Source organism: Glandiceps talaboti, chromosome 19 (genome assembly GCF_964340395.1).
Source record: "Glandiceps talaboti chromosome 19, keGlaTala1.1, whole genome shotgun sequence".
Lineage (NCBI taxonomy): Eukaryota > Metazoa > Hemichordata > Enteropneusta > Spengelidae > Glandiceps > Glandiceps talaboti.
Genome location: NC_135567.1, coordinates 16,650,212 through 16,722,300, shown reverse-complemented (window position 1 = coordinate 16,722,300; position 72,089 = coordinate 16,650,212). Strand labels below are relative to the sequence as shown.

The following is a 72,089-nucleotide window of genomic DNA, read 5'->3' as shown; positions in this document are numbered from 1 at the left end:
TGTCTGTTCCCCCACCCCTCTCCCACCATATCCCATCAAACCATCAAAATGTCACTTTTCCCTACCAGAATTTATCACTTGAGCAATTGTGATATAAAACTAAACAGACTGAATCTCATGAAAATAACAAATAAAAAAATTCACTTCAAAGATATTTTCAAGGTAGGTTTTTTCAACTAAAACAAAACGGTCCTAAAAGTACTTTTTTTCTCATCTTGCCTTGATACTAAACGTGATGACGATATCTCATCCTCTCGTCAATTACATTCAACTGTTAGTTGAGTTCCTAGTAAACTGAATGAACTAACCAATTACAGCTGCCTGTCAGTGCATGATGGATTCTTACTGACAGACGCTGTTCATTCTTTCCCCAGCAGGAGATTTAGCTAGATTTTTGATAGAATTTGTCCATTTGACTATATGTTAGACAGAGTATAGAAGTTCATGTATAATCAGTAACTAGACTAGCTGAAGAGTTCTCCCCAGGATAGATTACAAGGATGGCGGCTATTTTGCATATCAATTTACATTTTCCATACATATAAATAACATGGTAATTTGCATATTGGTTTGCATAGTAATCAGCATATAATATACATGTCTTCAACACAGGAACCAACTCTGACATGTTTATGTTAACACATACACACATGGACATTGAGGATCAGCCATTTCTCTTCATGTGAAAGTATTATTATGATTTTGTCATTCAAAAGATTACTAAAGCTCACGGATGGTAGAACACTTTTGAAGCACGGTAGAAACCTGTCAAGCATGGCGGCCTGGTTGGCAAGGATGGTGTTTGCACCATGATTTCTCTATAGTGGGGAGAACACTGTTAACTTCTAAACCATAACGTGAGTCGTAGCTGACAATATGGCATAAATCTCATACCTGTACAGACTAACGATTCCACAATAGGCAGTGAAATCCTACCAAACCACCCCTCTAACCTTGACAAATGGAACAATCCCACTATTTATTACCATCAACCCCTGAATAATCAGGGGGATGAAAGGTTCCTACAAGTGAAGTGCTGTGAAAGGCATTTCCTGTTCAGTTAAATAGGGCTTCACCCTCAAGCCAACAGGGACCGATTGATACAATTACTGATAGAATCAGGTCTCCAAATATTTTGCCTGGGGCACTAAATCTCTTTTGAAATCACTGAGTTGATTGTATTCGGTGGAAGTTTAACTCATTCGTTGGTGTACTAACGTCCTAACAGACTCCCCAGAGTACGGCGCTATTAAAATAGTAACAACTAGAAACGAAGACATTTGGGCGGAGACATTGTCAATGGAAAGTATGTCTGTTTCTACAACTGTTTTTTTTAGTGGTGAACACACCTGTACTTTTGTTTCCTGGGGTAGCTTTTTTTTTTCTTTTTCTTTTTTTGACAGTTAATGTGGAAATTGTCGTATTTTTTTGTCTGCTTTGTACAAAGGAATGGTCATTAATTGACCAAGGCGTGGTTAACAGACATGGTAGGCAATGCAATGTCTTTGCCGAAAGGGTTTGCAAAAGTACTGAATGTACTAGTATACATGTACTTGTTACGTCGTAAGGCTGTGATTTTCACCACATTTCTTCCTCTTTGTTACCCCTCGCTGTTGCAAGACTTTTGTCAGATTACTAAGTTAGTATTACATAGTTGTCTGGCTGAGCAAAATAAGAAGCACTGTGTTTTTGTTAAGGGTGGTAGTAGGTAAAATCTAGTTCCCCACCAGCGTTTTTGTTAAGGGTGGTAAGTAGGTAAAATCTACCTGAGTTCCAAAGTCATTCTACCAGGATTCAACCGGTGTTTTTTTTTTGTTAAGGGTAGTAAGTTACTAAGGTAAAAATCTACCTGAGTTCCCCAGTCATTTTACCACGGTTCCCTACCAGTGTTTTTGTTAAGGGTGGTAAGTAGGTAAAATCTACCTGAGTTGCCCAGTCAATTTAATGTGGTTCGCCACCAAAATTACGGAATGTATGTAACTTATGCAAGTTTATACCGATTTACCCCTTCATGTTACCAGGTTCCCAACCCTTTAGCAAAAATACTGAAAAGCCTTCATAGCTCATCGATGTTAGAATGACAGCTCTTACTTACGATCAGTGTAGATGTAAGCTATCATAAACACGGATCATCAATGTACACAAACTCCAGAAAAAGTTGTTCTCAACCAGGAAAAGTTATCCTACATGTATCTCATACAATGTATGGCAACTGTTATCACCTTGTATGTATTTGTAGATATTTACATAATATTTGCTTCGTGTAAATTATCTCAACTTTTATGCTTATCTCAATGAGGGCAAATTTACATATTGAATTCATTTGCATACAGTCAATTAGACTAATGTACGTTATCACTCCCCATTGCGACCAATCAAAGTACATTAAACATTTACTCTGTTAATAATCTTTGATGGTACTGAATGCAAGAAATAGGTACTGTATCATGGGTCTTTCACCCTTTCAGGACTAGAAACTTTCCCGCCAAAATTTTTGAACAAAAATTCTTGTTTCTCTGTAATTATTGGAAAAAAATCTACTTTATTTTAGACCAGAATTCAAGAAATATTACTTCCCAATGAAGTAATATTCTCTAGTTTTAGAAAATGTTCTTTAATACAATCAAGTTGCTATTTATTCCAATGTCGTCTCTAGGAATGAAAGGGTTAAACAAATTTAGGAGATACAGCAAATTTCACAAGATTTTACACTCTCTGAAACCTGTTTACTCAGACCACAATCTGTGATTCAGTATCACTGTCTTACTATATCAGTAATACTATTAGTAACAAAGGTAAACAAATAATGTACATGTACTTTGAAAATAATACACTCCATCTGATTGGTCACAATGTGGAATGATAACATACATCAGCTTAATTGACCAAATTCAAATGAAATCATTATGGCAAATGTACCTCAGTGAGATGACGCAGAGCAAAATAATTTGCAGCGGATAAATATCTAAAAACATGCATAAGGGGAAACTATTCCAGTTTAGACCCTTTCCTGTTACCTGGATGCCAAGCCCTCTGTGAAAATTCTAGTGAGTACTACCTCAAATCAACCACAGAGTGTAGAATCTAGGCTTGGCTAGTGATTCTACTGTACAGCTGCACTCGGTTGAAGCTAACAAAGAGTTTGTTGGGCATCTTGGCAATGCTCTATTACCCAGTACACCCATTCCCTAGAGCCTCATAAATAGAACACAATCATGTCCTAAATAATGGCTTCAGTTTACCAACAATACAACCTGTGTCTGGAAACCATTTGTACTTACAGTACATGTAATTATACTTGAAACCTCTGCCACTGTTATGTAACATTCCACAACAGAACTCAAAATTCTCAGTTAGTCCAAGCACACTATCAAACCTATGGTATCCCAGGGTTGTATCACTACCAGTGGTCAGCTCTGGTACTAGTACCAGTAGTAGAGGAATGTGGCCAGTGCTAGAAACTCCATGCCCCATTTTAGACCCAATTTGACCAAAAACCAACACCCAATTTTAGAACATTACAGGTTTTTAAATTAAAAGTTGAAGCTTTACACCTAAATATACTTTCCTTAGGAGGCAACATTTTGGGGGCAATTAATGGCAATTATGATTCGGTAAACATTGTATCTTGACTACCACATTTCTAAGATGGTTGTCTGTTAGTGTTAGACCATGAATAGAAAACTGTAGGTAAAATAGTTCACTTGGGAAAATGTGACTACCAAGGGAATAGAAGTTGAATTTAAGCCCTGAAAGAACAACCCAATGGCATACAATTGTTATGTAATGTGCCAAATGACATCTTACAGTTCTCTCTCTCTCTCTCTCTCTCTCTCTCTCTCTCTCTCTCTCTCTCTCTCTCTCTCTCTCTCTCTCTCTCTCTCTCTCTCTCTCTCTCTCTCTCTCTCTCTCTCTCTCTCTCTCTCTCTCTCTCTCTCTCTCTCTCTCTCTCTCTCTCTCTCTCTCTCTCTCTCTCTCTCTCTCTCTCTCTCTCTCTCTCTCTCTCTCTCTCTCTCTCTCTCTCTGTGCTAATGTTATGTATGTCTATGGGAAAATAAATGGTTGTTACGCAGTACCTTGAAAACAAAATAATGAACCCCAAATTTTCTTTTTGTTAAGAATATAAAAAAATCGCATCATCACACCACTTTAGACAAAATGTCCTGACCAGAAACAAACATTTTTTCTGTCTTAAAATTCTTAAATTTCATAACAGTACACACTTTATATAAACTATTTAACCCAAGCTTTGAACAGTAACACACAAAGTACATATACATGTTGTGTTCTACTTTCCAACATCTGGAATAGATTATTCCAATATCAAGGCACATCCCGAGGGCATTCCCATATCAAGGAATATCCCCAAGGGTACTTTTGTCAAACAGCTGACTTACATTGTGGCAGAAATTAAACAGTGGTTGACTTGAAGCAATCAAGGTTATCACATGATAATGAGGCAATCAAGTTAGACATATTCCATTACATAAACTAGTACACTTTATATACAAACTACCAGATTTACTCTATAATTTCTGTATTAGAATGATGACTTTCCCTATACGAGAGTGGAGATTGTTATAGTAATTGTAATGTGTTGTACAGGAACTAGTCTATGACACAAGGCAAGGGACAACAGTCGCTTGGGCCTCGACCACTCGGGCCTTCGGCCCTCGATATCAGTTTGCGATTAGACTAGTGTTGCGCCGGATCGGAGTTTAGATAAAACGTAGGGAAAAAAAGGTGCGAGCGACTGTCAACAGTCTAGACAAAGACATACCAGATACTCTGTAAAGCTGGAAATTTTTGCGAAAGACTTATTTCAATGGAAAACATAAAATGTAAATCTATGTAGAAATTAAAATGCCTTAATTATTGCATATGACCACAATATACTAGTCTGGTAATTAGTACAAATAAGTAGTGACTAAAATGCCTTCTTGCATATGACCATAATATACTAGTCTGGTAATTAGTAACAATAAGTAGTGACTAAAATGCCTTCTTGCATATGACCACAATATACTAGTCTGGTAATTAGTAAAAATAAGTAGTGACTAAAATGCCTTCTTGTACATGAACACACTGTACCAGTCTAGTAATTAGTAAAAATAAGTAGTGACTAAAATGCCTTCTTGCATATGATCACAATGTACCAGTCTGGTAATTAGTAAAAATAAGTAGTGACTAAAATGCCTTCTTGTATATGACCACAATGTACCAGTCTGGTAATTAGTAAAATTTACTCTAATTGAGAACTAACTTTTGGGTTTAAAATCATAATTTTTTTCTAGTGGTGCATACATCAAGATTTATGTAAGTACATCACAGTTTGAAATCTAACCCTGACATTTGAAATTATATCCGCTGGTATCTGATAATTTCTTTCGTCTGTTTACAATCAAAACTATAATTATCAGATAATGTTCTGCTCTTTAGAATTGTTTGTAGATAAGTCATGATATTTCTAAGATTATAATTTTCACTAGTAGATAGAAGACAAAATGTCAGATCTTAAGAAAAAATTTGACCCTGCATTTGATATCTGTATCTCATATCTGATAACATCTTAGGTCTGGTTATAATCACTGTAATGATTTATCAAATCCTGTCAATTTCATCAGATTATGTACGCTCTTTGGATGCAAGTCAAATTTTCTCTAGCCTTTCTTTATATTCTTTTCGTTCTGTTTTTCCTTGTGTGCTGTGTACTTCTTTGTTTCGTATGTAAATAAAAAAAAAATTCAAAAAAAAAAAAAAAAAATGTACATCGCAATCTTTGCATTTGCTTCACTAAATGTTGTCTCACTAACCACTGTAATGCTAGTAAGACATTTGATTATTTTCGCCATGCCCCTGATTGTAGTTATCAGCATGCATGTTTGTAGATATTTACATATTATTCGCAATATATGTAAATGTGTCCCTCTTGTGCTTATCTCAATAAGGGACTATTTACATATTGACTTCATTTGCATATTGACTTTTTTTGCATAGTCGATTAGACTGATGTATGTTACCACTCCACATTGTGACCAATTAGTTTGAGAGAATTTTTTTAAGATGAGTAAATCATAGATTTCAGATCAATGAATCATTGATTTCCGATCATTAAATCACTGATTTCAAATGAGTAAATCATAGATTTCAGATCAATGAATCATAGAGTTCCAATCATTAAATCACTGATTTCAAATGAATACATCGTAGATTGTAGATCACCAAATTATCAATTTCAAATCGATAATTCTATGATTTCGATAAATCACATGTACAGGGCTCTTACCTTGAGTTCTATCATTATCATCTGCTATCTTTGGTGAATGTGCTGCAGGACTTTTCTGCGACTTGTTGTGATGGTGAGCCATTCTCTCTGTCTCACTCTCAATTTATTCTATTCATGAATAACTTTGATCTGTAAAATTAAATTAAAATTGCAAGTTGTTAGGTTACGACCAAACTCATTAAAACCTGATGATGTCAGCTAACCGTTCATTGTTATTTTTACCTTGGTATTTTTGCTTGAATTAACCTTCCTGATACAGAGATTGAGTACCAATTTGCATGAATATTTTTGATCTGTAGAAGCTCAGCGTTGCAGCCAGCCTTTTGAAAGGGTGGGACATAGTGTCCCAAGACTTTCATTTTTCTGGGTCATCATACATATTTTGGGGGACATTATGAAAAAAGAGCACCAGTTTTTAAAAACATTTTCCCAGATGCTGATCCATGCTGTATGATTATGCAGTTGCCTATCCAACTCTGTTGTTATCTATGCAATATATACAATCATTTGCTGTTGCTATAGGTATGGTCATGTTGCTAAACATATTTGCATACAATTTTAGTGTGGGTCATCTATGACCCGTCACTTCCAAAATTGTGGGTCAGGTCCAAAAAATGTATGGCAAATGACTCTAAAATCCCCTCTGGCTGCAACACTGGAAGCCAAAAAAAAAATTTTGCAAGTTTATTATCAGTTTTATGTAATAATTTGCATGAATAACTTTGATCTGTGAAAATGAAAGGGGGCATATTCTCAATTTCCAGTTCCCAGTACGGAAATAGAATGGCCTATTTGCCACTTGTGTAAGCAGTAACACTTTGGTGAACCCTTCCGTTAGTTAAAACATGCAACATACACATACATGTACATGGGGGTCACAAGAGATACCTCTAAAACCAAATTACTTGCAGCCAAATTTTAACCTGGTATGCATGATACAGCTGGAACCATAATTTGATACTGTGAGATGTTTGGTAAACCAATCCCACGAGTCGTTAGTTACATATATACATTGGGAGTCAGATGTTGGCATGACGACAGATTGAATCAGACTGGTGTAAAATCTGCTAACTTTGAAATCAAATGTTTGTTTGTTTTCTGTCTACTCCAGCTACATGTATCACAGTCAGCCATATAATATAATATACCATATGCAGACAAGCAACCATTCTTGCAAACCAGAGTTATTATTTCTACCACTACATTTCGGAGGCTCGTTAAGAACGTTGCCGTAAAACAGGCCGTGGTTTGCGACGATGAGAAGAGACCAAAATATCATAAATATACAATCTGTATTGGCATAGAAAATGACAATTCCTATCATTTTAGTTTTTTGAAAGTCAAAACTTCAAAAGCTAAGTGCAAAATCCAGCACATTACATAATGTAAAAAAACCTACAATTAGTTACTGTATCTGTAAAACATTGAAAATATTCTATGATTGTCATTGCATATATACATTAATAATAATATTGTAATTACATTATCGATCATATCTATTGTGTTTGTCAATATTTTGTTTCTTTGTTTGTTGTTCATAAGCATAACTAATTTAACTTAAGTCTGTATCTCCTATATGTTGTTTATCAATTTGCTTGTTTATCTGTTTGTTCATTTGTTTGTTTATGTGTTTGTTTGTTTGTTTATAATCATAACTAATTAACTATGTATCTCCTGTAGGAAATTAACATGTTCTAACAAACTGGGCATAACTATTATAATTTGTTATCGGAAATACACCCCTCTCCCTCACCCCTCACCCTCACCCCTCCCCCACTCCAGTCACACAATAATGCACATGAAAAAGTTGAAAATATTGAAAAAACATTTAAAAACCCTAATAATTCAGAAAGTGTCACAAGTGTGTCACATTATATAATATAGTCTGGCCTCAATTACAGTCACTGAGCCACCCCCCCCCTCCCATCCCCCTCCCGCGATTCAAATGTTGCAGTCAATACTATTAAAAATATTGAAAACACAGAAATAATTCAGACAGTGTCACACCATGAATAGTATTACACAATATGGTCAAAGTCTGGCCTCAATTACAGTCACTGAGCAAACCCCCTCCCATCCCCCAACCCCCTCCCACCCCCTCCCCCGATAAATATATTGTGCAGTCAATGCAAATGAAAACACTTAAAAATATTGAAAACACATAAATAATTCAGAAAGTATCACACCATGGATAGCATTACACAATATGGTCAAAGTCTGGCCTCAATTACAGTCACTGATTTGATTCAATTCTGTACAATAGACTGGTATGACACACAAAAGACACTATAGAAACACAGGTCAGGGTATAAGCTCTACTTCTGAAAAGACGTCTTTGTTATGTAAAATTTGATGACTTTTTGTAACAGTAATCCCTTAGTTGTATCATGTTAAAGGAATGTTACAAATGATCTCTATCCAAGAGAATGCCGTTAAAAAACATCTCATGTTTTCTTGAGGGTAAAAAATGTACCAACCAGAGTTTTGAAATGTTTGGGGTTTGCACAAATTTGGCTGATAAAAACCAGGGCTCCAAATTAACATATTTCTTTGGTAATCCTATATATATATATATATATATATATATAGTGGGCTACCAATTTCAGAAAGTGGTAGCCCAAAGATTGTGACCTGTCATCCTATATTCCTGAACTGAAAACAGAATTCCTCTGGTGGAAATACATGTATATGAAATAATGTCCATAAAATCGTCCACCCTTGAAACCATACATAAGCTGTGGTAGCCTGAGTGGACTACCAGCTGAGCTGTAAATTATGGTAGCCCCATGACAAGAATTGGTAGTCTTTGGACACTGGACGAATGTTAATTTCTAGCCCTGAAAACTGTTGTAACAAGTTTGGTGTTTATTCTATTGTTTTAGTTGTCTGCAAACAATTAAACAGGGGTATTTTCACTTTGGCTTTTCTCTCTGAGCCCTCTTGTAATTTCTGTGTTCTCTCTGAACAAGGTAACAGGGACACTGAGCTCTCTTGTAATTTCTGTGTTCTCTCTGAACAAGGTAACAGGGACACTGAGCCCTCTTGTAATTTCTGTGTTCTGTGTGAACAAGGTAACAGGGAACTGAGCCCTCTTGTAATTTCTGTGTTCTCTCTGAACAAGGTAACAGGGACCCAGAGCCCTCTTGTAATTTCTGTGTTCTGTGTGAACAAGGTAACAGGGACACTGAGCCCTCTTGTAATTTCTGTGTTCTCTCTGAACAAGGTAACAGGGACACTGAGCCCTCTTGTAATTTCTGAGTTCTCTCTGAACAAGGTAACAGGGGAACTGAGCCCTCTTGTAATTTCTGTGTTCTCTGTAAAAAAGGTAACAGGGACACTGAGCCCTCTTGTAATTTCTGTGTTCTCTCTGAATAAGGTAACAGGGACCCAGAGCCCTCTTGTAATTTCTGTGTTCTCTGTGAACAAGGTAACAGGGGAACTGAGCCCTCTTGTAATTTCTGTGTTCTCTCTGAACAAGGTAACAGGGACTCTGAGCCCTCTTGTAATTTCTGTGTTCTCTCTGAACAAGGTAACAGGGGAACTGAGCTCTCTTGTAATTCCTGTGTTTTCCCCAAGTGCCATGTCTCAATCCTGGGTCCTGAAACTGAGGTCCTTATTTTTAATGTATTTCTGTGTTCTCTCTGAACAAGGTAACACTTGGGAACTGAGCCCTTTTGTAATTTCTGTGTTCTCTCTGAACAAGGTAACAGGGACACTGAGCTCTCTTGTAATTCCTGTGTTTTCCCCAAGTGCCATGTCTCAATCCTGGGTCCTGAAACTGAGGTCCTTATTTTTAATGCCAAGCAGGTTGAGTTGTAAATTACAGGGTATCAGCCACCCCTCTATAAATTATAAATCCCTTTTATATTGCCTTACAATGTATATGAATGGAACGAACCATGTGCAAATTATAGGGTTGTCCTCATAACATTCTAACAGCTATTAAAGGCACAGATAACTCTGAACTATTGCTTGAAGAGTAGTCTAGTTTCCAATACGTGATATGATCACTATATGACCACTGGGCTCAAAATAAACTTTTTAGTTTGGTAGCCATGTTAGATTACAACTTTCAGAAATTGGTAGCCCAAGGTTGGTGACAAATAGTCCTATATCCCTGAACAGAAAACAGGAAATATGTGTGTTATTAAAATACTTCCATGTCTGTAAATCTTCCATTGCATAGCCTGAGCGGGGTACCAGCTGCAAATTATGGTAGCCCTATGACAAAAATTAGTAGATGTTGGGCACGGATGGGACTACTGTTAGTTTCAAGCCCTGGATCATCTCTACGGGCCGTATAGTCAAACTGGTTACTCCAGCACAACATTCTGTGCTTACCACAACAGTGACAGTTTAATGGTATCTGAAGCATTGACATCAAAACAGCTGTACTGATTGAATATTCATGAACAATGAAGTAACCAATGACATCTTTCTGTCAGTTTGTCATGAATTACCACTGATGTGTGCTGTTCACCATTGCCCCAGCAGGCAGTTTAGCTAGATTTTCAGTAACATTTGTCAGTTTGATGGTCTAGTTTCTATACAGTATCGTTACTATTTACACCTCCACTCATTGGTTTAGTTAGAAACCACGTTGACATCCAGACTATCAGTTTGACTATACGTGGAAAGGAGAGCGATTGTAAAAAACATCACCAGCTAAGAACTAGACTAGTTCGTTGTAGAGATGATGTGATTCTAAAAGAATGTTCAGTTTGTTACAAAACAATGCTTTTTCAGTTCTTTGCACAGGAAGAGAACACTTCAACAATTGATATGCTTAACTGATTCTTCCATTTAATCGCTTTACAGAACTGTACAAACAAATAATACTGTATCTATTACCTGGTTGCAAACAATACTAAAAATTCACCGGGTTCTCAGAGACAGGTTGTACCAGAGATGTTGATAGACGTTTGACAGCGATGTTGTCAACGCTGACAATAAAGGTACTATTTTTGTAATGGCCCCTATATAACACTCCATAATAGCACAGGAGGTGGACAAAACAAACAGATGGGTGACGCAATCAGTGATGATAGGGGTGTACTGTGAGAATGAATGTCCATGGAATTTGGGGTTTATACTCAGTCACTGAAAAATTTGATCACAGATTCTCACCAAGGGTGTACTACAAAAAGAGAATGGGTCACTCATCATTTAAATACTGGTTAGGTTCCAATAGGGAACTTGCAATCCAGACTGAGCATGCTCAGATGCAAAGGACTATGGGATTACCTGAGGTTATCATAATACCTAATCTGGAGCTACCGATAAAATAAACCTCCCACAATAGTCAGGGTGACTATGAATTGATTATTTGTGGTTACAAACAATGTAACATTATTGTTTATAATACTAATTGATTAGCATTTATTACCACATTTCCCATGATGCAACATTCAACATGGCGGGTTCGCATGTTCCCAATTTCTATGGCTGGACTGACTAGGGCACAGTGATGTGTAGTCTACAACATGTAGATGTTAACATAGTTTCTAACTGTGTGAGTGGAGGTGTAAATCATAATGATACCCTAAAGGAACTATCTAGACGAAGTGATGTGATACCAATAACTTCACTTTGTAGCCATTCTGACTCAAATGCTAGCATTGTAGATTCTATGCCAGCCACTACAACCCAGTCAACCATCATGATTCCATGAAATTTCCGGCATACGATAATAGTTACTACCTGTGTTTTGCCAGGTTTATATATACAGCCGAGATTGTCTGGGCACAGTTTTGGTTCAACTATTCCCCAATAACATTTAAAATTCTAAAACAACTGCAGCAGTGGAGCAACTTTTAGATTCTTAGCCACATGCACTCCAACCAGTCAGTCACCTTGATTCAATAAAATTTCAATAATCTTAATTATAATATCTCCATAGCAACCTGTTTCCTGCTAGGTTACCATTTATGCACCTGAGATTGTCTGGGCACAGTGTTGGTTTAGCTCTCGCCCAATAGCATTAAAAATTTTTTAAAAAATTGCAGCATTGGGGCAATTTTAGATTCTGACTCAATCTCAGCCAACCACTCCAACCAGTCAGTTGCCATGACAACATCCACGACATATACTCCACCACTTGACAATCCTTCATTTGTATCTTGTTATCTTCTTAGAAGACTCATAAAGGTTTTAAAAAGATGGGTCATCTTGATTACGCTATCATTTCTGATATCATCTTCTTACTTTATAGATAACAGTGACTCATCTGTCAGTTGTAAAGATGATGGATTGAATAATGCCATCTCCACGAGGAGATCAAATTTGTGATCATGATACACCATATATAATAATAATGTTGCAAGAATGAATGTCCATGGACTATGGATTCATACTAACAGTGTACCCTCTAATGATAGCTATTTTTTTTTGTGAGTCAAAATGAGAAAAGCTGGGATTTCTTTCGAGTCACCACGTAGTAAGAGATAGAGGAACACCAAATTTTGGTGCATCACTAAAAAGTCTGCAATCCTGACACGTCAAGAAAGTAGCAGACTGATGCGATTCGTTTTCATCCAAAATAGACCGATTATTGATGAGTTCAGACAGAGTGACATGATAACCCTGAGAAAATGGAAATAATGATATTACAGTATGAATTATCTGCGAGTTGGTAGAATGGAATGATTAGGGAAACGTAAACGATACTACAGGAATGAGATATCATTAATAATTTGTGACAGACTAATGACGAAATCATAGTAAGTTCACACTACTAGATAATTTCACCCCTACAAAATAATGGTACAGACTACAACTAATTTGCATACATAAAACTAATTTGCATAAATAGCACTAGACTACAACTAATTTGCATACACACAACTAATTTGCATAAAGAGCACTAGACTACAATCAATTTGCATAAATAACATTATAGCATATGATTATTTTGCATAAAAAGTAGTACAGCATACAACTAATTTACATACTTTTTTTATTTTGCAAGATTGAAGGGTTGTAAGACAAACAGAATTAAGTACAAAGGAATACCATTCCAGAATATAGAGACATAAATTTGAAAAATAAGTGGGAGGATGACAACTAGATGGAATGATAAATTTGAAAAATAAGTGGGGGGGGGTGACAACTAGATGGAATGATAAATTTGAAAAATAAGTGGGAGGATGACAACTAGATGGAATGATAAATTTGAAAAATAAGTGGGAGGATGACAACTAGATGGAATGATAAATTTGATAAGGTGGGGGGATGACAACTAGATGGAATGATAAATTTGATAAAGTGGGGGATGACAACTAGATGGAATGATAAATTTGAAAAAATAAGTGGGAGGATGACAACTAGATAGAATTACAAGTTCAAGGTAAGGATTTGTCCCTTTTGACTTGGTAGCTGTCCCATGTGGCAGGAAGTGGAGAGGACAAATAAACAGACTTAAGTATAAGTTTATTATCAATCAACTAGGTGTTACTCCCTGGAGAGCCCTCTAACTTTATGGAGTATTTGATATGGGGTAACTGGAATGTTTTTTTTTATAACCGTTTTATTGAAATATGAGGAGTTACTTGTAATATCACAATCTGATTAGAACATTTGTGTCGCTGTACACATATGGTATGATAAATCTAATCAAATTAATTTTCAGGTCCGCACCTAAAAATCAGTGCCCCCTAAAGTAATGATCATGATTTCATCCTGTTCTTGTAACTATGGATACAATCAATTCTATCGTAAATGTACGAAAAAAACCCATGACGAGCGAGTGTAGGTGTGCGTTATTCTACGCTTGTGACAGTGCAGCAGAAAACACTGTAAGCAAGAGTAGAAATACCCCCCCCCCCACCCCAATACCCACACTGGCAATCACGTGGCATGGGGTTCGGTTATCATTACATATATCTGTGACCAAAACACACTGTTCCGTGAAAATGTCACTATGCAATCACATGATTTTGTGTGTAGCGATCGACCACATCCTCAAATCCATAACATTTGCATGTAGGTATGCAACAATGTTTTCGGTATTGCACTGCAGTGCAAATACCGCTAGTATGCGGATACACCAAAATAATCTCTGATATGTATGTAATAATTAATAGTATTTTTAAACCTCTCATCAGTGAGTGCACTGTTTGTTGTTGGATCGAAAAAATAACAGAATTACAGAAATTGTAGCTCTAATCTGAGGCCAAGGTGTAAGATTCCAAAACAAGTTGCATGTGTGGGAACTTCAAAGTTAACTTCATTTGCATATAAATAGGTTTATTAAGAACTCATTTACATATATATAGATACATTGTAGCTCAAAACACACATGTTTTTGTTAGGTCAATGTCATGGTTGTTACAGTGTAACAAGTTAGTTTCAAAACAGTCTTTTACAAAACAGACCAGGGTGTGTGAATCAGTTATGCCTTTGTGTTTGGTGGGTTGGTTTGGCATGGAAGTGTCAAGTTTGATCACATCCTGTGTGTGGGTGTGTTATTATTCTCTTCAAAGCAAAGAGAACAGTGTTGACTAATCAACCACTGAGATGTCATCACAACATAACATGACCCTGTTAGTTAGCTGTGATGTGTTTTTTGTAACTAACATTTTCAAATTAGCTCTTAGATAGAGTAGTATGTAGCAATTTACATAAATTTTTCTACATTTTTTAGCAGAGAGAATAAAACATTAGTTTTCCATATATTAGTGTTTTAGATAACATTTCAGAACCCTGGTTTGACTGTGTGTGACAACATACCATTTCAAGACTTGGTTACTATTTGATCAATTCTTAGCCTTGTATATTTCACTTCATTTTTTCAAGATTGATTGATTGATTGATTTACAGTTTCCCAATCATTCAGTGTTTTTGCCAAGGTTTTAGAACTAAAAAAATGAAATTTGGTAAAATTCAGTTTCCTATACATGTATGTACATTGTGTTTTTATGATAGGTTTTAGAACCCTTGTAACAGAGAGAGGGTGAAATCTGGTAAAATTTAGTTTCCTATACATTCTGTGTTTTAGATTACTTGCACTGGTGCGCATGCATACTAGTGGTATTTTCACTGCAATGCAATACCAAAAATATTACTGTATACCTGCATGCAAATTATATGCAAATGAGGACACGGTTTTCTGTTACACAAGATTGCAACGTATGATTTTTATGGAAATCTGCCATTTCAGATAACATGTAATAATAACAGAACCCCATACCATGTGAGTGTCTGTGACACGCGAGTGCAACTATGGTGTATACAGGGTTATTCGCACTCTTGCTAGCTTGCAGTGTTTTTTCCTGCACTTTCACTCATTACACTCACACTCGTGAAAGTACAGGTGCAGAGAACACTGCAAACATGAGAACAAATACCCCAAGTACGCCACAGTTGCACTCGCGTGTCATGGGGTTCTGTTATATTGATTTTATACTAGTATGGGTTCTAATCAAACAATACTCAAATATTTACAAAGTATTTTGACATTTTCAAAGTTGCAATTTCTAGAAGACATGTGTGGATACTACGGCTATTTTATTACAAGATCTAAGGAACCCCGCCATTGTTGAAATGTATAAACCATTTCACACAGTTTCTTACATTTGTTTTTAGAACATGATCACAGTGTAAAATTCCAATGGATTTTTTTGTTGTGGTAGAAATATGCAGACTGTTTTGCTTGTCGTTCAATGCATGTAGTTCAGTTTCAAACAGTAAATTCAAAATATGGTGTTTTTTTAATTACTTCTTTTCACATCATAGCAACAAAGTTGGATTCTATGTTATCAGTATAATTTCTTGTAGTTGTACAAATTTTTAAAATAAAAGTTGAAAACATTTGAATTTATCTCTCTCAACTAAGGGATCATTTACGATGCCTTTTTTCAAATTGATAATAACTACTCCATTGTTTTGCTGCATTTCAACTACCTGTTATATCGAAATGCCAAAAACACGCATGAAAATACAACGATTTGAAAAATCAAAACATTGCGAAAATTGGATCATTTTCACATTTCAAATCATTTTCATCATTTTCAAATTATCATATGTTAACACATGACAATAGATTCAAATGAAATCAAATATCAATATTTGTATTTAAAAACGTCCGATAAATACAGTGTCACTACATTGCTCACCAAATTCCGGTGTATGCAATCAATTTAAGTTCTCTGTTGATGCATCAATCTCGTATTAGGAGTCCTCTACAGAATATTGTTTTTGTAAATTTTTCATTACATGCAAAATCAATGCACATTTCATGTATCAGTATATATAATATATGACAATAAAACACATATCATATCATATCATATCATATCATATCATACTACTAGTATCTTGGCCTTCATAGAAAACCATATAAAACTGAGAGTCTGGTTGGAGTAATAGGGATTTAAAAGTTAACTTTTCCGGGATCTAATTTATACGGAATAATTCTGTAAACCTGGAAATTTTCCCTAAAGATTTATTTTTGCTTTATTCGCTGGAAAACAAAAATGAAAATATAAGTAGTGACTAAAATACTTTTTTGTACATGAACACACAATGAATGAATGAACGAATGAATGAATGAATGAATGAACTGGTATTTTTAGGTTGGGGATGAGGTTGTGAAGTTATAGTTTGAGCAAAAAAAAAAATATTAATAAAACTGAATTAAATACCAGAAACATGGTTTTTGATGTTAGCACCAGGGTTTTAGTAAAGAACAAACAGTTATTTATGGGGAGATGGGTTGTCATGTTGAAAAAAGTAAATAAATTCAAAATTTCAAATGTAACTAAAACTGAATTGTGCATTTAATTTAAATTTCACTTAGCATGGTTTTAAAAAGGAATGGTCTTGGATTTTAGGGTATTTACTGAGTTTTTTAGTTTTATTTTGAACTGAACAAAACATATATATGTATATAAAGCCATGAGAGTAACATGTAAGAAAGATAGCATACATGCCAACACTACCGAATTACACAAAATAAACATTAACAAACTTGCCACAGAAAAAGCTACAGAAGTGAAAAAAATTGGCATGAACACCCCTATTTTTAGTACACTTGTCCAAAATAGCATGAAAAATATTGGACTGCACCAAAATATAGGTGAATATTGGTTGGGTAGGTCTATTTTGAGGTGAAATTGGAGCAGAAAGATGTGATTTGGGTGACTGGGTAAGTTTAGATAGGGGAAATATGGTCAATATATACAGTTATAGTGTACAACTTATGTAAACTAATCCTGTGTTTGCATACAGCCTCCACTTTGACATAAGTACTACTACAAATGCAGTTGTATGTATTAACAATACAGTTGTCAACTTTGCTATTCAGTGCATGGCCATGCGATTCTTAAAACACCCATTCATTCAGCACAGACTATGAAAACTGAACGACATCCACAGAAAAGGGGAAAAATGCTAAGAATTTGTTGAAGTTTCACATCGATGTTTGGAAATTTAACACTTATGTGTATTTGATGAGGTTGGGAAATTCATGGGTAGTTGTGTTAACATTTGGTGGTTATTTGTGACCAGATTAGGACGACTTTGTGTAAAATGAGCCAGCAATGCAAAGTGATCAGGGGGTGTAAAGTACCATGGATGGCTTTCGTAAGCTGCCATTCACAGCCCCTACACAAAGGAGTGAATAGGGACACTTTTGTATCCGGCCAAATGACAGATAACGCGTGAATAAGGAGGCTACATGGGTTCGTACTTTCTTCAAGAAAGGAGGGGCTGGAAGCAACATTTTCAAGACCCCTGCTAAGCAAGCGTAACTGACCCTGAAAACTGTGTTAGCTTTGCAGTTTATTTTTTAAATTCTTACACAGCGTGGTCTACGTTTCAGCCAACAATTCGGCAGACTTTGGAAGGCAGAAGCAAATGATTCCAAGCTCGTCTACATTGGAGAGAGATATCGGGTTTGTGTTGTCAGTGTTTTGTCTACAAACTTGAGCACTCACTTATCACATTAGAAAAGACAGAAACATCCAGGCGTTGTATTTCCTGTACGGCCTTGTAGCTGACACCTTTAGAAAAAAACGCCACATTTAAAATGGAAAAATTTGACAGTTTGAACTTTATCACGGGGTGACAATTATTAACACTGCCGCGAAAACCGTTTTCATTTTCAAAAACAACAGAGAAAGTCCTTGGGTGAGTGGTGTGTCTGAATAAAACAGGACAGAGTTTTGATTGTAACACAATATCTACGGGTCTGGCTTCTACAAATTACAATGAAAACGTTTCACGGGAGATGTAATGAGGCGGTGAACCAACTGAAGTCAGAGACGTGAAAAAATAAAGTTTACACTATCCTTCCGTCAAAGAGCGTATTCGGTCTCAGAATGGGTCGGTTGAATTTCAGGTATACATATTCTAACGTTAACCGGTCAGAGAGTGCCGCCCATTCACTGGATTCACGCTTGAAAGAACGTAGCGTCGAGTGGACGACAGACAAAATTGATCGGTGTATCGATGTGCTGGTCCTTCCTTGACATTACGGCCGTTTAATACCCACATTAACGGGACACGGACGTTAAATTTATCAAATAAACGCATATACGGACTTTGTAAACTTTCCGATATAAACTACTTGATGTTAAAATGGTCAATAAAAAAGTGTATCAAATAAACAAAGCTCGCTATGGTGTGAGTTTATGTTTGCAAAACTTGGTGGAAACTTCGAAGGGTTAGTCGTGGAAGGTGTCAGACAGACACACAGCCGGAAAAATGCTAACTGTGAATTCGTGTGGATTATCATGTCTGACAGCAACGTCCCTTCACAAGTTTGTAGTTTTTGAATATTTTAATTCGACATTTCATACAGATCGTGCCGACAGGAAAATCTTATAGTCAGAAGTTTTGTTAGACTTCCTGCAAGTTGAGGCCAGACTTATGCCAACTTCCTACATAACTTGACCGATCGATATGAGAGTGTCACGCTGGGAGAACAGCTGACACTTTTTCCAGGGAAGCGCTACCGTTAAAAACAAACATTTTCCGAAAACATGAGCTTTACACGTAAACATTCTGTAGACTTACCTAAATCTTGTAGGGTTTATTTCTCCACTGTACAGTTATTTATTACGCCCGAGGAAAGTTTTAGAGAAATCCGTACACACGTTGGAAGTACAATCCTCGGAAGGGAAAGCTGTCATTTTAGAGTGAGACGGAAGAGTTGGTTCTGGGATGGGTTTGGTTTAAGTTGGTTGCGAAGACAGTTCAACTTGAAGACAACACCACAAAACTTCAGAAAATATCCAAGTTAGTGCGAATTATTCATGTAGACATACATGACAAGACATCACAGGGACAGTATGAGTTGAATGAACACATCCCATAGACGGTCAAAACAGATGAAATCCAATGCAATGGGTTCAAAGCTAAGATGGCCGCTTCTCTCGCCGTACGTCCCACTTGGGAATCTCCAAGTTTTCGCGCGATTTCCTCAAAGCAACCGAAGTTTTAGTAACGCTGAACGATATATCCTCTGCATGGGCATCTCAAAAAATACCGTCGGTAGCTCCAAACACGTCCAACAGTGGTCTGCTTTATTTGAGTTTGCAGCGATCAGCGCGGTTAACACCATTCAACAATCTCAAGTGAACGTAGAAAGAACTCATCCCAAAGTTATTTACACAGCGTGTGTGTAAATATGCGGCGCAATCCATTATTGAAATAGGGGTGTCCGGTCATCTAGTATGGAACTTGATCGTATCCTCTTTGAAATGCGAGACCCGATTATCCTTAAATACCATTTGAACTGCTATTTTAAACTTCTAAATCTACTTCCAGACGATTTGGTGTAGCTTTAATGTCAGAAGTGATGGTATTAAAACTTTAATGTGCGCTTCGACGATTGTCCACGCAAATGATAACCACTCATATAACACTAACAGTAACACTAGTTTCAAATCATAAACATTTTATACAATATTTTTGGAATTCTAGTGCATTTAAAAGAAATTCTATTGGAAAAGATCGCTGCATGTGCCGTTTCATCAAGATATGGCCTTTAACTTTCTGCTGACGTGTTTGGTCGGCCGTCCAGGGTTAGATTATTGAGTTTTCTGGGAGTAACTTTTACCACGTAGTTTAATAGGGGGCGCCCTTCAAAAAAAAAATAATACGAGTTACTTGACCCGAAAAGCCGGACGTTGGGAATAAACATTCTGGCAAACCAGAGCTATTATTTCTTCCGCTACACTCGTGGTCAGCAGGGACCGGCTCGTTAAGAATGGTACCGTAAAACGGTCGTGGTTTGCGACGATGGGAATATACGTTATGCATTTTTTTCCCTGTTGCGTTGGATATATATAGTCGACATTTTTCTCAGGGACTTTGGGTGATTATATACACAGAAGGAAACGATCCATCAGTATTTTGCTTTGAAAAGAAAAGTTTTGTTTCTGATGTGACATAAAAGTTAGACGTTGAAAAAAAGCACTCCTGAAGTTTCTGTCAATTACTAGTTTTATTGTAAAAGCATTAATACCAGATACAGAACATACACAAATCAACCAGCTTTCCAAAACAAAGTAAATATTTCATGTGACCATAGAGGGCGCTATTTTATTCAACCTATATTCCAAACCATACACATACAAATTCAATCTGTACTAAACTGCTATGAGAATTTCATTTTCTTCTTTTCTATTAATTTTCATTTAGTTTCTTAACATTTAATGATATTTCTATACCGTATGATACTTAATTATAAATTCCTTTTTTTGTTGAGTTAAAACATCATCTCTGTCATACACAGTATGAATACTTTTATTTTTTGTGACTGTCAGTTCAATTTGTTAATCTAGGCGTGAACCAGCAACAATTTTCTTTGAATTGTAGTTGAAATGTTCCTAAGGATGGCAGTTCATCATGCCCCTATATATGGATGTGGTCTCACGATAAAAATCACGATTATGGCAAGTTTTTCCCGGCATGCCCCCCACAAATTGACGTATACACAACGGAAGCACCTTACCGACAAATGGAATCATCTGTTTGGCGGTGCGTCTTGGACGGTGTCGTAAAAGAGGCTGTGGTTTATGACAATGATTACTCACAGACCGATTTCAATCACAAACAGGTATCTGAGTTTAATGAAACTAGTTTTTAGTAATATAAATATGTAATATTTTATTTATATATACCAATTGTTTGATAAGTAGTCTTCTTGGAAAATAAAAAAACTGGAAAATTTCAGAGTTCAACAAGAGGTCAAAAAGGTTATATAAGGATATAATTTTGATAGAATTATACACACGACTTCCAAACCCCCCCCCATCCGTAACCTTTGACCCTTAAAAATAACACTGAATAGGTATAGAAACTAAAAACACCTCAACGAAAAGGCAAAAACATGTAGCATTAGGGATACATACATATATATATATATATATATATATATATATATATATATATATATATATATATATATATATATATATATATATATATATATTTATATATATATATATACTATAAATTATTTATGCTATTTATTTTTACCTAAATTTTTGGTATTGATTTATGAATTGTAATTTAATTCAAATTAAATTTATATATTACATTATTTTAAAATTCTGCAGCCAGATAAATAGTTGTGTTGTGCTGATATTACATTGTCATTTCTACATAGACTCTATATCACACTTATATGTACTCGTAAAGATGAGAAACTAGAAAAAAGTTAATGTTGGTTGTTTATATAGTGCTTTCCCACTCTGTGCTCAAAGCGCTTCACAGTTAGGCAAAAAAAAAGAATTGTTTCTGGTCAGGACAGTTTGACTGAAATGGTGCGATGACACATTTTATTTCTCAACTTAAACCTATCACTCCATCTACTATTTATGGCAGTTACTGTTCTTTTTATAAAGTACTTTACAGCAAGCGTGTATGTGGGGCAGATGTCATTTGCTTGTTCATGATTGGCTCTACAGTTGTCTTCACTGAAGTAGGGAGGGTTACTTTTGTGTTTTCCCCAGGATCTGCAGACTGCATGGCCTGGACAAACACACAAAAAAGACCAATGCAAGGGTATTTAAGTGATGTGTGCTGACCAGAAACAGTGTTTTTTTGGCCTTATTATCCCTTGCACAGAACTATAGTGGCACAATGGCCCATTACTTCCTCAACTCCCTGGGGAGCAACCAATCCATTGCTGCCTCTATAACTGCATAGGATTAAAGCATTCACATTGCAACCTCTATCCTACCCAATAAAAATAAACTTGACAAGTTTTCAAAAAGTACAAAAAATAGTTACTGAAATGTTACTTCTGGAGCTGTGTGGTTTTATTTGAATAAATGTTACTTTTCATTGTAACAGAAAACTATTGAAATGTTCATTTAAAATGAAAAGTAACATTTATTCAAATAACACCACACAACTCCAAAAAGTTACATTTCAGTAACAAAAAATATGTTCCTGAGTTGAAAATTTAAGTTTTAATGACGACAATTTTATAATCAGCAATTTTTGATAACAAAATGCAAAGATAATTTCCAAAGTTTTGTTGTCAAAAAAAAGTTAAATTTGTCACAAAAAATCCTCTGTATTGTCTACTTAGCATATACAAGTGTGTACAGTATTTCTATATCAACTTTTCAGTTTTTTGAAAAGTAGAAAAATGACTTACAAAGTATGATTTATCACCTACAATAATAATAATAATAATAAAACATTTATATAGAGACATATATCCACGACATTGCTCATAGACGCTTCACATTTGAAATATGTACATTCCTACTTCATTATTTTAGTAGTAACAAAGAAATCCCAAACTAAATTTTAACAGTCATGGTTATCTCTAAGCCTGCAACTTATCTTCCTTCATGAAATAATGTCATTTCTTTCTTGTCGAGTCTAAATCTATTGCCATGGTGACTTCATTCTGCTTGCTTATCTGTATATGTTGTCATGGTAACTTTGTCCTCTGGTTTATCTGCATCTGTTGCCATGGTAACTTTATTCTCCTGGTTTAAATGGGTTATCTTCGTGTGGTTTCAATGATCCAAGTGTATGGTTGACAGTTCGGTGATGTGCTTCGTCGGCTCGGATAACAGTAATCACGTCACGCATCATAGCATCGGGCTAGAAGTAAATATAAAATATGGTAATGTATAATTATATGCAAATAAGCTGAACTGAGAGTACGGTACTTTCTCTGTAAGACTCATAAGAGCATTCCCACTATCAGTGCGCCCTCTAGTGGTAGCAAATTTTGTTGAAGTTGTGGGTCAGTATGATAAACACTAGCATTTCTTGTGAGACAGACACCACATAGTAATAGATAGGGGAAAACCACATTTTAAATCAAATCCAGTTGACACTTGGCAGGTTCAAACCCAGACTACAGAGTTAAGAGATGTACAAGCTGACTGCACGGCTACCGACAACCCAAATACCAGAAGACAATCATAATGCCATAGCAGTTATGCATCACAATTAACATTATACTAGAATAGTTTAATCAAGGTTAATCAAGGTTTTGTGCAAGTCTTTTAAAAGCTCATAAATTCAGCTTGTGCCAATTTAATTAATTTAACAATTATTTCTGTACTTTTTACTACTTACAGGAAGATTCCAGTATTTGATGGCTACTTCCGGAGCAGTCGTCTTTTCCCAAACTTTCAAATAACCTCTGTCAAAATCCTGTAAACAACAACAAGGAAAAAGAAGTAAATATCTTGTTTGTAAAATAAATAAAATTGAAATTTGACTCATTTTTGACCTTATTTATGTTTCTCTTAAGTGGTAGGTAGGTAAAACCTATCTGAGTTCCCTAGTCATTTTTACCAGGGTTCCTTACCAATGTTTTTGTTAAGGGTTGTAGGTAGGTAAAACCTACCTGAGTTGCTCAGTCATTTTACCAGGGTTCCCTACCAGTGTTTTTGTTAAGGGTGGTAAGTAGGTAAAATCTACCTCAGTTCCCCAGTCATTTTACCAGAGTTCCCTACCAGTGTTTTTGTTAAGGGTAGTAAGTAGGTAAAATCTACCTGAGTTGCCCAGTCATTTTACCAGGGTTCCCTACCAGTGTTTTTGTTAAGGGTGGCAAGTAGGTAAAATCTATCTGAGTTGCCCAGTCATTTTACCAGGGTTCCCTACCAGTGTTTTTGTTAAGGGTTGTAAGTAGGTAAAATCTACCTGAGTGGCCCAGTCATTTTACCAGGGTTCCCTAGCAGTGCTTTGTTAAGGAGGTGAGATTTATCCAAGTTCCCCAATCTCTGCCACAATTATGGGAAACTGTTACCTGATTTGACCTTTCCTGTTACTAGGGTTGACACAATTTAACAAATACACAAGCAATGGTATTCTTCTACCTTTCATCAAATGTTTTATCAATTAATGCAAGAAAATTTTGTACTGAATGTTTTCCAATCAACCAATCAAAACACACTTTCTATGTCTTGTAAGCTTCACAACCAATCAAAATTAACTTAAAGAATGTGCAAAGTTTGCTTCTCAATCAACCAATGAAAATGAACTTCTTCATGCTGCAGATTTGTAAGCATAGCCTAGCTACACTCATAGTATATGGGACTACTCTTCTGAGAATAAGTACTGGAAATCATACATATTTAATTAGATGATTTGCATAATTTATTCATACCTGCAAGCATTTTGAGTACGTTACGACTGCTTCCTCTTCAAGGTATCCAACAAAACGATGGCAGAAGCGTGGACTAATAATATAGCCTACTGAAAAACCACTAACAAAGATTGCTGTAAGAAATAAAATTATCAGAATTATTAAATATTAGCATATTTTTTGCATATATTACCATAATCTCATCATTATTCCATATATTACCATAATTTCATCATTATTCCATATATTACCATAATTTCATCATTATTCCATATATTACCATAATTTCATCATTATTCCATATATTACCATAATTTCATCATTATTCCATATATTACCATAATTTCATCATTATTCCATATATTACCATAACTTCTTTGTCTACGCATATACAATTTCTTCCATAATTAATTCCACTTTGCATATATTACCATAATTTCATCATTGTTGCATATATTACCATAATTTCATCAATATTGCATATATTTCAATAACTTCTTTGTCCATGTATATACAATTTCTTCCATAATTAATTCCACTTTGCATATTTTACCATAATTTGAACAACTTTCACATTGCAACCTACATCCTACCAGGTCCCCAATTATACAGCTGGGTTGACTGAGGCACAGTCGTGGTTCAAATCTTGCCCAAGGACTTTAGCCATTCAGAAACAAATGACAGCAACGGGGCTCGAACCTGCAACCTGTAGATACTTAGCCGGCCACTCTAACCATAAGATTATGTGTTCTTTACCTTGCGTTCCAATAATAGCCCATCTGAAAAGAGTTCCAGGTTGTCTGACTTGTAATGCTGTCATTAAATGCATTCTTTCATTTTCTGCTTCCTCTACAAGAGATAAACATATTATTATATCATTTATTTTGTTTTTACAATATTGAATTGCAACAGGTGCGTATTAATTAAAATTCCTACCATCGATGTGTACAATATAACAAGAATGCTGATTGGTTATTACCTAGCAATGTGTGTATACCATATAACAAGAATTCCGATTGGTTATTACCTAGTAATGTGTGTATACTATATAACAATAATTCCGATTGGAAATTACCCCATAATGTATATACCATATAACAAGAATTCTGATTGGTCATTACCTAGTAATGTATGTATACAGTATAACAAATATTCTGATTGGTTATTACCTAGTAATGTATGTATGTATACAGTATAACAAATAATCCGATTGGTTATTACCTAGTAATGTATGTATGTATACAGTATAACAAGAATTCTGATTGGTCATTACCTAGTAATGTATGCATGTATACAGTATAACAAGAATTCTGATTGGTCATTACCTAGTAATGTATGTATGTATACAGTATAACAAGAATTCTGATTGGTCATTACCTAGTAATGTATGTATGTATACAGTATAACAAGAATTCTGATTGGTCATTACCTAGTAATGTATGTATGTATACAGTATAACAAGAATTCTGATTGGTCATTACCTAGTAATGTATGTATGTATACAGTATAACAAGAATTCTGATTGGTCATTACCTAGAAATGTATGTATGTATACAGTATAACAAGAATTCTGATTGGTCATTACCTAGTAATGTATGTATGTATACAGTATAACAAGAATTCTGATTGGTCATTACCTAGTAATGTATGTATCCAACCATGATCTCTCTTTAACCTTCTCAGTGAATGTAGATGTCTGGACATAGCAGCTACCATTCCTGGTACCCCGGCAACTGTCTCCAAGAAAATTATCCTCCTGTGGTAAAAGAATTTGTGTTTGATTTGAAAATCCTTAGTTACAAGCCAGGTTTTCATAACATGGGACCCAGAAGTGTGTGTAATTTGAATAACAGCTACATGTATTTTGTTTGAGAAAGTGCATCACATATATTACGTTACTTACGTCAACCAAGTTTTTTCATTTCTCTTTCCAAACTTGTATCCAGAGAATACATCGAAACAAAGCCTTAGTAATTGTACTGAATAGTACGCCATCTGAAAAACAAAAGATGAAAACATTCAATGTTATACAATTTGCAAGTGATTTTAGATAGCACTTCTAGTGGCCAAATTACACAATCTTTTGTTTTTTCTGATAACTGGAATATGGTATAATACTAATCTAAATGCCTTGTTCTACATCTGCTTCTGAATAGCACTCCTAGTGGCAAACTTATACAATCTTTTGTTTTTTCTGATAACTGGAATATGGTATAATACTAAACTGAATGCCTTGTTCTATATCTGCTTCTGAATAGCACTCCTAGTGGCGAACTTATACAATCTTTTGTCTTTTTCTGATTACTGGCCTATGGTTAGACTCTCTCACAGTCCTCGGAGCTTCACTTTACTAAAATTAATGCTAAATGAATTGTTTTGTATGTACCGATACCATCTACATAACATACTCCATTACCGTACTCCAATAACCTTGTATTGTGCGCCCTCATCGACCACATAGTGATAATTATTTGTTGATGCTTCGTGTTTTCGGAGCTTCGAGAAAACATGGAGCTTCGCAGTCACATGTCAACGATTGGTTATCTCTATCATCGTCGACGAGGGCGCAGAGTACGGTTATATAGCTGGTATCGGTACATACAAAATAATTTATTTAGCTTTAATTTCAGTAAAGCGAAGCTCCGAGGACTGTGAGAGAGTCTAGGCTATGATATAATACTAAACTGAATGCTTTGTTCTACATCATTTGTTGATGATGAAGTGAATGATAAGAAATTCCCGCAATGGAGTGCTGATGTGATTACAAAGAAGTATGGAACTCTGATCACTTGTAAAAGTGTACACTTTGTTGATGATGGACAAAGACAAACAAAAAATATGGAATTTATTACCTAGTCATTCTATGTTACCACAACGTATATATACTTACATTATCAACTATACCTTCTGGTTTCTTATGTGTTATTCTGATTTCATGCAATTCTTCTGGAGACCTACAATAAAGATAATCTTGTCATTAATCTAACCTTTCTTATAACTTAGAAAAAAAATGTAGGAAATTGCTCCCAGCGATTTCTTTTTTTAAAGAGACAAAAACCACAAAGACACAACTCTGCAATTCTACACAATTTCATTCAGGTTTCGAACTATGTGCCAGGCCTATGTTACATTATACTCTCTGTTATTCATGAACTTGAATTTCATAAGGGGACAGACAAGTAGCTGAAACTCTGCAAAACTGTTGGTCCTTACAAATATCTGTTGGTCTCGGACCAATGAACTGATGTTAACTTCACACACTGTACAGGTCTAAAAGAAATTGTTTGGTTGGTTCCAGTTACCCGACCCCACCTAGTTTTTCACTGCCGACCCTAAATTTTTTTTGCTTATGTATTCAAGAAAAAAGAAAACAAGTCTTCGGACAAATAGTGGATATGGAAACTGACATCAACTTTAAAAGATAATATAAAACTGTTCTTCTAATTTGTAATGGTTGTACATCTGACGAGAAGAAACTAGCAACACAGAGACTATATGGAAAACAACAGAACACATAACTACCTGCACCTCCACTCATGGAAAAAAAATCTACCTACCCCATCTATTCTAAAATTGATTGAAATGGAACCTCACAATTTTTTTAAGGCCTTGCCATGAAATTTAGTCTTAAAACTTAAGAATGTTGTCTTGAGGAACTTACAAAATCTATTTTGCCAAAAAATATCACAAATAAGATAAAACTGATATAATGGTGTATTTCAGTTAATGATTACATTGTTAATGTTTACATGATAGTGGGGGGGGGGGAGAAAGAGGTAAGGGCTGTGGAATTATGGGTAAAATACTGGAGAAGTTAATTATATGCATGGCGTGATAAATGAATGAATCTTACATATTTGTTTGTTTGTTGTATTTTTATTTCTTTGCTCACCAGATTGGATGTGGTAATGTAGCCTCTCTTTCATCATAAAGTATTTTGCCAACATCAGCATCCGTTTTTTCCTTGTGTGCGATTCTGAAAATAAATGAAAAGTTAGGGATACATAGAAAATGACAACAAAATAACAATTTACGTGGTTAAAAATGAATAAACAAGGCGAAAATGACAACTGTAATGTGAAATTACGTTCCTAAAAATGATAAAATTACAGTTTTTTGTTGCACTAAAATCACATCCGATAATATTGCTTAAAAAGGTGAATCTTATTTGTTGTAGTAAACTTATCTGAGAGAATTATGTCCTTTTTTAATTCACAAGGAATCCAAATGAAATGAAAGTATGGTTACATTTGACAAATAATTCATGTTAGGTGTAATTTTTCAACAATATCTCAGGCACATAATGCAAGTTAGAACAATATATGAACCTGAGTTTAGTTCCTTATACCGGTCAAAAATAAAAACGAAAGTATTAAATTTACACCACTGAGGGCGCTATTTGTTGAAATTTTTCCACATCTTGTTGGTAATATCCTCTCACTCATGAATATTAACAGGGTTTAAACATCACTACATTTACGATTGGATTAGGTAAAGGGTCAGGATGTGTTACTATGGAAATATGCTAATAAGTATAATTGGAGTGTTTTTATGAGCCATGACGTCTCTACCCACATCTATTAGCATCTGGCCTACATTCTGGGACATTGTGACAAGATTTCTTCATGCTTGTACTACATTCATTCCCACTTTCATTTTGGATTAATTCTAATTTTTAGCTAAAAGTGTAACACTTACAATACATCTTGAGTCTTTTATTTTGCACATTGTTAGTATTTCTTCTGTTTTGGTAGTGTTTAAACACTACAGAAGGGCAAATTTTAGTTTTGCTCACAAAATACATTTTTGTTACAATTTTGGATACCCTTTAATGAGGGAGGTGCTCTATAACTAGATATTATCTCCCCTCCCCATAATATTTTTCTTTGTTCAGCCAAGGAAAATATGAGTGACCTAAGGGGCCTTTGTCACTATGAGTCCCTAGACTCTTATGACAACCCTTCATGAGTATTTTCCGGCTGAGAAGACAAATATTGAGGAATAATATAATTATACCATGGACATAGTATAACAAATAATCGGGGACAGTAATGGCTATTTTTAGTGTTTTGACTCATATTTCGAAGACAGAAGAACCAGTGACATAGAGACATTTTGTCATGGCATAGTCATGACGTAGAACGACCAGAGTATATATTTCAATTTTTTTTAAACCTGGCTCATGCATGGTATAATTAAAGAATACACAGCAGTCAGTATGTGCCAAGAAATGTTGGTTACTGTTAGTACATACCTAAAATGTTGGAAGTCTGTATCACTGAATTTCTTCTCCAATTCCTTTTTACGATCTTGACTCAGACCATTATTTGAGTCACTGACTTGAACTTTGACCTTTGAGTCTGATAATGAACACATACATCTGATCTACAGATAAAATAATGGATAAAAATACAGAAATGAAATATGCTTATCATATTCTCCTGTAACTATAGTTACCAAAAAATTATTCACATTCAGCTGACAAACTCTATTGACCTGAACAGGCAAAAAGTTATTCCTCTCGGAGTACTTAAAACCCTTGGTTGATACAAGAAGTCATTGTTAAGATTTGCTAGTTTTTATGAGCTGTGATGTCTCTACCCACATCTATCAGCATCTGGCCTACATTCTGGGACAATGTGACAAGATTTCTTCATACTTGTACTACATTCATTCCCACTTTCATTTTGGATTAATTCTAATTTTAAGATAAATATTAGAAATAGCTAATACATACATGTTTCTATAGATGCTCGTTTCTTGAAATAAACTTATGTCATTACGTATTCCAATTTAACTTTGTTTTATTTTAATATTATCGCACTGAACAAAGACAATAGGGTGACGTCAGCACTGATGTGATGTCATGCATATATTAGTTTCTTTTAGAATATGTATGACTACAGATTGTTAGTATAACTTGGTCTAGCCCCCCCCCCCCCCCCCCCACACACACACACACACTTGCAGACAGTGTACAGAATGCAATACTGACAGAGAGGGACAATATCAGAATCGAGTCCAAACTGTCTCTGTCTGCAAGCAGGGCTAGGCTTAGCCCTACGCTGATTGCATGCTTGTAATCATGATTCTGTCATCTGATTCTGACTGGCTAAGTTGTAATTTGACCCCTATGCTATAGAGCCATACAAGGAAGGGTTACATTTAGTTCTGATTGCAGCAATTACTGACTATGTCCCTCAACAACGGAAGACAACTGTCGGAATTGAGTTCTGAATTACTCTATCTGCAATCAGGACTAGATGACACCTCATTTAAAGAAGTTTCGTCCTTCTATGTTGTTACACTTGGCAATGAAGAGTGAGACAACCCTGGAGACACTCTCTTCCTTGTCTGTGCCGAAGACAAGTACATCTCCAAAATTATAGAAATATAAGTTAACAATATCTTTACCAAGTAAAATAAATAACAAAACTCGTGTACGAATACATTTATCATAATAAAAATAAAAACCAGACTGACAACTAATATAATTGGTAATTATTAATATCGAATTTCTGACGCAATCAATTTCCCGCGAAAAACGTTGCAGATGTCAAAGACTCAAATTTAAACTCTGACCATGGGTTATACTTCCATGCTCTGACGTTGAAATAAAAAAAAAAATATAATTATTTGTGAAATAGAGGTAATATTAGAAATAGCTAATACATACCTGAATACATGGAATGATATTTCGAGATGTCATAGGACTTGTTCGTCCCAGTTTCTGTGCAGTCGTTACAGCATTCAGTCGAACTTGGAAAATGCCTGGATTTGCACCCAATGTTATTGTTAATCGTTTGACATGTCGAGCTGCCCTCATACCACTTATGACGACACCAGCCATAGCGAACTTGCTAATATTTCAGATTTTCTCTGATAGTTTTACACGTAACTGTTAATGCGTATGCCAAATTTTGTCCCGACAGCGAAAGTACGGTGTCTGCATTCGAGTTTTACCGGCAAATGTTGCAACAACGGAAGGGGTTCCCAGTAGATGAAGCAATCCACTGACGTCATTCACCGACACGCATGCGCTCTGACCTTCAGAGCTCACGATATTGACCCTCTAAGACAGGGGTTAACGCTGCGGTACAAGTTTCCGGGTGTTTACAACAAGTAAAAGGGGAGGAAAAACTACCGCTGCGATATATCTTTACTAATAGCCTAAATAATGAGCATAATATTTCGTGGTATGTGTAAATATTGGAAAGCGTTTATAGAAAGAAAGCGAACTTTTGTAATTTACATAACCAACTCGTTGCACCTATATTTAGTAAGTTAGGGAGTCTATGTAGGTTCATTTCCGTACGTCATCTCATGACTTTTCACCCCAAATACCAACCGTATGATATCACTATTCAACGGCTGGTTTGCGGCAGGTATAGCTATATACACACAGTTTACGAGCAATCGATCTTGTTTCCAACTTGTTCAAAGGAGTTCGACAAACTCTAGTATCATGACAGCCGAACCAGTCCTGTCTCTGATGTTCACGGAATTACAGTTTTCTGAAGCATGCCAAGATCTGGAAAATCCTAATTTAGAAGGGTACGAATTTTTTGTGGAATCACATGGTGTGAAGATTTACAGAATGTACAGAGAGGTAAGGAAGTGTGCAATATTAATTACATAAATTTTGGGGTTTTTTTATTACCAAGTATTATTTTTAATTTCCCTTTTTGTGTTGATTACGTAACACCGTGATAAATCAATAGTTACGGGCACTGCATCGTATGTTATAAGACTCATAGCAGTCAGAGAATCGGACTCCATTCTCTATCATTGCAAGCCCATACATCAGTTTAAATTTGTGATTCGCCGTTATTTCAGACGCAGTTTGTCCTGCTGGCAGACGGCTTAAGATGCTCACGTCGATCGGTATGATCACTATCATAGCATAGCATTAGAGAAACTACATGTAAACAGACCCTTTTCCTCTAAAGTTCAGTGAAAACACAAAATAACAGATAAATAAAACCGGATGTGTTATTACCCAATACCATGTGTAGCAGCCACACAAATACTGGCCTTTGAAAAAGCAGAGATTCAAAAATTCTTGTTGAATTTAATTTTTGGAAAACTATTAAAACAAATGGGACTGCTTTACTTTTTAAGGAATTGATTGTATTGTTGTGATTTTTAAAAGAAATTTATTGTTATATTTAAAAAAAAAAGATTTTATCATCAACAAGGGGAACACCCTTATTGTAAATAAAGTGTTAAACTTTAACCAAATTCTGTCAGTTTTAGGTGTGGTTGTTGTCATGGCAATAGACGGTTACTATGGGATACCAGTATAAGTATATATTCATATAATACTGGTATTTGTGTTAAATACACACACAAATCAGGCGATAACTCTGTCATTTTTTCTATCAGTCCATGTGCCAGTCTCATTGCCATAGCAATAGACTGTTGCTATGACATACCCATCTAAGTATTCATGTACATTGTATACCGGTATACATGTATAAAATAATACATATCCCAAGGTCAAGGTTTTGTATAAATTGGATACTGTTTTTAATATCACTGCATAAAAAGTGGCGTTTCCGGTTTCGTAACGGTATACATGACGGTCACACAACAGAAAATAATGCCCTTAATCTTCTATCCTTGAAACCATGCATAATCAGTGGTAGTCTGAGTGGGCTACCAGCTGAAAATTATGGTAGCCCCATGACAAGAATTGGTAGTCTGTAGGTACGGGACTACCAGCTGCAAATTATGGTAGCCCAATGACAAGAATTGGTAGTCTATGTGCATGGGACTACCATCTGCAAATTGTGGTAGCCCCATGACAAGAATTGGTAGTCTGTTTGAGCCCTGTTTCAGAAAACCTCTTAACTCTGTTTTGTTTGTCTGTAGGAGTCGGGTCTATATGAGTATAAAACGTTTGGTGTTTTAGAAGAGGTTGAACCTGAAACCTGTGCTAAAGTCTATATGGATCTTGAATATAGAAAAAAGTGGGATGGTTATGTTAGTGGTAGGTATCTGTTGGTTTACAGACAGTCCAGTACAAGTACACTGTACGATATGTCACGTCACTCCACTCCTCACTGGCTTGCTCTATCTATGAATGGTATGATTTTGTCTAAACCTGCTGTAGAAGGCTTCACATTTAAAAATAATTTTTCCAGATTGAAAAACATAGGGTTAGTTGGGTTATTAGAAACATAGTATGGCCGCCCTAAAAAAAAGTATAAAATTTTCATGAAAGTAAATGAAATGATGACAAAAACTAGAGAGTGTACAGGGTTAAAATGAGGATTAAAAATTGCACATATCACACCCATTAGTACTGCTTAACAATATGCATTTTAAGACCACAGTTAATGTCCCTCCCTCACTCACTCTCTCACTCTCTCTCACTCACTCACTCACTCACTCACTCACTCACTAACTCCATCCCTCCCTCCCTCCTACACTCACTCACTCAATCACTCACTCACTCACTCACTCACTTACTCCCTCCCTCCCTCTGTCACTCACTCCCTCACTCACTTCCTCACTCACTCACTCACTCACTCCCTCACTCACTCACAATATTTCAATGTCCTCAAGGAAAGACTCTTTTCACCCACAAGAGGGCATTATTACTGATGAGCCACTGAACACAAGTGTCCTTTGCATTTTCACAGCAAGTTAGGTGGCTCTCTTCCAGTCTGTATTTATTCATATTGCTAGTAAACAAAAGTATCACCATTGTTTTGTGGATTTAATTTTTTTTCTCTTTCACCAGAATTAAAAGAAATAAGTGAAGCTGGAAAGAACGGAGTTTACTGGAGAGTAAATTTTCCATTTCCTATGTCAAAAAGAGATGTATCCTTTTTATAATATTTTGTTTTCTGACAAATACAGATTTGCATTCTCTGTTATTACCATCTGTTGAAGTCAGCCAATAGGAGTTGTCAGTGGTCATGTGGTTAGCTTGTATGCCTCTTACCTCTGCAGCCTGGGTTCGAACCCACCAGGTGTCGGCTGGGTTTGATTTCAAATTTAACCAGGTCTGTATGTAAGAAGGGTGATGCTCAGTTTGACCCTGCTGAACAACGCAGGTTTTCCCTGGGTACTCTGGTTTCCTCCTGCTACTTGAACACTAGGGCACTGCTCTTGTGGCAACCATTCAATAAATTTCCAAATTTATTTGGACAAATAAATATTATTATTATTATTAATCCCAGTCTAGATCATATACCTGTCAACATTTTCTACAATCACTATCCTCTCCACGTATAGTCAAACTTCTCCCTTAACTTTGATATTCAGTATGTATATATGAGACAGTTAAGAGAGTTTGACATTGACAACAACCATGTATGGGCTGTGCTAGGCAAGAGTGAACCATTTACATGTGAACCAGAGAGAAGTGGAGTTATTAGGGTTGATGATTTCCATCAGAGTTTAGTACTCAGGTCTGATGGCAAGAACGGCACAAAAGGTAAGGGAGTATTTCTTAACCATTTAGTGATTTGGTTTCTGTAACACTATGTAATTACACCCTATGTATAGGGTATCAGGCATTAATGACTTGGTTTCTGTAACTCTATGTAATTACACCCTATGTATAGGGTATCAGGCATTAATGACTTGGTTTCTGTAACTCTATGTACTATAACGGTACTGTGATTATGTAGTAGTAAATGACAGAGGTGATGTACTATAACTGTACTGTGATTATGTAGTTACTGTTGATTACTAAACTTTATGAACATTTCTCAATAAAGCTATTAAATCTCTTTATTTATTTGAAATCTTGTTAGTAACTATAACAACATAACAACATATATTTCTGTACACAGCATTTATGCATTACTATGACAACCCAAAAGGAATGATTCCAACATGGCTGATAAATTGGGCTGCAAAGGTGAGTCAACTACAGGCAATTTAATGACCTAGTCCAGACTATGAGAAACTTAGTTGATGTTCTCAATCATGGAGTTGGTTCCACTCCCAGACATCACCTCAAAACTAACTGCAATATATACAAATAATCTTTATAGATATGGGTTTTACTGACCGAGGTCGTAAGGCGAAAGGGCTCAATCGCGATGCCTACGCACAGGGTCAAAAAAATTCTTGGAAGTAAATCCCTTTTTTGGTTCAAGAAATGATGACTCTGTGAGTAGATATTTCCATTTGTAACTATTAACCAATATCCATGTACATTCATTCTAACAAATTATTTTTTGTTCTTTCCCTTTTTACAGACTGGTGTTCCCAAGTTCCTGTCTGATATGCAGAAAGCTTGCAGAGGTTATCCTGATTACCTGAAGTCCAAATCATCATAATGTGATCATTAGCCAATCAAATTAATTCTAGCTGCTTGTAAGCCAATCGGATCTATTCTAATTATTCTAATTACCATCTTTGTCAAAGAAATCAGGGATTTACATTTAATTTGCATGTTGATGTAGTAGACTAATGGTGACAGGCCAATAATAGTAGTTTTGACAGCCAGTGAACCATTGGCTGTGTGTGATACATTCCAATTTGCATATTTGTATGTTCAACCAATCAAAGCCAAGGCATCTGTAATATATTCAAACAAATCAAGGATCTTTCGGTGTATTTCTTACTGCTTTTTTTTTTACTTTTTTAAGATGGACAAAGTTTTTCCATTTTTCAGGATTTTACTCAGAGAAATTAAGAAGTTAAAATACATGGATAGCAAAGTGTTTATGAGAGTGATATCAATTGTTTTTATAGACCTCTAACACAGCTAAAGAATTGCTTAGCTAGCACTGGTCTATTGCAGTACTAGAACTAGGCTGGTACTAATACCTCACCAGTATGTGTTAGTAACTGGTAGGGTTAATGTCTGTACCAGTCCTATGTTAACATCAGAATAGCTCAGTGCTAACACTAGGCTGGTACTAACACTTCACCAGTATGTGTTAGTACTGGTAGGGTTAATGTCTGTACCAGTCCTATGTTAACATCAGAATAGCTCAGTGCTAACACTAGGCTGGTACTAACACCTCACCAGTATGTGTTAGTAACTGGTAGGGTTAATGTCTGTACCAGTCCTATGTTAACATCAGAATAGCTCAGTGCTAACACTAGGCTGGTACTAACACTTCACCAGTATGTGTTAGTACTGGTAGGGTTAATGTCTGTACCAGTCCTATGTTAACACCAGAATAGTTCAGTGCTAACACTAGGCTGGTACTAACACTTCACCAGTATGTGTTAGTACTGGTAGGGTTAATGTCTGTACCAGTCCTATGTTAACATCAGACAAGCTCAGTGCTAACACTAGGCTGGTACTAACACCTCACCAGTATGTGTTAGTAACTGGTAGGGTTAATGTCTGTACCAGTCCTATGTTAACATCAGAATAGCTCAGTGCTAACACTAGGCTGGTACTAACACCTCACCAGTATGTGTTAGTAACTGGTAGGGTTAATGTCTGTACCAGTCCTATGTTAACATCAGAATAGCTCAGTGCTAACACTAGGCTGGTACTAACACCTCACCAGTATGTGTTAGTAACTGGTAGGGTTAATGTCTGTACCAGTCCTATGTTAACACCAGACAAGCTCAGTGCTAACACTAGGCTGGCACTAACACCTCACCAGTATGTGTTAGTAACTGGTAGGGTTAATGTCTGTACCAGTCCTATGTTAACACCAGACTAGCTCAGTGCTAACACTAGGCTGGTACTAAGACATTACCAGTATGTGTTAGTAACTGGTAGGGTTAATGTCTGTACCAGTCCTATGTTAACATCAGAATAGTTCAGTGCTAACACTAGGCTGGTACTAACACCTTACCAGTATGTGTTAGTAACTGGTAGGGTTAATGTCTGCACCAGTCCTATGTTAACATCAGAATAGCTCATTGCTAACACTCGGCTGGTACTAACACCTCACCAGTATGTGTTAGTAACTGGTAGGGTTAATGTCTGCACCAGTCCTATGTTAACATCAGAATAGCTCAGTGCTAACACTAGGCTGGTACTAACACCTCACCAGTATGTGTCAGTAACTGGTAGGGTTAATGTCTGTACCAGTCCTATGTTAACATCAGAATAGCTCAGTGCTAACACTAGGCTGGTACTAACACCTCACCAGTATGTGTTAGTAACTGGTAGGGTTAATGTCTGCACCAGTCCTATGTTAACACCAGACTAGCTCAGTGCTAACACTAGGCTGGTACTAACACCTCACCAGTATGTGTCAGTAACTGGTAGGGTTAATGTCTGTACCAGTCCTATGTTAACATCAGAATAGCTCAGTGCTAACACTAGGCTGGTACTAACACCTCACCAGTATGTGTCAGTAACTGGTAGGGTTAATGTCTGTACCAGTCCTATGTTAACATCAGAATAGCTCAGTGCTAACACTAGGCTGGTACTAACACTTCACCAGTATGTGTTAGTAACTGGTAGGGTTAATGTCTGTACCAGTCCTATGTTAACATCAGAATAGCTCAGTGCTAACACTAGGCTAGTACTAACACCTCACCAGTATGTGTTAGCAACTGGAGGGGTTAATATCTACACCAGTCCTATGTTAACACCAGACTAGCTCAGTGCTAACACTAGGCTGGTACTAACACCTCACCAGTATGTGTTAGCAACTGGAAGGGTTAATGCGTGTACCAGTCCTATCTTAACACCAGACTAGCACAGTGCTAACATTTGGCTGGCACTAGCAACTTAGTAATATGTGCATGTGTTAGTATCTGGAAGAGTTTCCTCAACATAGGGTTCGTCGACCTCTTGACAATCATACATGCTATAAGAGTACAACAACATTAAGTAAGTACTATGGTAATTGTGCCAAACAGTGTGTATTACTACTACTGAGACTAAATTCTAAATAGAAATATAAAACAATCACTAAATATTCAAACTGGGTTTATGCAATTTTAGTGGTTTCAGTAATTACTGTAAATTAAGAAATATTTTAATTAATATATGCAGCAATATTGACACATCATAGTTTTCCTCTTTATGCAAATATACTTTGAACATTACATATTTTGAATTGGAAGTATTATAAAAGCAATATACACCAGTTGTTAAAGTAGCCATATGGATGAGAATTTTATATTCATTTTGGATTTTTATTTGATAAAACAGCTTCGCTATATTTTTCTACTTGAAAACATAAAGCGAAAGAACATATACCAAGTCTATGTTCATAACTCAATACATTGCAAAAAGATGCAAACAGTGTAAAAAGTTTGTTATTGTATGTACAATAACAAACATTTTACACATCGTTTAATGTTTTGCAGTTTATTGAGTTGCAAACAAGAGTTTGGTATATGTTATTTCACATTATATTTTCAAGTAGAAAATCAAATGAAGCTGTTTTATCAAATAAAAATCCAAAGTAAATACTAAATTCTCATCCATATGGCCACTTTAATGTTAATTGTATGTGGTAAAATGTTATCACATTTTCTTGTACTATTTTTGCATTTTTCCTGTAAGCTAAACATATGTAAATCCATACATATTGTACACAAACAGATATCACACATGTGTTGAAATACTTTAGTATTAAAGTAGCGATATGGATGAGAATTTTATATTTATTTTGAATTTTTTAATTACTAAAATAACTTTACTACCCTTTAACTCTAGTTGTAAAAACTATCATGTAAAACAAGATATACCACTTGGTTCTTATTTGTAACTCAATAAATTGCAATAAATTGAGGTGTAAAAATGTTTGTTTTTTGTACGTACAATAAAAGCATTTGTAGAGTTTTTGTAGCTTTTTTCAATCACAAACATGGACTTTGTTTCACTTTTTTCTCATGTATGATTGCAATGTACAGATGTTTTATCAATTAAAAATCCAAAATGAATAACATTTTTTCATCCATATGGCCACTTTAAGTAAGAGTCTGTTGGTTTTAATATAAATATATTTACTAGTACTATGCAATCATTTAATAGAATAAGTTATAGATTTTTTTTTATTTTTTTTTTATTTTTTTATTTTTTTATTTTTTTTTTTGGGGGGGTCTTCTTGATTTACTTAGACTAAGTCAGGCCAACCTAAGATTGCTTGAGTCCAGAATGACATAACAATTTGTGTTACCTGAATGAGAATTCTTGGTACCTGAAATAGAATATTATGCATGACAGTACATACGTATGTACATATGTACATACATACTTACATATGTATGCATGTATATATGTATGTATGTACATGCATACATATGTAAGTATGTATGTACATATGTACATACGTATGTACTGTCATGCATAATATTCTATTTCAGGTACCAACTCACTTTGATTATGTATGTATGTATGTATGTATGTATGTATGTATGTATGTATGTATGTATGTGTGTGTGTGTGGATGTATGTATGTATTTATGTGTGTATGTATGTATGTATGTATGTATGGATGGATGCATGTATGGATGGATGCATATATGTATGTATGTATGTATGTATGTATGTATGTATGTATGTTTGCATGTATATATCGGTATGTTAGGATATGTGCGTGTGTCTATGTATGTATGTATGTATGCATGTGTGTCATCAGTGCATCATGTGGAAAAAACATTCAATTTATTGGTAGACACCAAAACTTCCATGCCACATGCTTTACATATACATTACTGTAGGTGTGTGTATGAATAAATCAACCTTCTTGTTCTATTCTGACCCTCTAGCATGAGGTAAATGTTCTTGCAGGTACTGAGAATTTTACCACCTAGGTGCATAAAGATAACATTTGTTTTCTTGGGTTGACACCATAATTTCCACTTCAGATGCTTTATTATTATAAGCACACATGAGAATAGGTTGGTTCTATTTAGAACCTCTAGCATCAGTTAAATGGAATACTTGTGTAGGTACTGAGAATTCTTGGTATGTGCAATAGCATTTTACCTCACGCTAGAGGGCCAACATAGAACAAGGAGGTTGACTTTTTCTCTTTACCTGCAATATCATTTTACCTCATGCTAGAGGGTCAAAAATAGGACAAAAAAGTTGACTTATTCTCAGTACCTGCAATATCATTTTACCTCATGCTAGAGTGTCAAAATAGAACAAGAAGGTTGACTTATTCTCGTACGTGCCCATAGTAATGCATCTGAGGTGCTAGAAGCAGAAGTTATAGTGTTAACCAAGAAATCAAATTTTCATTATTTTTATGATGTGCCCATGTAGTAATATTCTATTTTAGGTACAGAGAATTCAAGTCATCTTATGCAAATTTAATGAAAACTTCCATTATATTTAAATAAGATCATTTCACATGTGAACAATGGTTGTCAATAGTCATGCATTTAATGTCAACATTAAAACTATATATTGAAAATACATGACTTCAGTGGTATAGCAAATCAATTCACATTCAAATACCACCATACATATACATGTATCTTCAACAAACTTCAATATTTGACAAAATAGAGCTTACCTTAGTGTAAGGCATGTTTTTAAAATATCAAAACCCAAGTTTGCGGAACCTAACTTTATAATTTGTCAACTGTCTATGGTTTGGTATAGTAGGGTTTTAGTGCAATAACAAGCCTACTGGTACTAGAAGTGTTTTTAATTGTTAGTGTTTTGCATGAGGTATGTATTTATTTGCATGAACAACCTGTACTGAATGTAGTGTGTACATAATTGTCTTACCATTTACCAAATACAAATACTACCACAAGCACAACCACAAAACAAGGATCCATTCCTATGTAATTCAATGGAGAGCACGTGCATGAAACTTGTGCAATAATTTTATGTATCACACCCCGGCAGACGTTGCCCCAGTATGGTAAATAGCATGCTCACCAATATGTGTTCTCTCAGTGATTCGATTTTGATTTTTCTCTCAACATTGTTGCATTTTTAGGATAAAATAACATTTCTTTGTTAATTTATATGATTATGTGATTCAAATGATGTTTCTGTGCCACTATATAGGGTATATGATAAACTCTTTACAGCTCAGATATGAGTATTGCAGACCTAAATAGGGCACCTTAAGGACCCTCCTAAAGTTTGACCCTTCTGTTAGTCGGTTCACAAAACTCATGTTCAAGCCATAAAGATATGTTACATCAGAGTATATATATATATATATATATATATATATAGATATATATATATATATATATATATATATATATATATATATATATATATATATATATATATATATATATATATATGAATGGCAGTGTGATCTATGTGAACATCATGTGTACATGACCAAGTATATGTATTACATGACAGTGTATATATATTTCAAAATGTGCAAGGCTTGTGTTGAACTGTTTTGTCATTTTAAACAAATTTTAAAACATTGCACATTCAATTATTGTAATATTCACAACATTAAAATGAAATCAGGGATGTAAATGTGATTTTTTATGAATCCAAATTGTTTGTAATTTGTTGTCTTTTCTTAAGTGAGAATGATACAGAAGAACTTTGATTGAAAGGTTAAAAACTTTCTTTCATTTCAGATGTTAAAATTTCTTACATCAGATCTATCTCAACAATAAATATATGGTTTACTCTTAATAAAATTGTGTCACATGGTCTTAATTCCATCCGGCTACTTTGTAGATAAAGTATAAGGGTCACTGGTAGAATTTATTGAGAAGAAAGTGTAGCATCATACATACATACATACATACATACATACATACATACATACATACACACACATACATACATACATACATACATACATACATAAACAAGCACGCACGCACACACACATACATACATACATACATACACACATACGCACGCATGCACGCACGCATACATACACACACACATACATACATACATACATACATACATACATACATACATACATACATACAAACATGCATGCATGCATGCATGCATACATACATACATACATACATACATACATACATACATACATGCATACATACATACATGTACATATATACATAACATACATACATGCATACATATCATACATACATACATACACACATACATACATACATACATACATATATATATACATACATACATACATACATACATACATATATTCATACATACATACATACATACACACATACACACACATACATACATACATACATACATACATACATACATACATACATATATACATACATACATACATACATACATATAGACACAGAATTCACACATACATACATGCATACATACATACATACACACACGCACACACATACATACATACATACATACATACATACATACATACACACATACATACATACATACATACATACATACATACATACACACAAATATTTTTTTTCAAAAGTCAACTTTTATTTATATCCCTTCTAAATTACTACAAAACCTTACACAAACAACTTACAAAGCACTGACAAACTCTTCAACATTTTGATCTTATTGTAATTGAAATAAAATGTTTCATCTCTTATTATTTGTTTAATGTCTCCTCTTTCCAAAATTCTTGCCTTATACACATCAAACACTGCCATCATCAAAATTAAACTAAATATATCAAAAGTACGAGTGTTACAATATATTCTATCCCCATACATAATATGCATCCAAAGCAGATGTACATTAATTCTATAATGCAAATTGATTAATGGTGTTTATACATTTCTCCAAAACCACTCTACAATTTTACAATCTTCACAGAACGTTGTTCTTATATCAGTAAAAAAAATCTAATCAATGTGATAACTGATTTTGAATTACAATCTTAGATGTGCTGTGGATGTCATTTTTATGGTAAATCTAAATGTCTCAATTTCTCAGTAATTATTTACTGTTGCATTAATTTTTGTAATTATCTTACTCAAAATTGACAAAAGTGTGGAAGTGTAAACTCACAAATACTCAAAATATTTATATTCCAAAATATGCTAAATAAACTTGGGTAAACGTTTGCATTATTGCAAATGATCTAAAACTGCTTGGTGGAAAAACATTCAATGAATCACATATATCGACACCACTCACAGTCATGGCATCACTTCCCTTGTAATGTATGATTTCAAATGATACACTGCATACACACCATGTACATACTATTTATGTGTACTTCGTAATACAAGTATCACACCATGTACATGTACATTCTGTTTATGTCTACCTGGTAATACTAATACTAATAAGTATCACACCATGTAAATGTACATTCTGTTTCTGTCTACTCAGTAATACTAATAAGTATCACACTATGTACATGTACATTCTGTTTCTGTCTACTCAGTAATACTAATAAGTATCACACCATGTACATGTACATTCTGTTTCTGTCTACTCAGTAATACTAATAAGTATCACACCATGTACATGTACATTCTGTTTCTGTCTACTCAGTAATACTAATAAGTATCACACTATGTACATGTACATTCTGTTTCTGTCTACTCAGTAATACTAATAAGTATCACACCATGTACATGTACATTCTGTTTCTGTCTACCTGGTAATACTAATACTAATAAGTATCACACCATGTAAATGTACATTCTGTTTCTGTCTACTCAGTAATACTAATAAGTATCACACCATGTGCATGTACATTCTGTTTCTGTCTACTCAGTAATACTAATAAGTATCACACCATGTACATGTACATTCTGTTTCTGTCTACTCAGTAATACTAATAAGTATCACACTATGTACATGTACATTCTGTTTCTGTCTACTCAGTAATACTAATAAGTATCACACCATGTACATGTACATTCTGTTTCTGTCTACTCGGTAATACTAATAAGTATCACACCATGTAAATGTACATTCTGTTTCTGTCTACTCAGTAATACTAATAAGTATCACACCATGTACATGTACATTCTGTGTCTGTCTACTCGGTAATACTAATAAGTATCACACCATGTACATGTACATTCTGTTTATGTCTACTCAGTAATACTAATAAGTATCACACCATGTAAATGTACATTCTGTTTCTGTCTACTCAGTAATACTAATAAGTATCACACCATGTACATGTACATTCTGTTTCTGTCTACCAGTAATACTAATAAGTATCACACCATGTACATGTACATTCTGTTTCTGTCTACTCAGTAATACTAATAAGTATCACACCATGTACATGTACATTCTGTTTCTGTCTACCAGTAATACTAATAAGTATCACACCATGTAAATGTACATTCTGTTTCTGTCTACCCAGTAATACTAATAAGTATCACACCATGTAAATGTACATTCTGTGTCTGTCTACTTGGTAATACTAATAAGTATCACACCATGTACATGTACATTCTGTTTCTGTCTACTCAGTAATACTAATAAGTATCACACCATGTAAATGTACATTCTGTTTCTGTCTACTCAGTAATACTAATAAGTATCACACCATGTACATGTACATTCTGTTTCTGTCTACTCAGTAATACTAATAAGTATCACACCATGTACATGTATATTCTGTTTCGTTCTACCAGTAATACTAATAAGTATCACACTACATAGGTGTACATCATTGTTATTGTTTATGTTATCAAATGTACACATTTGTTTTCTTTATCTGTTACCCATATTTTAGGTACTGTATCATGTGAGACTGCTATGCCATATGGTTGGAATTTGACATTTCTTTGTAATATCTGGCATACCAGTTTAATGCTGTGCATGCCTTTGATACTGTATTTCAGTATGTCATTTTTCTGGCATAGGTAGATGTCATCATATTTGTCCACAGCTATACCAGTCGCTTTGCCGTTGTTGTCCAGATATAATTTTGTAACAGTGCCATTAAGTTGAATTAGCTGTAATAATCTTGTCCAGGAAGAGGGAGCAACAACAACACTGCCCTCACTTGTGACACTGATGCATTCACCCCCGTTAAATTCAATCGACTTCTGTAATTCAAATGGTGACTGTGCATTGTATAGCTTGATAGACTCTGAGTTATCAAGAACATATAATGCATTCTTTGCTTCATTTACAGCAATACCTTTTGGCCCATTTAATTCTTCTTGCCCAAAGCTCTCATTAACCCCTTTATTACAAACAACAATTTGATTATTGCCCTTGTCAGCAATGAAACATCGCCCACTTTCTGAAATTGCTACATCAATTGGATCAAATGATTTACTAAACCCAAAAACTTGCAGATTTTCAACATCTCTAACTTTGTCGTTTCCCTTTAGGAATAGAATGCTACCGTTGCCTGAACCCTGCCCACTATCTGCCACTGTAACATTTCCTGCTGTGTCTACTGCTAGCCCCACAGGACACTTGAACGTGTCAGAACTATAGTGGAATGACTGTTTTAGCTGCCATTCTGGAAAAACATCAAATATGTATGGAGATCTGTGAACATGCATATCATTCAAAGTCATTGAGAACTCATGTGTTCCTGCCTTATTACATTTAAACTTTAAAGTGAGATCTTTACTGACTTCCCTAGTAAGGCTTGTTACTGTATCATTTTGATCTTTTAACTGGGCTTTCATGTTTTGCAAAAAGAAGGGCGCCTTCTCAACACATTCTTGATGCTGTATTACAACATCAATCTCTTCACCTACCCTTATTGGTTTCGAAACCATTTCTTCAATACCTAATTCTGATGGCAATATGGTTCTATTATTGCGTACATTTAAGCATGGACTGTTATCCTGTAGACTACCCAGACTTCCTTGTGTAACAAATGTGCCAGGATTGTAAGAAATAATTCGAATGGGACTTGACTGGTACTTGGCAGGAACTTTGTACTCACTCTTCACCTCTTTTGGCTTAGTTGGAACTGCATGGCTGTCATCTTGATCTCTGCTTTGGTCAGAACAGCAGGTAAGTTGTTCAAGCACAGCTCGCCTACTTTTCAGATTCTTTGATTTCTCTCTACAGTCTTGTATTTGCTCTTCAACTTGTCTGATTACCTCGTCTTGATTTATTTTCAGAGTTTTAACAAGTTTGTTTTCTTGTTCTCTCACCTTTGCAGTAAAGTTAGATATTGCGGTCGTAGCATTATCACGCACTTCCTTTTCAACCTTTTCATATGTTGAAGGCAAAGACATACAGAAATGTTGTGCTTCAATCTCTTTTTCATCAATTTTCTCTTGCCGCTCTGCTAACTGCTTGATGTAGTCCGATAACATAAAAATACCATGGTTGCTATGGGTTTTGCTCTGACATGTTACGCAAATCGGCAATTGACAAGAATCACAGAAATGGGTGAGTTGTTGATCTGAATGGGTTGGACAGTGTACCCGAGGAGCTACCAAGAAGTGACCACTTGCCTTTGCTGTTTCGTATTCGTCACATGTCATAACGTTATGACCTCTTGTGGCTGGAAACTTGCTGTGACTGACTGAACACACTGAACAAATATTGACGGCACAGTCAATGCATCTGTATGACTTCGGAACATCTTCACATATTTGGCAAGTTTTGTCTATTTCTGTAGTTGCTGTTCCATCGGCACTAACCTCAACAGACGGTACAGTCACGTGTGTATCCAGAATTTCAATGATACCATTGACGTGTGTACTAGCAGGTAAGGACGAGACGCCATCTTTGGGTGTGTTACAGCTCTGTTTACACAGGGGACATTTGAACACCTTCTGCGTTCCCACGTATTTTGTCAGACATTCAACGCAAAAGGAGTGATGACACGGCAAAATCCTGGCATTCTTGTATCGCTCTAGGCAAATACTACAAGTCAGGAAACGTTCTGATATTTGGTCATGAACAGCTTGTTGTTTATCTGCCATATTTTGTGTTCGTGATATGAAGGGGGCTTTCCCGAATTGAAGTGATGCGTCATGACTTCAGAGTTCAAATCAGGTCATAACCTGTATGTGAGATGTTTGCAACGATGCAAGAGTGTAGCGCCCGCAGTCATCGGATAAAGTAAATGTGTGATATTATACAATATATAGATACAGTTCTGATTGTAGTGCGTGTTGTTTCCTAATTCATATTTTGTTCTTTAAAGTCGAACCATGTTACTTTAATTTAAACACTGTCAGCTGTCCAGCAATGCTTAAAATAGAGGGGGGGGGGGGACAGAGAGACAGAGAAGAGAGGGAGGGAGATCAATCCTGTAATAGTACACTCAAACTTTTCAAATGATAACACAAAGGTTGCATTTTAGCTAGAGAGACAGAGAGAGACAGACATACGGACAGCTAGACAGATAGACAGACAGACATACATACATACATATATACATACATACATACATACATACATACATACATACATACAGACAGACAGACAGACAGACAGACAGACAGACAGACAGACAGAGAGGGAGGGGGGAGGGAGGGAAATTAATACCGTAATAATGAATTCAAACATGTTTTTTTTTTCAATAGATAGTACCTGTTGCCATGGAAGGTGAAATGTCGTTTGACTATCAGCAATACGTATAGTCTGTTCTGAGACTTATACAGCGCCCTCATCAATGTATGTACTCTATTCGTTTTACCTTTGTCTAAGTATATTTCCTGATGGTTGTGGTTGGTTCCTTGAACAAGAATCATAGCGTCATAGCCCAGATAAAGGAATATTTAGGAAGACAAGACAAATCTATTTACAAGCTTACAGTTGGTTTTACATGACACACACATCCCTCACTTGACTCACACTCAGTCCACTGACTTGGCTCAGGTATTTTACATTTAAGGGAAACAAAGATGAGTCTGATTTCGTCCTAGTCTCGATTACCCAGACTCTCGTCTCTGGGGTGTGCTGCCACGAGACCTCCCCAAACGAGAGAGTCTGGGTAACCGAGACTAATTACGTCCTAGTTGTTTTAATGTCTGGTGAGTCAAAAAATGTCACTTTCACCACTGTACATTGCGCGAATTCTCTAGAAATAAGATAAATATTCAAATTAATCATGAACTGACTGGCACATTTGGGTATTGGAATTCCTTGATTGGAGCCCAAAATTACCTATGCTGTCGTCACCAAACTCATTATTGTCTGTATCTATTGTTTTTACATTACAGGTTGGTTAGATACCAACAACAGAGAAAGTGATAGATAGAGGTAGTGAAGACATCACCATAGGGCTCCAATCCCAGAATTCCCTAACCCAAACAGAGGTTATTTCAAGACTAATTTGAATAATTCTATTTCCTGTTACTTAGAGAGATTATGTCATGTAGTATTTTCATGATTCACTGAACATCATGTAAGGCAGGTAGGAAAAATCAACTTCACCTTTATTCAGAATTAACTACAAATACGTTAATTTTAAGATTTGTTTGTCAGTCTGTGACATAGAGAGTACTAATCGGCTTTTCCAAAAAATTGTCTGAAATCAATGAAAAGTTTGAAATATAAAGACATGAGAAGCCTACTGAACACAAAATAATGCAATCATGTAATGTCAAGAAGTTATATACACTGAACTTTCTTAATCTCAATAATGACCATGTGACGGTTGCCATGGAAATGTACATACATTTTAATATTTGGTTAAAGTATTTACATTTCTTTATTATATACAACTGTAGTAGATTCATTGAGGTTTATTAAATCACACTGTCATGAAAGATGAGAAGAATACAGAACAAAAAATAATAAATCCAAAGTCAAATGTTCAAAAATACCTCATTTAAAAATTATTACTCTACAATACAATAACCTTGGATTTATCTTCATGTATACCTGAATTGATTTTATTCTTTGTGACTTGTAAAATCGTTGACAATATCACTTTACGAAAAGTCATATTTGACGATGTCTTTCCACCCAGAGTAAATCTTGAGCAGAGGATCTGTAAATGTGGTGAGTATGAGATGAAGTCCCACCGTTGACTTAATTTACCCTCGGTGATCTCTCACCTGGGAGTTGTAGATAGTCAAAAGTGGTACTGCGTCTCATACTACCTCTGGACAGAGATGGTGGTTAAGTGGGTCACAGGTTGGGTAAAGTTGGGTAAATTTGATTTTTCGCATACTTAGTACTACAGATCAATTTTTCACATAATTTGTAAAACCTTTAATAACCCTTTCAATATTTTATAATAATTAACAAATCATAAAATAAAAACCACTATAAATTATATAAAATGTTACAATACCATGGAAATTTGACTGAAATGAAAATAATATGACGTCATGATGACTAGTTTCTGGGTATACTAAAACAAACAATAAATATATCCACACACTTGATAAAACAACTTAGTAATATACAACGTACCTATAAAAAGTTAGTTGTTGTTATTGTGAATATTAAGAAGTACCTAAATATATAATCAATCAATTGTATAGAATCAATGTACGGCTGCTGTGGAAGCACATTGTGTATGAATACAGAATATATTGTAAGACTTTTGATGTATTTAATTTAATCTTGATAGTGGCGACTTTCGCCGTGTATAAAGTGAGAATTTTTGGAAAGAAGAGATATTGAACAAATAATAAGAGAAGAAATATTTTATATCAATTATACTAAGAAGAACAAAATGTTGAAAAAGTTGGCTAATGCTTTTTGAGCTACACGATGTATATTTTCTTTCAAAGGAATATAAATAAAAGTTGACTTTTGAAAAAAAAAACCCTACTCTATCTGTAGTGATAAATATATTGGTATAATTTTCTTAAAATACACATTATTATCATATTACAATTACATTTGAATAAACATATAATTTTACAAAGGTGTATTGTCTGTGATAATTGTAAAATATACAAATAAAACTATAATATAATTTTTATGTCATAATCTCTGTTTTTTTTCAATCAACATAATTAGGCATGGAGTTGAAACACTTGAAAAGTTCAATACACTGGAAAACATACACAGGGAGAACATCTTGAATGCAGTTACAACAATTAAAACAGTAATAACTAAGTCTTGTGATACTTATATATAAGGTCCACTTATCAACACATTCTGGGTAATATTGACTATGATTTTTTTTCAAGACAAATGATAATCTTTCTAGTTCCACTAATGTATGGTGGTTAACATAAAATACAATACTATCAAAACTAATACAATAGTACCCGAGTACAATTATACCACCCACAGTTACAGATCATTTATCAATGCATTCTGGGTAGTATTAATTATTCTCATATATTAGTATTATCTTTCATCCCATTCATACAAAGAAAAAATTAAATTAATCATATAATTGTCAGATTAATGCACATTAGATTAGACTAATTGAAAATCTTACAAATAATACTGTTCAAATTAATTTCTTTATTATTGTCGTATGACAAATAATTCTCACATGTAACACATAATAAAGTAGTGAATACAGTATTTTGTATTCAGGTTTACGTCATCACTGTCTATTGTTTCTTGTGTACAATGATGGATAATAGTCATTGAGGTTTGAATGTCATGGTCAGCTGTAGAGTTTAGTTTGTTGTAAGTATTTATTTTGCAAATACTTTGATGTGACCAGTTACAAACTCAGAAACCACAATTTTACAAGGTTCATCATCGGTCACACATATACCTACAGGACTTCTCAGGTTATCTTGGTAACGATTAATACCACATATGAAATTACCATAAGGATCATATTTCATCACATTATTATCTCCATAGTTACACACATACATATTTCCAACTTTATCTGTTGCTACACCAAAAGGACAATTACATTGACCTACTTTGCTTGGGTCATTACCAAATGTAAACAAATAATCACCATTCTCTGTATAATTTATAAACGTTGATTCGATTATTTCCTCTGTCTGATATGATGACATTACCTGTGTTGTAATCTATACTAACACACCAGGGACAATCTAGCTTACCCTCTCCACTACCCTGACTGGCAAATGAATTAACTGCAATACCCAGGTGATGGTTGAGATTAGTTTCATCAAAGTATCTAATCAGTTTACCATTCTCATTACATTCAAACACCTGACTATTATCACCATCAGTTACAAAGATATGACGTTCCTTAGTAACTGCTGTGAATTTAGGTCTAACAGGTTTACTGAAACCAGAAAACTGAATTACTCTTGGTTGTTTACCTTGTAATGTGAATGTTTGTAATCTATTATTACCAGAGCCAGATACTAACACATCACCTTTAGTGGTCATTGATACACCACGTAGGTAGTCTCCCAACTGTCCAACTTGTCTACCCTTCTCTCCAAACTGACTCACCAATTCTTTCTTCTGAGTAACAGTCCGTGGACACATCAATCCTTTATTCGCAGTAACGTTAGTACATGACGGTACAGTCACATGTTTGTCCAGAATTTACTAGCAGGTAAGGACGAGACGCCATCTTTGGGTGTATTACAGCTCTGTTTACACAGGGGACATTTGAAGACCTTCTGCGTTTCCACGTATTTCTTCAGACATTCAACACAAAAGGAGTGATGACATGGCAAAATCCTGGCATTCTTGTATCGCTCTAGGCAAATACTACAAGTCAGGAAACGCACGGATACGTATTCATGAACAGTTTGTTGTTTTTGTGCCATATTTTGTGTTTGTGATATGAAGGGGGCTTTCCCAAGATGACGTGGCAAGAGGGTTCAAATCAGGTAATCACCTGTCTATAGGACATGTGCTACACCAGGGTACATGCATGCAACTATGGAAGAGTGAACCGAAATAAAGTAGAAGTTTCATATTAGGTGTGGACCATTTGACATGGGGGGGGGGGCTTGGGAGATGGGGGTGCAAAATTGAGTTGTTTGAAAAAAAATCCGGATATGAGTGGGTGACGGACCATTGATGCTAGGAAAAAATATATTGGCAGGTAAATAATGCACAAGTTCGAGTACACTGTTCAACCTGCTAGTACCTTTCCACCAAGGACACTTACCAAATCATGACAAACATTTTCAAACACATGTTAGGGACCAGTTAGTTTTGTTGGCCTGTTGTAAATATATAATATCATGAACCGTACAGTTCTAACCAAAATATTTCGAAGAGACTGAGCTCATCTCCATCGGTGGGTCCCCAGTTCTGTCAAACAAGTCAATTTCTGTTACACTTTAAATACTAAAGACAGTGGTTATTGTCATGCAAAATAGTGTTCTTGTCTTGGAATGGTACGAATATTACACTTAGCCAGCTGTGGAGTACTGGTGACTACTGGTTGCTATGTTACTGTTTTTTATTGATGCCATTGGTGAGTGTGTCTAGTTTTTTTTATCCATAATGATTCACGTAGTTGACGGTAGGTTTTATCTGGTGTATACAGTTTTTCAATTGTTATGATTTTGAAGTGTTTGATTTAGTGAGATGGTCCAAAGAAAGCGAATCACTACTTAACAGTGTGTGATGCATCACTGAAAGAACAACAGTGGTGACAAGAATTCGTATTTTTTGTTCTTGGCAATTGACCAACATTTAGAATATTATAAAATCGTGAAAACATCTCTCCAAAACCTGAACCTTGAAAAATACACATGTATTTTTTGGAGTTGCATTCCAATAAAAAATAAATATACAGGACACAGTTCCATGTATGATTCAATTCATACTTTATTACATAATTATGCAAATTACATGTATTGAATGTACATCTTCTGATTACAAAAGTAATTCAAAATACAGACAGTATAATAATAGTATGCAATTAATGAAGTTGTTTGTTATGCCTTACAAAGATATACTGTTTAGTAATAAAATGTTAAATCGAACTGTCTGGTAATTTGTCATAGCCAAGTTATGTTGAGTATCCTAGCTATATACAGTATAATGCATTTTGTAATTATATAACGTCAGTGTTCCATAGTTTTATAATGTAAGGTAACTATTGTACAGTGACTTCAATTCATTACATCACCATCACAGTCAAGATGGCAAATCTTTACACAATATCATGATTTATCACGTGACTTCTGTTGTCAATTTATATATATGTTTGTGTGTGTGTGTGTTGTATCACTCAAATTGGACATGTATGAATTCAAACAGTTTGCAGTGACAATAACACCTTGAATTGAACAGATAAAGTTATTTGTCAATATATGTAAAGGTGGAGAATCTGAATATTCAGATGTTTATCAACGTGTCCCATCTCATCACAGGACACAATGGACACTACATGGGGTGGTGAATACAAAATACTTAAGAATTATATTGATACAAATGGCTACATAGAAGTTGGTTTTATCACATGATATAGTGGACATTACATGGGGTAGTTATTATATTAATACAAAGTATGTAAGAACTATATGTATACAAATAGATATGTAGAGGTTGATTTTATCACGGGATATAGTGGGCATTACATGTGGTGGTTATTACATTAAAACTACAAACAGTAAGAACTGTATATAAGCTGATTTACTCAAAAGAAAAAGATCAACATAAAGTGTAGTAAGAACAACTATCAGAATACATGTCTGTGAAGTCTGTCTTTACTATAACATTTCAAACCAATGGATATACTGTCCGTATATATGTCAGTGGTTTATTTCACTGTTACAAGGCACATCAAATTATCATAAAATACTACAAGAATATATATCAGCTAAATCTATCTAAAAATGACAAAACAAGTCAAATTATCCTCTCTTAAGTCAGTGACGTCTTGTTTCACTATAACAAGGCAAACCAAATGATCATTACATACTGAAGTGTGCAGTCAAATACACCAGGTAACAACTTTTGAGTTTTGTGTTTTATGCAAAAGTTTAATTTGATACTCACGTGAATCAAATTAAACGAATTAACTTCACCTATATTTATTGACATTTGCAGTGAATTTACTAAATACTTATACCGAATTAATGAAAACAATACAATACTCTCCTACCTAACATCAAAGCTAAAGGGTACGTTACAAAAGGAATGGACATAAGTCTTTTCTAAATGTAAACTAAGAAATGTTTTAGTACTGGTATGATATAAGAAAATGATATTTCCAAATATACAATTAATAACCAATATACAGTAGATTTCTATCCAATATGACCTAGTAGTCTATAGAGTAAAATATGAAAATGAAACTCTAGGTAAACTCTTTAAAGAACATACAATCATGGCTGTTATCGAATGTAAAACAATCATATCAACAACAGTTTCTGGGTTATTCTGGATTGTTGACATTTATTTTAACATCCATATCCACCCTACCCCCACTAAAAGGGTAAATGATACAGTAATAACTAACAGGCGAATTTGTCTAACTGTGTCTTTCTGTAAGTGTGTGCGTCTCTGTCTGTCTGTCTGTCTGTCTGTCTGTCTGTCTGTCTGTCTGTCTGTCTGTGTCTGTCTGTCTGTATGTATGTCTGCCTGTATATCTGTCTGTATGTCTGTCTCCCTGCATGCATGCATTTAGGTGTAAATATGTATGTATGTATGTATGTATGTATGTATGTATGTATGTATGTATGAATGTATGTATGTATGTATGTATGTATGTATGTATGTATGTATGTATGTATGTATGTATGTATGCATGCATGCATGCATACATACCCAATGCTTGCATCTCAAAGACAACAGTTTGATTATTTAAATAGTTTATTTTTAGAGCTAGGAAATGATTAAACACAACATATATCAAAATAAGTCGTAATCAAGTGTGCAATTTTAGAATGCTTCTATCTTACTATAGTTTATGCATGTGTTCGTTTATACATACATACCAACATACATACATACATACATACATACATACATACATACATACATACATACATACATACATACATACATACATACATACATACATACAAATATACATACATACATATGATTCATACAAATATCAAGTGTTAAAATCGTGTTTTATATGATAACACTTGCAAAATGTTATATTACATATCATAAAGTGTTCTCCTAACCAAGTTAATAAAGTGACCTGGTGTATATTTGTTTACATTTGTAGATATAGGTTCTGAATTTAATAAAGACAAGTTTTATATTTTGTGATTTAATGTTTTATATACATATTAGAAATTACCATTTACTTGATCTTCTTTTATTCTGACCTAAATTACCCCAGCATATTATGTCTGAAATTCCTTGTTTTCCGGGGTTTTCAAACTATTGCCTTTCTTGAAGTATAAAACTTATAATCGTGTACAAGGCAGAAAATAGAATGTTCTTTTTTAACATATTGATAGTCAGTAGCTGAAATATAAACTGAAGTATAAATTGAAGCCAGCTTTGGTGTAGTATGGTAAGATTTGACAGATCATAACTTGTTTGACTGTGCTGTCACTTTTTAGAGCAAGGATGCTGTCATCACACTGAAACTCTTGTTAGGCTATTTTCCCCATTGCTCTTGCTGTGAATGGTTTTGCATGTTCATCACATAGCCAGAGTACTTTCTCGCCATCGACAACTGCCTGTAAACCACCAAATCGTTCTCCTTCATCTACTTTGCCAAGAAAATATGACAATTCTCTTCGGCTTAGGGAACATGTCTGTTTTTCCATTTCCCTCATAAACACTTCTGTTGAAGGGGCTTTATCTGGACATTTCTTGGCAATATCTGGAAACTCCTTGTAGAAGTCATTTATAAAGTTCTCCACCAAATCACTTGCCTTACCCACTGTACTAGAAATCTTGGCAAGGCTAGCCATAGCTGGTATTGGAACTAAACTAGCCAGCTTCGTAACTCCTTGTATGAACTTCAACACCTTGCAGACAATGGGACCATACTTTCTCACAAAGTCATTCACCTTATTGACTCGGTAACCTGGAGAGTCTATGAAGTGTATATGGTCTGGACATTCACAGAGTAGATGAACAGCATAGCCATCACGAAGATGTGATAACACTTTTGATGTGACGTATTCAAGCCAAGGAAGACCGTGGATGTTAATAGGTAGTAATACAAAGAATTTAGGACAGTGAGAATCATTGATAACATCGAATAATGTCTGTCCCAGTAGCTTACTCATCTTGATGTCTTTACATAGTAACATATCATGTCTACTTTGAAAGAAGTGACCTTGGAATTTGGAACATCGCAAGGGTTTACTTTGCTTCTTAGGATTAGTTGGTTCCATCATACCAATATCATGTTCCCGAGCAACAACACAGTGAGGGCATGCTACAAACTGTTGTGGCTTCTCCATTTCTTGGTAACGACCCATGTCTACTACATTCGCCATCAAGCGATCTGCTTCAGTAATGGCACAACATGCCCTTGGTCCTCTTGCGGTAAGTAGAATGCTGTTGTTGTGGAAAAGCAATTCATATCGAATGTGATGGATTTTCCCTTCTGAAACACCACAAGAGTCAACACGGTCATCACAAGTAGATTCTCTGACCAGACATTGGTAAATAATGTTGTTTCTTAAAAACCTCGGTTGGTCAATAACACTTGCCTTGTCATGGATAGTAACTATCAAATCACAGAACAACAATGGAGGCAAGAAGTTAAAGATGTAGTGATGACTCACTTGTTTCTCTCCCTCTTTTGGGTAAGGAGGCCAATCTTGATGCATTGGCTGACCCACTGGTAATTGTGAGGGGAATAGTAAGCTTGAAAATTCAAATTCTCTTGTAGAGCTTGTGATGGCCGATGTCGGTTTTCCCAAACCAAAACAAATTTGTAACTGTATCAGCAACACCAACAGTGGGTAGTGGTATTTCCTGTCAATGTGACTCCACACTTCTTGCACACGTAGGACATCTAGACAACCTAAGACATCTATACTCTTTGCTTTGAAAGATATCAATGTTTTCAGTAAGTGTGCCAACCATTGTGGGTCCAGAATGACAGGAGTATCCTCGTCTTTTAATCCCAATGGTTTGTATACAACATCACCCTGACTGCAAAGGAAGTTCATCACATTATTCACAGATTCTTCACTTTGCATTCCCAAATTATTTGCCAACGTTTTGAAATCAGAAAATGGCAGAATTGAAGAAGTCGTTGTTAACATCCGTTGTGTTCTTAGACTTTCTCTAAGACAATGCCATGGTTCTGGAATTTCTCTGTAGGACTCTGTTAAGATATTACAGGCTGCTTTTACAATGGCGTAACGTAACTGTTTAATGCTTCGGTTTCGAATCACTGCAAAACCCTGAGGAAAATTCCCAATGCTGCCAACTTCAAAATATCCCACGATGTGAGGGAAACAAGTTCGACCAACTTTATCCATGGTTTTCGCCTTATCTACTGATTTTGGTTTCCTGACATCTGTGTCGACCTCAACAAATCCAGCTAATCCTTTGTATTTGCTCTGCCTTTCCATCTTAGTATCTGCTTGGCACATCAGGCAATTTGAGACAACACGTTGGCTATGGATTTCACAGTGTGTTTCACGTACATCTTCAAGAAGTTCTTTGAACTGTTTCCATATGTCAGCCAATGCCGCATCGGACAGCATTGTGGCGTCTGCATGTGTCCCTACAAGTATTACTCGAGATTTCGGTGCAAAGGCATTGACTGTCTCCAGCCATAACCTAACTCTGCCTAACTGATTAGATGAGGTTATTCTATCTTCAGATTTATCAGCTTGACTGATCGGAAACTCACTAAGATCAAAGACTGCAACAAATAGTGTGTCATCTGTGACAAATAAGGTGTGAGATTCTAAGAAATCCACATCTCCAGCACAGTCAAAGACGATTAGTTTTATACCATCCTTCTTGAGATCAATTTCGAATATATCGATGCCATCTGTTTTATCTACTGTTCTTATCTTGCCTCCTAACGCCTTCACTAAAGTTGTCTTCCCTGCCCCTTCGTGACCTACCATTACCATCTTAACGGTATTGTTGCTAACTAAGTTGTTACTTAGGAACTCCTGCAAGTAGGATAAGACCGCGTCCGTTCCCGCTCGAATAGTCTTTTTGGGGATATTAAGTATACTATTGCCATCTATATGGAAGCTGTCGAAATGATCGACCCGGCCGATTGAGGTTGGAATTCTTTGTAATGCATTGTTACGAACATCAAGGTTGGTTAACCCTGGAATAGTGCCGATGTCGTCTTGGAGATCTGTCAATCCATTATCATTTAGATACAAGCTATTAATACTCTTGCATTTAAAATGAATGTACTTCCAGGTTTTCTTTGACTTTGACGCGCCAGTAGATGTTTGCTGTAACTTACAGTGAGTGATGCTCAGAGTGTCAAGGGATCCCCCGAAATGCATTTGCCAAGGCACAGGTACTGTTGAATGCTTGACAGTGAAATGTTTTACAGTCGGCAACAGCCATGATACTGCCCTTTCTACATTAAAATGTGTGTTATGTAACATCGCTAAATGATGTGAAACTTGAATCTCATTCATACTATCAACATTGGTATCTACATCTATGACTATTAATGTATGAATTGGTCTACCTTTAAGCAACACTGCAACTTTATCGACTGCTTGCTTAGAATTCAAAATAACCAATGATAATTGATGCCCCTTCTTGTAGATTGTTGATACTTGTGATTTCATATTAGTATCTGCCAAGCTCAGAAATTGGAACTCATTGTTGTCGTCCTTGTATCCACACACGGACGCCAAATTCAAAGCCGACATATCTGAAATTATCTTTAAACATAGGTTAATTTGTGAGTGCCATGGTCATATAACTATGAGATGATACTTTACATATTGACACTGAATATGTACGAATTCAGAATATGCATGATGGTTGTAATACTGTATCAATAATACACGAGTAATAACAGTGAACAATCATAGTTTGTAGAATAAAATTGACGGGACTGTTAAAGCAAACAAATCTGTCTTATTTCAGTGTACACAATGCTATTATAAAAAGGATAAGTGTTGATTTTTACGTTCTGGGTATTTTTTCTCGTGTAAATACGCAATTTATTTAGGTACAGCCCATAACGTTAATTTCGAAGGATATACATATATCATGAATCGAAATGTGTAATGATATCATGAAATGTAATACACAAACACATTATGATAGTTAGAATATCTCACTACTTACCTTGTCAGGTATATCACAGTGTGCAATAATGTAAACCAGTAGATCGACTGTTTCATTAAAGCTCCATCCTTTAAATGGTTTCTAATAGATAAATCAGTTTTAGTCGTACACTGTTAAATCCATGATCACGTGTCATCAAGCATCAAGTAATATATCAATTGAAAAAAACAGTTATCAAAAATGTATACCACAAATTGTTTCCATACCTGTACAATCAAACATGACAAAGTTGAATTAGAACAAACTAGCCAACTCAAATGCTTTTCAAAAGTACTGACTATTTATTTAACGGTTGCTAGGGACAGTTGAGTCAAAATATTTTGAAAAATAACTGCAGAATAACACCTCCAGCAACATTCCCAATAGGTTTCAGCCCTATATTTCACCATGTAGTTTTAAAGATATTTGTTTTATCCGAAATTTAGATTTTTTAAATCTCTTTTATGTAATGAAGGTTATGTGTGATGAAAGGTCTGTGTGTGTGTGTCGTCTGTCTGTCTGTCTATCTATCTGTCTGTCTGTCTGTCTGGCTGGCTGTCTGTCTGGCTGCCTGTCTGTATGTCAATCTGTGTGTGTATGTCGTCGTTTTCTTTAATGAGGCTGCCTCAATTCAAATGAAACTTGGTGCACATTTTCTTTAAGTTAAAGCCTAGAACTGATTAGATTTTGGTATATATCATGCATATTAATGAGTTATTTGCATAAATACTGGTTTTCGTTAATTAGGTTGTATCTTAAGAGTGCATGGTTCAAATTTAATATATTTCGGCACATTGATGATAACAAAGTTCACGTGTCATATACAGTTTGGTAATAGATTTGCATAATTAATGATTTTCAGTATTTAGCCTTTTACTTTTAAAGAGTAATTTGCATAATTAATGATTTCTTGTTATTAGGCTATATATAAGAATACACGGTGCAAACGCACCATAATTTGATACATACATTGATGATGATGACAATGGAAATAGCCCCTTTTACAAATCTCCCAACGAAATATCCCAACTCGTTTTAATGCCGGAATAAAGAAACATGACCACATCTCCAACATATTATGTAAACTCCATTGGCTTCCAATAACAGAAAGAATGAAATTGAATATCCTACTCCTGATCTATCACGTCCTCAATGGTACTACCCCATCATATCTGTGTGATCTGCTCATGGTGTATAAAACAGCCTGCTGCCTTCATTCAAGTAATAAACAACAAATAATAGTACCAATAGTTGCATCGAAGGCCTTTGGATATTGTTATTTCTAGTATGTTGTACCGATGCCTTAGAGTGATCTCCCATGTTACACCAGACAATGCACATCAAATGACACTTTCAAATGCAAGTTCAAAAGTCACCTTTTCACTCAGGTTTAAAGTTTACTAAATTACTCCTACTAGCAATGTTTTGAGGGATTTGTTTTACATGCTTATCTTAGTCGAAACCCGCATTTTAAAATAATCGTTATTATTATTTTACCTTTGTTGAGACAAAGTTTCTGTACTACTTTACATTTTTACCTTTTCAGCCAAATTTTCATTTATTTATCGTGCAGTACATTATATTTCATTAAATTTTATCTTCTCTTCTGTAAAGTGCATATGAGGACTGCCGTTGATATATAACAATATTTACAGGTTTTGTTATTAGTATCAACAAAGTTCATGAGCCACATGTTTTATAATATCGCTTTTAGTTTAAATGGCTCATTTGCATAATTAATGCTTTTCAGTAATTAGGCTAAATATTAGTAATGCACGTTTCAAATTCAATATAATTTACTACACACATCAACTATAACAAAATACCATGCTTCTAAAAGGATTTGTGATGTAACTTGTAGTTTAAAGGAGTCCTTTACATAATTAATAATTCTCAGTAATTAAACTATGCACTCTTCTAATTCAATTCAGTGACAGAGTGATCTTTTCGACTGGACAGACATATCGTTGTTGAAATTTAATCATGGAAAATGTGTGTCTATGGGAATTGGTAGGATAGATAATAGTGACAGGTCATACACAATGGTTCATGACAAACATAATCTGGGAATGAAATGTCGGAGGAAAAAGACATTTGGGCAGTAATAGACAATAGACTCTCCTTTGTTAATCATAAGTCTACTAAGATAAACAAGGCTAACAAAATCATTGGGAGTAATAAGGAAAACTTATGCTCATTTGGATACAAGTACATTTGGATATCTGTACAAGATAGACCCCACCTTGAGTATGCAATCAGGTGTGGGCTCCATATCACACTAAACACATCAACGTTATTGAAAATGTTCAGCGCGAGCTACAAAGCTGATTCCAGGCTACAAGGTTGTGCCATATAAGGAGTGGTTGAGATGACTAAATCTGCAAAACTTAGGATATCACCTTGGGGAGATGTGATTGAATTATTGTTTAAAATTGCAACCAAGAAATATGACCTAAGTGTGTCAACCAACCAATCAGTTTAGATATTGACACACACTCATCGCATTGCATGGACGACGACGATCTGACAAGACTGAAAAAATAATGTATACACTGATATGTATGTAGAGATGAGTGTATAAGTTCTGTGAATGGGTCCGAATTTCTGGTCAGACAGAATGTTAATTGATACATACAAACCCACGTCTGTTGAATTGGTGATATATAAGGTTTTGTATAGCAAGAACTACAGTCCATCAACACGTGCATGTCAAGAACAAATAACACATATTTAAACATTCGTCTTATTTCTACTTACTACGTAAACACATATTGCACCTTCATGATCCTGATATTAATATATTTTCCTAATATTTTTCATACCTTTTTCTTATAGTTCTTCAATACATCTTCCAGAAAAGTGCTCCCCTGCAAAACGTACAGAAAGAAGCATTGTTAAATTATTGTGCATGAACCATTTGCATAACTGATGATTTTCAGTAATTATTCTATATTTTAAGAGTGCAAGCTGCAAACTCAGCATAACTCTGTACATACATTGATGATAAGAACGTTCATGTGACATATACAGTTTGAAAATGTAGCTTTGAGTGTTATTGCCATTTGCATTAATGTTTTTTTAGGAACTTGACTAAACCTTAAGAATGCATATTTCAAATTCAATATCATTTACTACATACATCAACTATAACAAAGTGCACAGCTTCTAGAAAGCTTTGAGATACAGCTAGTTTCAATGACGTCTCCCCCATCGGTCACCCTCTTTCAAGTCAGATAGTGCATGCCGATGAGGGCGGAGAGAAAGACGTATCTCAGAGTCTAAGTTTGTTGTAAATCACATTTAAACAAATACAGAAACGGATTGGTCGCAAATAAAACAGTACGTTTTTTTTCTCACTGTAAATACAAATAAACATCACTGTCAAATGAAGCAAGATAGATTCAAACTTTTGATTTGCAATTCACAATGAGATAAAGTAGTATCTTATATATGTGTTATCCATGTTTGTAATGTCTTTTTCATCAGTTGTAATCCTCAACTATTTTGCTTATGTGTAATTTTAGGATGCATGTTTAGATGATAATAATCACTTTACTATGTGTCTGAATTAAATGTCACAGTATTTTTTTACGAAAATGGATCTTTAATAAACTTATGAATGAATATTTTATTCGTATCATATTAGGCCACCGGCCTTTATATACAAAACTTTATAAACCAAAAGTTGTACAGTGGTTTACCATCATCTAGATTTTTCCAATCATTTCAATCATTTCAGCTCTTTTCTGAAAAGCAAAGTGAACATAACGTGAGAATTGTCTAATTAAATGTTCGTGTTTTGTTGATAATAATATAAAGAACTTATATAGAACAGGTGGGTCGAAGAAATAATCTGGAATGTACTTCTTTCTTACGTCATCATATGTAGGACAGACCAGACAAAAGTGATATTCATCTTCAATTGTTCTATTTTGACAGAAAGGACACACCCGGTTCCTTCTAGGGGGTTTTGTTCTTTCCCATCTACAGTTTTCAATTTGTAGCTGATGAGATGACGTACGAAGGCGACAGAGTGCATAGCGGAACACTTTTTTATCTACTACGTCTAGGTAAATCTCATAGGTCAATAGAGATTTGAAATTACAATACATGTCTAGTTTAGAGGTTTCTAACATTTCACTGTGTATTAGTTGACTATTGATATCCTTGCACCTGTCCTTGAATATATTGATAAAACTAGTTTCATTTCCAACACCCTGTGTCTGCCATACTTCACTAAAACCAAAACTACATAACAAGTGTTTGACGTCAAGGGCCCAACAATTTACATCATTTTCAGCCGTTCTGTACTGATACTTATAGCATAGAGACAGGATGCGGTCTGGTTTCAAATTTAACAACTTAAACCAATATTTGATTATTTTGATTTGTCTGGTAACAATTAATTGTAAACGACCGGTTTCAGCAAGGGAAGCACAGTTTGGCGTATGTCGATTTAAACCCAATATGTAACGTAGAAATTTACTATGGACACGTTCAATGTCAGTTGCTTTATGAAAACCCCAAATCTCTGCTGCATAGTTGAGTATCGGTGATATTTTTCCATCAAAAACTTTAAGCGCGGCTTTGACTGGTATGTCTCCAAGTTTAGCGAGTTGGTTTTTAACAGTAAACATAGCTTTGCTGGCTTGAGCTGCAAGGGTTTTCTGAGCTAAATACCATTTGCCGCTACTCGACATAATGATTCCGAGGTATTTATAAAAAGGGACAACGTCAAGTTTGTGATTAATAAACTTATGATGTGTTATTATCTCATTCAATAACGGAATACATTTTCAAGCAAATCCACACTCCCGTAAAATTGGATTGTCAACAGCATAGCTCGTGATGGCACTGTTCCACTGTACGTTTTTTGTTGAGATAAATCAATAGCTGTTGTGGTGTGCTGTACTGTGCTCTACGTTACAGTATTGTACTGTATTGTACTGTACTCTACTGTACTCTACTGTACTGTACTCTACTACACCATACTGTACTGTACTGTACTGTGCTGTGCTGTACTGTTGTGTACTGTACTGTACTGTACCGTACTGTAGTTTTGTACTGTACTGTACTGTACTGTACTGTACTGTACTGTACTGCACTGTACTGTTTTGTACTGTACTGTACTGTACTGTACTGTACTGTACTGTACTGTACTGTACTGTATCAAGGACATAATTAATTAGCCCCTTGCCAATCCCAATATCGCACTTATGGATTTTCATCTAGATCTTGATCAATACGAATATTTGTTTTCCTTTCCGAGCTTACGATAATTTCTGAGGCAGTCTTTTAAAATAGCAAACAAATCTCAGAAAGGTAGATTGATGATAACCATTGTGTTTGGCCATTTAAAAATGATAACAAATCTGTGTTAGAGAACACAGACAGTACCATCTACTCTCCTTATATAAGACATATGCAATATCATATGTGATCAATTAATGAGCTAAAATATATTGTATTCGCCATATTTGTATTATGTACCGATTGCTCGTAATAGGTAGGGCAAAACATCAATTGAATTCTATAATAAAAATCATCCTAAATAATTGACATAATTGTCTCTAGATTGATTCCATTTTGAACTTCAGTTAATATATCAGTATTTCAAACTGTGTAATTTATTTACGTTGAATATGAAAATTGAAATAACAAACCAGGGAGAAGACTGTTTATGTGGTAGATTATTATACCTTTGATTAAATATACACATATTTGTTAACTATTGATAAATAATATTTCAGTGTATTGACAATAAGGCATTTGTGATTTTCAAACGAAAACGTACTTGAATTGATGTAACTAGTATATGTTTTTACTTCAGTTGAGTCAAAAGTTATCAAAATGTGTACTTGTGCTTTATTATTACCTCAAATTTCGTGTTGATGTCACCGTGATGGTCAATAAGTAATTTAACAAGTGGTAATGATTGACGTCCTATAACAGCATTTCTAAACACATCACCATACTGTAAATGAATCATAGCAAAGAACACATGATTAGTAAATGAATGGATAGTTAAATACATTATAACTAAATACATAAATACAAAGTATACAGTTACTGTACATTACATAACTACATAACATTCTCATAAGGTATGTAAATTACTACCAATCATTTATTAATAGTAACTTAAGGAGTGATAACGATGGTCGCCCTCTATTCAAATATTTGCATTATACTCTAGGATAGTACACCTATGAGTAAAATAATAAATATATAGTTGTAACAAATAATCTAAATATAAACATCTTAGCAATAAATACACATTTAACGGACTATTAATGATAAATTAACATGTTACGAGATGTTTGGAAAATCAAGACCTTCCGTATCTAACGTTGTGTAAAATAAAACTAAATGCATCTGAATACATTCCTGTATCCATGAATTTATTGGAGTTTGTCTTTTAATTGCAAAACAAGAAGTGTCAACTCGTCAGAATGTCACCAATATCATTATGGATGAAATATCCGACCACCTACTTTCAATTAGCTTTCATACAAATTAAACAATTAATTAGTATAGATTTGTATATGCCTTCATGACACGTACATAGTTAAAACATCACTTGCGTTTTTGTAAGTGTTTATCACATATATGTAAATAGCTAAACGGGTATAATCTACATTATTTGTAATAAATACAAATGTTTTCTTCGCCTGTTTGTTCTGTACTCATAGCTTCCAATCTCAATACATAGAATCATAAAAAAATATGCTTTTTTCCGTGTGTGCATACATCGTTTAGACAAGAAATAAAACGATGTTTTGATTCCACCATCTACAAAACTATCATATAGTTCAACTCATTACATTTCACCTTATCGTTTTCTCTCTTTCTATGCTCAAATCCAGCTTGTATGTAATAATCACAATATCTCGTTCATTTCTATGTCTACTGTTCAGTTACAGTACTAGACAAGTAGAATTTTACAAACCGGGCTTGAAATATCAAGCTAGTTTTTGAGGTCACATGACTACGATAAATAAATTATTCTGATAGTTTACATAGGTTTGACTGGTTTGGTTTGGTTTCAGTAACATTTCTTCTTAAGTAGGGAAAAGGTATTTTCAAGTCCCTCCAATCGAAACCCCAATCACTCCCCTGTCGTAAATTCTGACCACAGCCTAAAAAGCGCCCGAATAACCCAAATACAATGAACCCAGTACAGCAATTACTAACAGGGTTTCAATGGAATTGTCAAATTTAGTGTTGAAATGAATAGGGACTGCTACTTCGTGTTTGGAACCCTTCAATGAGTAGAACTCTATTTCCAAGCAAGCTGCGTGCTGATTCAGTCCATACAAAATCAACAAAATATTCATTATTGCTCAAAACTTTAATTAGAACAGTTTCTGAAAAAAAAAATTATTTTGTTATGTGAACTTGAAACCTTTAATTGTACAGAATATCAAATGTTTGCTTACAAACTAACGGTACACACTGCATTGAATTATAAATGATAACGTAACCAGTTTCGTGTATGGATGTAGCGAAACTTACAGTCAGATGAGGAAAACAGCGCTCGAATTTCAAGAACCGTTTGTGTTGCTCGAATTTTGGCAAAAATGATGCATAATCAGAATTTAAGTCAACTCTCTTTGTAAAATAGTGCCTGTAATTAAATCACATTTCGCATTCTTGAATAAAAGAGAATATTTTACCACTAATCATGGTAAATATCAAGCTCACTGATTGGCTCTTACTCCTAGTCTGAAATGCTGCTTTCTAAATACGTAATAAGCAATTAAACTCCTCCCTCCGTGATCTGTTAATCGCTAGCTAAGAGGCTAGTGATTTATGACGACGTATCAAATGATATGTTTAAGCATTAAATGGTGATTAGAAACGGGCTCTAATGATAAACACTGTATCGAAATTTCAAGTTTACGCTTAAACGTGAAGACTATACTTGACTTTAAGTATGAATGGAATATTTCGATGGTCATTAGTCTTTTTGAGGAGATCAAGCCTTGCACCGGCAGTTGAGCCGGTCACTAGGCATCGATTGTGAAGACCGTGTCAACGTTTGCAAAATTTGTATGACAACAGATATTGACGATGGGTTTAATTTCATATCATTAAGTTTGTCCTTAGGTGCCCAGTACCACAACGTTAGGGCAAATATACACCAGAGTGAATGTATAGACAATGTATTTTAGAAAGATCTTGTCTTCTCACGTCAGGTAATAAGAACTCAGTAATAGCCAACTTATCATATTTTATATACAAATCATTGACATTAAAATGTATTTCATTAATTACTATCGCATTCATTCCATCTATCTATTGTTTTTCTGTACCTCTTTGTATTCTATAATTATCTTTATTTCGCCAGAATGTCTGAAACGTACAATTTAGGACAGTTGCCCATAATAACAGTAACTATTATATAACTGTAAAATAAAATAATCAACTTAAAGTGACCACACGGATGGGGATTTTTAATTTATCAAACAATGTTATCATGGCTTCCTACTTGAAAAAATAAATCAACAATGAACGTGGACTAATGGAACATTGGCAAAGTTTGTGTTCGTAACTTAATACACGGCAAAGGCTACAGAAATGTATGAACATGCGTTATATGTACACTAACAAACACTTTACATATTTGTTATGCTTTCGGAATTTATTGAGTTACAAATAAGGACTTGGCAATGTTGTTTCACATTGATTTTACAAGCAGTAAGTCATGATAAAATTGCTGTATGAATTAAAAATAATTGTGTATTTATACTTTGTGGATCCTTAGAAATGCAGAAACAGCCCCCTCTATAGTAATAATAAGCAAGTGTCTGGACTGTCTATATCTTCTAAATTCATGGTGGCGACGACAACAACTGTTCCCCGAACATATTATTTCTTTACTGCTGGAAGTTATTCAAGTGAGGGGGGGGGGGGGGGAGGGGGCTGAGAATGTTCCAATTGTGTAGAGAAGCTGGAAAGGGTCCTGCTATCAGGAATCCAATAAAAAGGAAATATATAGTGAGGAAAGGGGATGGGAGAAACATTAAGAAATTTTTAAAAAATTATTTTGTTTAAATCGTCCAAAATTGATGAGAAAAAGTAACGAGAAATATAAACAAATAGGGACACTCTTATGCAATTGATGATATTTGACTCTTAGCAATGAAAATTAAAGTCAAAGTATGTATTTCAATATATAGTAGTCAATTTACCCTGGCTAGTATTTACAATGTGCGATATGTAGAAATACGTCGTTATATTTTAAGTGATGTGAAGATACAGCTGTGTTTATGCATCACTACATTATAGTTACATAGGACTGACAGGAATGTAACTCTGTCATGATTCTTTCAATTGTATATCACTGGAATGAATAGATAACTGTACGAGTGTATTACTACATTTTGATTTCATAGATATGTATGTCGAATCAAAGCTTCCTTTAACCTTTGGTTCATACTTAAACTTTAAAACTATTTTCTGACATTGTTTACATCTACTTCAGTCTTTGTCAAGAGATTGACCAAGTATTCAGAACACGTGAGCTTAAAGACACCTGACGAGTTTAATAAGGAGTCATCGCAGAAGTGTATATCGCCCTCTGTCTTGGCATAGTGATGGTTGTTATACTCGGTTGTACATGGCTTCCTCCACTTCAATGTTGACAAAGTTTCCGGTCCGTACTATGTCTATATGCCCGGAGATTTATGCTTTGAAGGCACCTGGTTACCTATGAGATTCTTGTTGGTAGTACTCTTCCAGTCACCCTAATATGAAATTATTTACATGGTGCCGTGTTAGGCTAGCCTTTGAAAGGAATGTGATAGACAACTTCGCTCATACTTATCATGTCAGCCTTGTCTTATAGGACACCAGTAATTGCAACAGAGTTTTAGTTGGCTTGATGCACGTGTTGACTCTGTATGAAGTAACGATTCTTACCAATGCTTATGAAAATCCCTTTATGTAAGATGATACCTTGTTTGGTCATCCAGTATTTTAACCGATTGATGAGTTAAGGAATAAATCACCCCTGGGGATGGTATACCAAGATGTTTTGACCAAATATATGCTCTCGCTATCGCTTGTGCATATATTTCGTTCACTGGTCAAAACCTCTTGGTATACCATCCCTAGGGGGTGGTGTATCGCTATTATATTATACCAGTATATTGAAAACATCGTAAACAAGATAAGAACTAACGTTCTCTTGATTCATTTGTGCTACACCCCTCCCCTCCCCCTGAATAATTTGCATAACAATAAACTTTGAAACCAGCTGATCTGACGAACACTTCGGCCATGAGCATCGTCACTGGATTTATTTCATCTGCTACTCGTTTCTAGGTATAATATGTACATTGATCGGCTTATTAAAAGTACACAATTATAAATAAACAGCCTGTTTGACTCAATGTATGAACTTTAAGTGGTTTATGAATACCGTATGCTTCGTGACGGCCGGCTTCGCGACTGGGTAGAGTAAGCTTGAGAAGATAGACATGGTGGCAGGTTGATATTTACAATGTATTTACTGGAAGTTATTTAAGTAGATTTTCGGGTTTGCGGGTTTCCCTCTCGGATTGATGATTGATGACTGGATCCCAGACAAATCTCTATTTAGATTAATGACAAGTCGGTCAGTGTCAGCTCATACACTTGCTTCATGTTTTATGACAGGACACACTTGCTTGTTTCCACTCCAGTTGCCAGCCGAGGCTAGAACTTAGTACAAGTATCTAACCGATCTCGTACATGTCTTGACCTTAGTAGGCGATGATTTGTACAAATACGCGATAACTCGGCTGCTTTCGAAATTTCCATTATAATTTCCCATAAAATATTGTCTCGTTGCGTTTACTATTGAGTTTACTATCACTGCGGACTACAACGTTCGTAAACGAACAGTGAACATCAAAATTTAGAGGCGTGCCAACAGTTCATTATAATTATTGCTCATTTTAGGCGTGCTAGTTCGATGTCTAGCCATCTCAGATCTCTCGATTTGCGCCATCAATATACTAGTATAATATAATTTCGATTTTGTGACTGTTGGTTTTCACAAAATTAATGTGTTCGGAGAAATAGGGTCAATCTGTTGACTTGGAGTGAATTGCCGTCGAAAAGTTCAAGTAATAATGTAAAATATTATTCGAATACATTAATTTTCATATGATCAACGTTGTAACTGTTCTTCCTAGACATAATATCGATATGTAAGATTGTCTTCCAATGAAAAGTAATCCTTGTACATGTCTGTGTTACACCTACTACATATATTCGTAAGACAACAACCTGTAGATATATAAATCATGTTATGTTATATATTACTGGAAGAATAAACTCACCTTATTGGTAACAGCATTTATTTCAGCCCGTGATTCCAATAACAGCTTCACAGCATCGTAGTAGTTATTGTAGCATGCTGCTAATAAAGGTGTCCAATCCTGAAAGAATTAATACATGTATGAATTAGTAATTGATAAAACTGAAGAGATGATTGACATATGTTGTATGTCACTAGATAACAAACATAGAGACAGTCTTACATTATTTTATGATATTTATGACCTTATATGACATGACGAAACAGTGATCATTTCAATAGCCACACTCTACTAAAACAAGCCTAAGGTGGGAAGATTACAAGATTAAAGGAAAATAAACCCTAAAACACTTTTGATCTGAATAGTCTCGCACACAATTGATTAATGTTTGTTTGTTTTTGTTTAAGAAAAAACATGTTGACAGAAAACATTTAACTATTATATTTGTTTGTATGACAATTTACACAGGAGGGATTAAATGCCAGCCTCTAATGACAACACTCATACATACTAGTAACACTCAATGCCAGACATTGTGAACATTTATTAGATTGATTCATAATATAATAGAATTACTCCTAGCCTTGAAACCAAGATTTTTATTAAATACGAATGTCGCAGCTCTATCCCATTAAATCGAATTTGACAAATATTTGCCGACGTTTCTCATGTAATCATGTTGTAGAGCGCCTCCAACTTATCTTACCATTTTACCTTTGTTTTTATCGATGAGTTTTGGATTGCATACTACTACTACTGTGGACAGTGCAGTGATTGCTTTTCATGCGGGGTTCTGTTTCCCCTGTACGTTGTAATATATAGGAGCCGTTGGTAATTTCTAGAAGAATGTTTTATGTATAAAACTAAAGTTATAAGCTGTTTGATTCAGAATTACTTCTATAGGGTGTTCGTGCATGATGGTGGTGAACATTTAATAACAGAAACACGTTATGCCATTTCTTGAATTTAATTCAGCACACACACACTATGTATATTATTTTATGACTGTGGTAAGTATTTGAGGCACAACCTATCTGTTTTAGTCTATGCTTAGACAATGGATCTTTGATTCATGTGATTCAGACTTTGACTTTGATAAATCAAGCTGCGGGGAGGGAA

General features: G+C 35.0%; 4 protein-coding genes across 7 annotated transcripts in view; 1 reads left to right on the top strand and 3 right to left on the bottom strand.

Moving 5' to 3' along the window:
• LOC144450068 (zinc finger protein GLI3-like) overlaps positions 1-6,368 on the bottom strand; it is a 54,522-nt gene extending 48,154 nt beyond the window's left edge. The window contains exon 1 of the mRNA XM_078140635.1: positions 6,287-6,368. Within this exon, the coding sequence (XP_077996761.1) occupies positions 6,287-6,368 (82 nt within the window). The remainder of the gene's footprint in view (positions 1-6,286) is intronic.
• Positions 6,369-21,751: 15,383 nt separating this feature from the next.
• LOC144450211 (alternative oxidase, mitochondrial-like) lies at positions 21,752-31,812 on the bottom strand. The gene is made up of 10 exons (XM_078140803.1): positions 31,531-31,812; positions 30,109-30,239; positions 28,747-28,830; positions 27,745-27,808; positions 26,758-26,849; positions 26,492-26,610; positions 25,611-25,703; positions 24,876-24,988; positions 23,840-23,917; positions 21,752-23,356 (listed from the first exon to the last, which is right to left on the bottom strand). The coding sequence occupies exons 1-10, from the start codon at positions 31,702-31,704 to the stop codon at positions 23,231-23,233; spliced, it is 1,074 nt and encodes a 357-aa protein (XP_077996929.1). The 5' UTR covers positions 31,705-31,812; the 3' UTR covers positions 21,752-23,230.
• Positions 31,813-32,204: 392 nt separating this feature from the next.
• On the top strand, positions 32,205-39,516 carry LOC144450212 (phosphatidylcholine transfer protein-like). The gene is made up of 6 exons (XM_078140804.1): positions 32,205-32,463; positions 33,729-33,846; positions 34,603-34,682; positions 35,130-35,301; positions 35,663-35,730; positions 36,074-39,516. The coding sequence occupies exons 1-6, from the start codon at positions 32,206-32,208 to the stop codon at positions 36,152-36,154; spliced, it is 777 nt and encodes a 258-aa protein (XP_077996930.1). The 5' UTR covers position 32,205; the 3' UTR covers positions 36,155-39,516.
• A 3,665-nt stretch (positions 39,517-43,181) lies between these two features.
• LOC144450210 (uncharacterized) lies at positions 43,182-47,591 on the bottom strand. 4 transcript variants are annotated; one of them, XM_078140798.1, is made up of 2 exons: positions 44,028-47,591; positions 43,182-43,966 (listed from the first exon to the last, which is right to left on the bottom strand). In XM_078140798.1, exon 1 carries the CDS (start codon positions 47,568-47,570, stop codon positions 45,348-45,350), a length of 2,223 nt encoding a protein of 740 aa, XP_077996924.1. In that variant the 5' UTR covers positions 47,571-47,591; the 3' UTR covers positions 43,182-43,966; positions 44,028-45,347. The 4 variants fall into 4 exon arrangements, with proteins under 4 accessions (XP_077996924.1, XP_077996925.1, XP_077996927.1 ...); XM_078140799.1 differs by having other exon boundaries at positions 44,083-47,591; XM_078140801.1 differs by having other exon boundaries at positions 44,584-47,591.
• Between the last annotated feature and the right edge of the window lie 24,498 nt (positions 47,592-72,089).

What these genes read in the sequence shown, in the direction of transcription:
- LOC144450211 (XM_078140803.1), bottom strand. Translation starts at nt 31,704, where the DNA reads ATGGCTGGTGTCGTCATAAGTGGTATGAGGGCAGCTCGACATGTCAAA. An exon ending in CAGAAGGTATAGTTGATAAT is followed by an intron (nt 26,850 to 27,744) that starts GTAAGTATATAT and finishes TTTGTTTTTCAG; the next exon opens with ATGGCGTACTATTCAGTACA. An exon ending in CGTACTCAAAATGCTTGCAG is followed by an intron (nt 23,918 to 24,875) that starts GTATGAATAAAT and finishes TGTTGTTTACAG; the next exon opens with GATTTTGACAGAGGTTATTT.
- LOC144450212 (XM_078140804.1), top strand. Translation starts at nt 32,206, where the DNA reads ATGATATCACTATTCAACGGCTGGTTTGCGGCAGGTATAGCTATATAC. An exon ending in TTCCTATGTCAAAAAGAGAT is followed by an intron (nt 34,683 to 35,129) that starts GTATCCTTTTTA and finishes TTTGATATTCAG; the next exon opens with TATGTATATATGAGACAGTT. An exon ending in TGATAAATTGGGCTGCAAAG is followed by an intron (nt 35,731 to 36,073) that starts GTGAGTCAACTA and finishes CCCTTTTTACAG; the next exon opens with ACTGGTGTTCCCAAGTTCCT.
- LOC144450210 (XM_078140798.1), bottom strand. Translation starts at nt 47,570, where the DNA reads ATGGCAGATAAACAACAAGCTGTTCATGACCAAATATCAGAACGTTTC.